General features: G+C 51.0%; 2 protein-coding genes across 4 annotated transcripts in view; one reads left to right on the top strand and one right to left on the bottom strand.

Moving 5' to 3' along the window:
* Positions 1-4,472: 4,472 nt before the first annotated feature.
* On the top strand, positions 4,473-56,000 carry ubqln4 (ubiquilin 4). Its single transcript, XM_060820541.1, has 11 exons — positions 4,473-4,635; positions 29,813-29,964; positions 38,609-38,772; positions 39,884-40,146; positions 41,165-41,323; positions 43,542-43,758; positions 46,180-46,319; positions 48,416-48,499; positions 50,008-50,123; positions 51,213-51,444; positions 55,360-56,000. The coding sequence occupies exons 1-11, from the start codon at positions 4,534-4,536 to the stop codon at positions 55,510-55,512; spliced, it is 1,782 nt and encodes a 593-aa protein (XP_060676524.1). The 5' UTR covers positions 4,473-4,533; the 3' UTR covers positions 55,513-56,000.
* Positions 56,001-64,072: 8,072 nt separating this feature from the next.
* Positions 64,073-65,023, bottom strand: part of LOC132805498 (phospholipase A and acyltransferase 3-like) — an 8,312-nt gene continuing 7,361 nt past the window's right edge. For all 3 annotated transcript variants that reach the window (XM_060820610.1, XM_060820607.1, XM_060820609.1), the window contains one exon: positions 64,073-64,343. Coding sequence is in view for 2 of the 3 variants with exons in the window: in XM_060820607.1 (XP_060676590.1) it covers positions 64,278-64,343 (66 nt within the window). In the remaining variant the exon portion in view is untranslated. The remainder of the gene's footprint in view (positions 64,344-65,023) is intronic.

Here is a 65,023-nt window from a genome sequence, read left to right as displayed (position 1 = left end):
CCCCCTCCCATTAGTGGGGCCAGCCTCCCCCCTCCCCCTCCCATTAGTGGGGCCAGCCTCCCCCCTCCCCCTCCCATTAGTGGGGTCCCCCCTCCCCCTCCCATTAGTGGGGTCCCCCCTCCCCCTCCCATTAGTGGGGTCCCCCTCCCCCTCCCATTAGTGGGGCCAGCCTCCCCCCTCCCCCTCCCATTAGTGGGGTCCCCCTCCCCCTCCCATTAGTGGGGCCAGCCTCCCCCCTCCCCCTCCCATTAGTGGGGTCCCCCTCCCCCTCCCATTAGTGGGGCCAGGGGCCCCCCTCCCCCTCCCATTAGTGGGGTCCCCCTCCCCCTCCCATTAGTGGGGCCAGGGGCCCCCCTCCCCCTCCCATTAGTGGGGCCAGCCTCCCCCCTCCCCCTCCCATTAGTGGGGCCAGCCTCCCCCCTCCCCCTCCCATTAGTGGGGCCAGCCTCCCCCCTCCCCCTCCCATTAGTGGGGCCAGCCCCCCCCTCCCCCTCCCATTAGTGGGGCCAGCCCCCCCCCCTCCCCCTCCCGTTAGTGGGGGCAGCCTCCCCCTCCCCCTCCCGTTAGTGGGGGCAGCCCCCCCCTCCCCTCCCCTCCCCCTCCCATTAGTGGGGCCAGCCCCCCCTCCCCCTCCCATTAGTGGGGTCCCCCTCCCCCTCCCATTAGTGGGGTCAGCCTCCCCCCTCCCATTAGTGGGGTCAGCCCCCCCTCCCCCTCCCATTAGTGGGGCCAGCCTCCCCCCTCCCCCTCCCGTTAGTGGGGGCAGCCCCCCCTCCCCTCCCCTCCCCCTCCCCCTCCCATTAGTGGGGCCAGCCCCCCCTCCCCCTCCCATTAGTGGGGTCAGCCTCCCCCCTCCCATTAGTGGGGTCAGCCCCCCCTCCCCCTCCCATTAGTGGGGCCAGCCTCCCCCCTCCCCCTCCCATTAGTGGGGCCAGCCTCCCCCCTCCCCCTCCCATTAGTGGGGTCCCCCTCCCCCTCCCATTAGTGGGGCCAGCCTCCCCCCTCCCCCTCCCATTAGTGGGGTCAGCCCCCCCTCCCCCTCCCATTAGTGGGGCCAGCCTCCCCCCCCCCCTCCCATTAGTGGGGCCAGCCTCCCCCCTCCCCCTCCCATTAGTGGGGTCCCCCCTCCCCCTCCCATTAGTGGGGTCCCCCCTCCCCCTCCCATTAGTGGGGTCCCCCCTCCCCCTCCCATTAGTGGGGTCCCCCTCCCCCTCCCATTAGTGGGGCCAGCCTCCCCCCTCCCCCTCCCATTAGTGGGGTCCCCCTCCCCCTCCCATTAGTGGGGCCAGCCTCCCCCCTCCCCCTCCCATTAGTGGGGTCCCCCTCCCCCTCCCATTAGTGGGGCCAGGGGCCCCCCTCCCCCTCCCATTAGTGGGGTCCCCCTCCCCCTCCCATTAGTGGGGCCAGGGGCCCCCCTCCCCCTCCCATTAGTGGGGCCAGCCTCCCCCCTCCCCCTCCCATTAGTGGGGCCAGCCTCCCCCCTCCCCCTCCCATTAGTGGGGCCAGCCTCCCCCCTCCCCCTCCCATTAGTGGGGCCAGCCTCCCCCCTCCCCCTCCCATTAGTGGGGCCAGCCCCCCCCCCCCCCCCCTCCCATTAGTGGGGCCAGCCCCCCCCTCCCCCTCCCATTAGTGGGGCCAGTCTGCCCCCCTCCCATTAGTGGGGCCAGTCTGCCCCCCTCCCATTAGTGGGGCCAGTCTGCCCCCCCCCTCCCATTAGTGGGGCCAGTCTGCCCCCCCCCTCCCATTAGTGGGGCCAGCCCCCCCCTCCCCCTCCCATTAGTGGGGCCAGCCCCCCCCTCCCCCTCCCATTAGTGGGGCCAGCCCCCCCCTCCCCCTCCCATTAGTGGGGCCAGCCCCCCCCCTCCCCCTCCCATTAGTGGGGCCAGCCCCCCCCCTCCCCCTCCCATTAGTGGGGCCAGCCCCCCCCCTCCCCCTCCCATTAGTGGGGCCAGCCCCCCCCCTCCCCCTCCCATTAGTGGGGCCAGCCCCCCCCCTCCCCCTCCCATTAGTGGGGCCAGCCCCCCCCCTCCCCCTCCCATTAGTGGGGCCAGCCCCCCCCCTCCCCCTCCCATTAGTGGGGCCAGCCCCCCCCCTCCCCCTCCCATTAGTGGGGCCAGCCCCCCCCCTCCCCCTCCCATTAGTGGGGCCAGCCCCCCCCTCCCCCTCCCATTAGTGGGGCCAGCCCCCCCCTCCCCCTCCCATTAGTGGGGCCAGTCTGCCCCCCTCCCATTAGTGGGGCCAGTCTGCCCCCCCCCTCCCATTAGTGGGGCCAGTCTGCCCCCCCCCTCCCATTAGTGGGGCCAGTCTGCCCCCCCCCTCCCATTAGTGGGGCCAGTCTGCCCCCCCCCTCCCATTAGTGGGGCCAGTCTGCCCCCCCCCTCCCATTAGTGGGGCCAGTCTGCCCCCCCCCTCCCATTAGTGGGGCCAGTCTGCCCCCCCCCTCCCATTAGTGGGGCCAGTCTCCCCTCCCCCTCCCATTAGTGGGGTCAGCCCCCCCCTCCCATTAGTGGGGCCAGTCTCCCCTCCCCCTCCCCCTCCCATTAGTGGGGCCAGTCTCCCCTCCCCCTCCCATTAGTGGGGTCAGCCCCCCCCTCCCATTAGTGGGGTCAGCCCCCCCCTCCCATTAGTGGGGTCAGTCTCCCCTCCCCCTCCCCCTCCCATTAGTGGGGCCAGCCCCCCCCCTCCCCCTCCCATTAGTGGGGCCAGCCCCCCCCTCCCCCTCCCATTAGTGGGGCCAGCCCCCCCCTCCCCCTCCCATTAGTGGGGCCAGTCTGCCCCCCTCCCATTAGTGGGGCCAGTCTGCCCCCCCCCTCCCATTAGTGGGGCCAGTCTGCCCCCCCCCTCCCATTAGTGGGGCCAGTCTGCCCCCCCCTCCCATTAGTGGGGCCAGTCTGCCCCCCCCCTCCCATTAGTGGGGCCAGTCTGCCCCCCCCCTCCCATTAGTGGGGCCAGTCTGCCCCCCCCCTCCCATTAGTGGGGCCAGTCTGCCCCCCCCCTCCCATTAGTGGGGCCAGTCTCCCCTCCCCCTCCCATTAGTGGGGTCAGCCCCCCCCTCCCATTAGTGGGGTCAGTCTCCCCTCCCCCTCCCCCTCCCATTAGTGGGGCCAGTCTCCCCTCCCCCTCCCATTAGTGGGGTCAGCCCCCCCCTCCCATTAGTGGGGTCAGCCCCCCCCTCCCATTAGTGGGGTCAGTCTCCCCTCCCCCTCCCCCTCCCATTAGTGGGGCCAGCCTCCCCTCCCCCTCCCATTAGTGGGGCCAGTCTGCCCCCCCCCTCCCATTAGTGGGGCCAGTCTGCCCCCCCCCTCCCATTAGTGGGGCCAGTCTGCCCCCCCCCTCCCATTAGTGGGGCCAGTCTGCCCCCCCCCTCCCATTAGTGGGGCCAGTCTGCCCCCCCCCTCCCATTAGTGGGGCCAGTCTGCCCCCCCCCTCCCATTAGTGGGGCCAGTCTGCCCCCCCCCTCCCATTAGTGGGGCCAGTCTCCCCTCCCCCTCCCATTAGTGGGGTCAGCCCCCCCCTCCCATTAGTGGGGTCAGTCTCCCCTCCCCCTCCCCCTCCCATTAGTGGGGCCAGTCTCCCCTCCCCCTCCCATTAGTGGGGTCAGCCCCCCCCTCCCATTAGTGGGGTCAGTCTCCCCTCCCCCTCCCCCTCCCATTAGTGGGGCCAGCCTCCCCTCCCCCTCCCATTAGTGGGGCCAGCCCTCCCCCTCCCATTAGTGGGGCCAGCCCCCCCTCAGTGTCACAGCTGCGGGGGGGCGGTGTGTATGTTATTGACGGTGAGGCGGGGGGGGGGGTCGCTGTGGGACCGGACTCACCGGGAGAGGCTCCGGGCGGGGCTGCGGGGGGGGGGGGGTCCGTTTCCTTTTCTTTCCAATAATCGCCGTCCCCTCTCGGAGCAGGAGCCTCCCCGCGCAGGCGCAGTGTGTTCCCGTCACGGCCGGACGCCGACACGGCGCAGCCGCAGTGTCTCCGCTTTGCCGCCGGCCGTCAGCGCAGGCGCATCATCGCTGACCGCGCGGGGGGGGGCGTGGGCGCTCGGCGACTGCGCAGTGGTCCTGCCGTTCACCGTCAGCGCAGGCGCAGAGCCTCCACTACGGCCGGCTACCGGCGCTCCAGCGCATGCGCAGACGCTCCCATTCACTGCCGGCTAACGGCGCACAGTCAGCCCTTCGCTGCCAGCGCTCGGCGGTTGTGAAGGAACGTCCCTCGACCCGGAACGTTAACTTCTCCTTTTCTCCACACGTACCGCCAGAGCCGCTGACTTTTCTCTCCTCCGCGGTCGGCGCAGGCGTATTTTCTCACCCCCGTCACCAGGGCATCCGGCGCAGGCGCGGTGTCTGCGCCTCGCGGCCCGCGCAGGCGCAAGGCCTTTCGCCTCTCCTTCGGGCCGCCCCCAAGGCGTCCCGCGCAGGCGCAGTGTCCGCCCTTCGCGGCCGGCTCCCGGCGCTCGGCGCAGGCGCAGCGTCTCCCTCCCCCCCCACCCCGCTGCTCCCCGGGGCGGGGGTGCGCGCGCAGTCGGTCAGGCGGGCGCGGAGCGATGGCGGCGGAAGGTTCTGGAAAGCGGCGGATCAAAGTGACGGTGAAAACCCCGAAAGACCGCGAGGAGTTCGCCGTGGAGGAGGAGGCGTCCGTCAGAGAGGTGAGGGCGGAGGGCGGGGGGTGTGAGGGAGGGGACTCGGCCGAGGGGGGGCCTGATATGGGGATGAGGGGGGGCAGTGAGGGTGAGGGTGGATGGGGCTGAGGGTGGGGGGTGGGGAGGAGTGAGGGGTTGAGGGACTCGGGGAGGGGGGTTGAGGGCTGGGGGAGGGGACTGAGGAATGAGGGGAGGAGGTTGAGGGTGGGGGGGTGAGGGGTTGAGGGTGGGGGGGTGAGGGGTTGAGGGTGGGGGGGTGAGGGGCTGAGGAGAGGTGGGTTGAGGGCTGGGGGAGGGGGATGAGGAATGAGGGGAGGAGGTTGAGTGGGAGGGGGTTGAGGAGTGAGGGAGGGGGAGGAGGTTGAGGGGGAGGGGGTTGAGGTGTGAGGGGAGTGGGGTGAGGGGAGGGTGCTGGGGGTAGGGGATTAAGGGCTGAGGGGACGGGGTGGGGGATGGGGTTGAAGGGTTAGGGGAGAGGAGTGAGGGACGTGGGGAGGGGGCTGAGGGGGGTGAGGGCTGAGGGGAGGGGGTTGAGGGCAGGGGGTGCTGGCTGGGGGAAAGGGGGCTGAGGGGAAAAGGGAGAGGGGTGAGGGGAGGAGGAGAGGGGGCAGGGGGCTGAGGGCAGGGGCTGCTGGCGGGGAGGAGGGTGAAGGCTGAGGGGAGAGGGGGGTGGGGGCTGAACGAAAGGGGGTTAGGACTGAGGGGAAGGGGTTGAGGGAAGGGGAACTGAGCGCTGAGGGGTGTGAGGGGGTTTGGGACGGAGGGGTGAGGCCTGAGGGAGGGGGGCTGAGGGGAATGGAAGGGGGATGGGGGGGGTCTGAGGGGATGGGGGTCTGTGGGCTGAGGGGAGGGGGAACTAAGGGCCGAGGGGGGTGGGGACTGAGGGGAGGGGGCTGTGGGAGGGGGGTGAGGGCAGGGGGTGAGGACTGAGGGGACTGGGGTGAGGGTTGAGGTGAAGGGGAGAGGGGAGGGGGAGCGGGGGCTGAGGGGAGGGGGGTGAGGGGAGGAGGGCTGAGGTTGGGGGCGTGAGGGCCGAAGGGAAGGACGGTGAGGGCTAAGGGGAGGGTAGTGAAAGCTGAGGGGAGCAGGGACTGAGACGAGGGGGGTGTGGGCTGAGGGGAGGGCTGGTGGGGGCTGAGTGGACGGGGTGAGGGATGGGGGGTGTTGAGGGCTGAGAGGATGGGGAGGGGGTGTGGGGACTGGGGGGGTTAGCACTGAGGGGAAGGGGTTGAGGGGAGGGGAACTGGGGGCTGAGAGGGGTGAGGGGAGGTGGGTGGGGGGGTTAGGGGGGTGGGGGTCTGAGGGGAGGGGGAGTGAGGGCTGAGGGGAGATGGGGTGGCGTCTGAGGGGAGGGGGAGTGAGGGCTGATGGGAGATGGGGTGGCGACTGAGGGGAGGGGGAGTGAGGGCTGAGGGGGTGGGAACTGAGGGAGGGGGACTAAGGGCCGAGGGGTGTGGAGACTGAGGGAAGTGGGGGGCTGAGGGCAGGGGGTGTGGGCTGGGGGGAGGAGGCTGGGGGATGAGGGGAGGGGAGGAGGTGGGGTGAAGGCTGAGGGAAGGGGTGGTGAAGGCAGGGGGTGGGGACTGAGGGGTGAGAGTGCTGTGGGGAGGGTGGGGTTGAGGGCTGACGGGGGGGACTGAAAGGAGGGGGCTGAGGGGAGGGGTGGGTGAGGGCTGAAGGGAGGGGGGTGAGAGCTGTGGGCAGGGGGGACTGAGATGAGGGGGGTGAGGGCGGGACGGGCGATGGGTGCTGAGTGGACGGGGTGAGGGCTGAGGAGGTGGTTGAGGGCTGAGGGGAGAGTGGGGTGGGGACTGGGGGGGTTAGGAATGAGGGGGAGGGGGTGAGGGCTGAGGGGAGGTGGGTGGGGACTGAGTGGGGGGGGTGAGGACTGATTGGGGGGGGGGGGGGAAGCGGTGGATTCTGAGGGTGGTGTGGTGTAGATATGAGATGGAGGGTCTCCGGGAGGACAAGGTGTTCACTATGAGGCAAAGGATGAGGGAAGGTCTCAAGGCGGACACAGGATTAGGGGTGAGGATGTTGAGGGAGCGAGCTGATGGAGGGGTCGACACGCCGTAAGAGGGTAATGGTTCAGGGTGTGAGGGAGGATGTACAGTGTTTACAGTCCTGCCTCTCTGGTGGGATTTTTAAAAATCAACCTGTTCAGGTATGTTATTACACACTAAACAAACAAAAATGCAAGAGCTTAGTATTCTGGAAATAAACAACAAAGTCAGACATTGCTGAGAGACCTGCTGAGTTTCTTTCCCAGCAACATGATGAAATTACACACCCGGAGCAGGTGGGACATGAACACAGGCTTCCTGGCCCAGAGATAGGGGCACCACCAGTGTGTAAGGTGCGATAATGTGTAATAGATAATGCAACCCATTATCTAGTCTGTGTGGAGTAGAATATTTGGGATATGTGCTCCATATCAAGGAATTTCGGTTCTCATGTACTGTATTGAATACAAGATATGTTGTGTGTTACTGGAATATTTGGGATGTGTTAGTATGGAGCTCCATATTGTCCATGACAGCATTTTCAGAGCAGAATAGCAGACTCTGAGGTCACAGTGGCTGTGAGGGAGCTCAAACTGAGTTTTAACCCTTGTGTTCCTATTGTAACGGGCCCTTACTGCCCCAGACCCCAACTCCCTCAGCTGTCATGAAAACAACAAATGCTGGAGATCACAGCAGGTCAGGCCCATGGAGGGAGAGCAGGCTAATGTTTCTGGTCCAGACTGAAGTGAAGTGCGGAGGGGGCAGCATTTATGCTCTTGTTGGGGGGGTGAAATGGTGGGAGTGGAGTATAGAGTACTGGTGGAGAAAAGACGTTGATACTTCAGATGAATCTGTCATTCAGGGTTCGCTGCAATTTAACAAACATTAAGGTTGACAAGTACTGTGAAAAAGATTCAGGTGCACTGATTTACATGGATATGTTACACAGTGAGAGCAACCTTATGGTTTGGTAGGATAATGGTAACTTTACCTTTTATATGGTATGTGGAGGATGCCTGGGATGTATAGTAGGTGATATAATATCTTGAATCTGGATTATGGTATGGGATATTTTGCTTGTGTATTATATGCAAAATTGAAATGGGCTGTGTCATGAATTTGTAAAGTATAGTTGGTCGGTATGTTGTTGGTGTGTTACATTTTGATATTGCAACTATCACACCTAGTTGTATACACTGAGTTTAATTACATTGGAACGATGTTGTGAAACTTGAAAGAGTTCACAGAAAAGCTTTACGAGGATGTTGCCAGAGTTAGAGGGTTTGAGCTACAGGGAGAGGCTGAATAAGCTGCGGACTAGTCACGTACATATTCCTATTCATATACCATCCAAACACCTTTTAAATGTTGTAATTGTATCAGTCTCCACCACTTCCTCTGGCACCTCATTCCATACAGCACCTTTGCATGAAAAAGTTGCCCCTTGGGTCACCTTTAAATCTTTTCTCCCCTCATGTACGTATACCCTCCAGTTCCCCAACCCAAGGAAAAGACCTTGTCTATTTACCCTTTATATGCCCCTGGTGATTTTATAAACCTCTATGCAGTCATCCCTCAGTCTCTGAAGCTCCAGGGAGAACAGGCCCAGCCGATTCAGCCTCACCTCCTCACTAATATATATATCAGCAATGTACCATGGCAGCCTCCTCATCTGACAGTTGGGCCTCTCCTTTGATGCTTTCTCTTTGTCTAGGAATCAGAGTAATGCGATTGAGCTCCTCTTTGGAGGAAGGTGAGTCATGTGCACCTTGTCAGTAGGTTAGAAGCTGTCCACCCTCACAAGGAAGTGCTGTCAGTCCTCATTCTCTGCATCTGGGCAGCCAGGTAGACTGAGCAGTTAACAGTCTCTTTCCTATCTTCAATGAATAATGGTACAGGTTCAATTAGCCGGATGTAGGTTTGCTCACTGAGCTGGAAGGTTCGTTTTCAGACATTTCATCACCCTCCTAGGTAACATCAGTGAGCCTCCAGACGAAGCACTGCTGGAATGCCCCGCTTTCTATTTGTGTTCAGGTTTCTTTGGGTTGGTGACATCATTTCCTGTTCGATATCTCAGGGGTTGGTATATGGCATCCGAGTCAATGTGTTTGTTGATAGAGTTCCGGTTGGAATGCCATGCTGCTAGGAATTCTCGCACGTGTCTCTGTTTGGCTTCTCCTGAGCTGGATGTGTTGTCCCAGTCGAAGTGGTGTCCTTCCTCATCTGTATATAAGGATACGAGTGAGACATGTCTTTTTGTGGCTAGCTGATGTTCATGTGTCCTGGTGGCTAGTTTTCTGCCTGTTTGCCCAATGTAGTGTTTGTTACAGTTCTTGCAAGGTATTTTGGAAATGACATTAGTTTTGCTCGTTGTCTGATTAGGGTCTTTCATGTTCATTAGCTGATGTTTTAGTGTATTGATGGGTATGAGGGATACCATGATGCTAAGAGGTCCGAGTAGTCTGGCAGTCATTTCCAAGATCTCTTTGATATAGGGTAGAGTGGCTCGGGTTTCTGGACATGTTTTGTCTGCTTGTTTTGGTTTGTTGTTGCGTGTTCATTAGGTACTTTTTTTTTAATACACTGTGTAGGAGTTCCTCTGTGTTGCAGTGTGTGGTGGCTTGTTGAAATAATGTTCTAATGTAACTTCGTTTGTAGGTATTGGGATGATTGCTTCTGTAGTTCAGTATTTGGTCCGTACGTGTTGTTTTCCTGTAGACACTGGTTTGAAGTTCCCCATTGGCTGTTTGCTCTATTGCAACATCTAGGAATGGCAGTTTGAGGTTTTTTGTGGTATTATTGATTGTCTTGAAGATTTCCTTTAATTTATTTTGTTTAGTGATGACAAAGGTGTCATCCATGTAGCGGGCCCAGAGTTTGATTAGATTAGAATACTTAGTGTGGAAACAGGCCCTTCGGCCCAACAAGTCCACACCGACCCGCCGAAGCGCAACCCACCCATACCCCTACACTTACCCCTTACCTAACACTACGGGCAATTTAGCATGGCCAATTCACCTGACCCACACATCTTTGGACTTTGGGAGGAAACCGGAGCACCCGGAGGAAACCCTCGCAGACACGGGGAGAATGTGCAAACTCCACACAGTCAGTCGCCTGAGTCGGGAATTGAACCCGGGTCTCTGGCGCTGTGAGGCAGCAGTGCTAACCACTGTGCCACCGTGCCGCCCAGCTAGTTTGGATTGGATAACTGGCAGAGCTGTTTGTTCGAATCACTAAGCAATCAAACATCATTTCGAAATGGTATCACTAACCCAAGGAAACCTAACCGCACTAATAGAAAATGGGCTATACAACCAGTGCTTCATCTGTAGATTGGTGATGATGTTACCTAATATGGTGACGAAACGTCTGCAAGCGAACCTTCCAGCTCAGTGAGCAAACGTACACCCAGAACCTACATCCAATCTTCTTTCTCACTTAGCTGCCTAGCTAGCTAGCTATCAACAACTCTAGCGGCACGATTTTAGTTGGACTTGTACATTTCAGTATCTTGGTGATCATGAACTATTCCTTAGGCTCCTTCCAATCCCAATGATATTGTCTTTCTTGCATGATTTGATGCCCCTGTCCCCATGAACTGGATGGCTTACTTGGCCATTTCAGAGGACAGTTAAGAAACAACCTCTTTGCCCTGGGTCTGGAGTCAACATCAGGCTCGGGTCAGATAAGGGCAGTAGATTTCCTTCCCATTAGTGCTGGGGTTTTAACCACAATGACGATGATCGTCATGGTAACCATCACTGAGACCAGTTTTCGTTTCCACTCATTAATTAAATTTTAATTTCACCAAGGGTTAAGGTCGGATCCTCACCCAGAGCGGTAACCTGGGTCCTTTGGATTACTAGTTCAATGACATTACCACTAGGACAGCATCTCCCTCGGATGTTCGTTACTTTCAGGCTGGAGCTGCCTCCATTGTTTTACTCATTACTGCCATTGGTGATCTCGTTTTGCACCCATTTCCTGGCTCAGAACTCACCAGTCGCCTGTTGTCCTTCCATACTTGTGGCTGGTCCATCGCTGTGACAGGTCATAGCAGGTCTCTATCTCTGTTCCATTGTTCAGTTCTTTCTTTCTGAGCTCCTTACACACTTGATGCAACTGCAGCACGCTAACCTCTGAACAACTAAAACTTAAGCACAGTGCAGTACAAACTTTCTGGAGGAACTTTTAACGCACATCTCGCAGGGCTGGTGGAGTCGTGTCAAAGCTGTCCCGAACAACAACCACATTTTGTTACGCAAATGCAGTACAATACAAGCTTTGGAAAAACCCTGAACACTCCTCGCCATGCTTGCGACGCGTGTCTAGGGAAACTCTCTGAACAAATGAAACAGTCCTTCCTTTATACAAAATCTTTACATCACGGTCAGTAATATCCACATGACAACCCCCAGCCACTCCGTCCCCCAAAGTCACACTACTCAAGACACAATGCAGTGACCACATCATCTCCAGATCAATGTAATGCAAATCCTCCCTTAATGGCCAGATCTGATGTGAATTGTATTTTTCTAACAACAGAGTAGTCAGAGTTCCAACTATAATGTTCTTATTGGTTTTTGAATAGGGCATGAAAGTGTAAATTGTAGGAGATGACAGTGTAAATTGCTCTGAATGGCAAGGAGATGGCCAGGAGAAAGTGGAGGACTGCAGATGCTGGAGATCAGAGTTGACAGTGTGGTGCTGGAAAAGCACAGCAAGCCAGCCAGCATTTGAGGAGCAGGAGAAACGATGTTTTGGCTATGCATGGAATTGGCCATGCAAATGGCTCTGAATAATAGGAGATGATGTAAATTTCTTACAATCTATCTGTAAGTCAGAGGCATGCCACCCTAGCCTCAGGACATCAATTTCCTGTATGTCAACAGAGCAAATTAATTTTTTTACTATCACACCAGGTCCCTACCTTTACTCCTACTTTGTCTACCATATTCTGGAAAATCTGTTGTCTTGGCAAGGCGGTATCCCAAGCTGCCCAGACATCTTGTGTGGGCAAAAGTACACCACCCTGGTCTCTCATCCCACTGGTGCTACTAATATGCAGAGTGAAGAAAAGCAACTACACGCTCCAACTGACGTTCTCTAGAACATTTCCCTCATGTCCTGAGGAGCTCAGGCCTGGGCAGTGTGTATTTTTTGAGTAGCCATTGTATAAATATCTGTCCAGGTTTTGGCTGTTAGGCGTGGAGCATTCTGATGAAATTGAGTGATCTGCAAACACACCGGTGCGTTTCCAGGGTGAGTGCTGCTGGGGTCAAACGAGCACCTCATTCACCACCTCCTGCATGACCTGCTTAAACCAACTCCCATTTTACTCCTTATAGGGTGCATTCCTTTGAATGATGGAATGGAAAACACACAACATCTCTCAAAGTTCCTACTGACAACCAGCCTCCATTGTTGGGGTTTCAGTCCGAACCCCTTCTGCACTTGTTAAGGGACACAAAAAGTGCTGCCCATTACTAAGGAGGATCTCTTCTACGGACTTAGTGGTGCACCTTTTGCTTTAAACTCGGCAAATGAGGTGATGGCTTTGTTCCAGGAATTTGCATATGTGCGATAAAAGATCCCATGACACGATTTTGAAGAGTCGTCCCTGGAGTCCTGAACAGTATTTACCTGTAATAGGGAGTGGAACTCCCTGCCTGCAACAGTAATAGACTCACCAACTTTAAGGGCGTTTAAATAGTCATTGGATGCACATATGGATGGTAATGGAGTAGTATAGGTTAGATGGGCTTCAGATTGGTTTTGCAGGTTGGTGCAACATCGAGGGCTGAAGGGCCTGTACTGCACTGTAATGTTTTATGTAAATCATTACAGCTTGCTGTGTACAAATCGAACACTGTTTCTACATTGCAACAGTGACCAGACATGCTTGCCTGGCTGTGAAGGGTTTTGGACTGTCCAATGGTCCAGAAACATTTTTAAAAATTTTTTTCTCTCCTGGTTTTTAAAAAATTATTTCCCCCACACTACCGCCTAACTGCGGTAGTGTTTATTATGATTATCCCCAGCAACCATGGTGTGTGTGTGCAGGTGTGAGACACAGTGAGAGACACAAGGTGTACAAATCTTTATTCAATTTCCACCACCAGGAAAACGGAAACGTGTTATTGAAACGCATGTCCGTCGTCTTATTGGGCTGTTTGTGTCACTAAGCCTCGATGACGGCCATCAGTCCAAGCTTGCTTCCAGTTATTCCCAAATACCTCGAGCAGTTGACACATTCCACGTAGACTCCAGTTGCCCAAGGCGGGACTGGAACCCTGGGTTGCTGGTGCTGAGAAAGTAGCGCTGATCACTGGCCCACCGTGTCACCCATTATATAAGGGAATCCGTCTCCTCCCAAACCCCTTCATTACATTCCAGGATGCGGCTCACTTTAGGATAACTCTTATTCTCTGGAAAGCAAGTGAACTTTCCTCATGAACCATTTGTTGTTCGTCAGTGCCCTATTTAGTCGATTTGTCTGCCTCTATTCATTACTGAGGTTGTGTGATAGGAAGTTACAAAGTAAAGAAAGAATTGCCTGTGAGATTATGCAGATTGAAGAGTTCCAGATTAGGATATGTCGGGCTGAGTTCAGTCACAGGTATAGTCTTAAATTTACTGGGAGTTTCGGACTGAAATACAACTAAACAGAAACAAGCTGCTGTTGTGAAACGTGGTACATAAGTCTTTGCTGTTTCTTCAGCTACAGAGTGGTTGCATTGTTGTAGATTTTCAATGGTGTCTGTTCAGTTTAGCAGACTTGTCTCTTTAACATGTGCACTAAGAGCAGCAAGGACTTGTTTCCTGTGCTGTGGACTCACTTCTACCCAAAGTCAAATGCTGCTGTGGGCTCATGTTGTGTTGCTTGACATTCTATGTAATTACAGTGTTGGTGCAGTTGAAGCTGTGCAATCCTGGATTGTGTCCCTCTAGACTTGGCTTGTGCCTAGAGAGTGTTTTGAATGAGGGAGCAGGAGATTGAGATTTTGACGTGTGGTGATGGTGGAAGCAGCCCTTGTGTGAATAACTTTGTGATGGCTCCTGTTTGGTGTCATCATTGTGATGGTTGACATAGCAGAAACAGAATGGGCGGGCACTGCTCTGACAATTTACCATGGGTAATGATGTTCCCTGCAATAAGAGAAAGTGAATGTTTATGGACAGTGTTTTTAGCAGGGGGGAGGGGGAGAAGGTGTGTCGGTGTTGTAACAAGATTTTATTAATTATTAGAAATTTAGAAAACAGGAGAGGAGTGGTCCGTTCGAGCCTGTTCTGCTATTCAGTAGGATCATGGCTGATCATCCCAACTCAGTGTCCTGTTCCCACTTTCTCACCCAAACCCCTTTAGCCCAAATAGCTGTGTCTTCCAAAACATTTAATGTTTTGGTCTCAGCTGCTTTCTGTGTCTTAGAAATCCACAGGTTCACCACTCTCTGGGTGAAGACAAGTCTCATCATATCAGTCCTAGCATGTATCCTTAAACTATGAGCCCCTAGTCTGGACTGTTTAAGCAGGGGCATCCTTCCAGTGTCTCCCCTGTGTCGTCCTGTTAAGAGTTTAAGGTTTCTAAGCACTGGTGAAGTTGCACCAGAAAGACCAGGATGAGCTTCTCCCAACAAAACAGTTTGATGTGCATTTTTGTCAGTGACGCAGTCAGTCAGATCCCTGCGCCACCTTGATATCCAGATTTTGTACAGGCCATAAATTGTGTGGAAGTTAAAATCCTGCATTAACTACGCCCTGAGGAACAGAAGAACCTTGGAATGGACAAGTATGAATCGTTTGAAGGTGGGAGGGCAAGGTTTCCAAAACACAGTCTGAAAAAAAAACACTTTGAGATCCTTGGCAGAGAGACAGTCCAAATGTGAGGAAGCTAGGCTGAATGTTTCTCAGGTTCGGCCCCAATGTGAGTATCATGTGCAGTTCTAGTGTCACACTTTAGGAAGGATGTTGAGCCTCAGAGGGGGGTCTGGAGGGACATTTCCCAGAACAAGACTATGGACGAGGGGTTTTAGTTCCTGTGGAGAGGCTGGGAGATGCTGGGATTGTTCATCTCAGAACAGAGAAGGTGAAGGGAAGGATTGCATCGAGCTGTTCGAAGTCGTGAGGGGAGTGTGCAGTTTCAATCAAGGGGACGCGGGCAAAACTGTTTCCTCTGTCAGGGTGGGTTGGTGACCAGAGGGGAACATGGATTGAAAAGATTGGCGGGGTACTGAGGAGAATTTTTTCGACATGGCGAGTCATTGTGATTCAGGGCATATTACCTGAAAGGGCAGTGAGGGCATGAACTCTTAAAAGATGGAGAGAAATTAGAGAAATACTGAAAGGGGAAAGATTTGTGGTGCTGTTTTTTTGGAGGGGGAAGAGTGGGGGGATGGTGGAAGGTGAGGTCAGTGGGATTTGGTTTTTTCCAGAATTTTGACAAGCTGTTATTTTTGTGTGGCTCATTGTGACAGTCCTAGTGATACATCCTTCAAATGAAATCTCTTGCCCAGGTGTGAGCTTTTCGAGAGCGTTGGAAGAAATGCAGTTGTCAAAGTACTAAGATCTTATTGTATGAATGAAGTGCTTTTTCAACACTCACCTCTACCCTGCTGTGCATTGTTCACTGTTGGTAAAATAGCAGATTGCGCTTGTTGGAAAGGCATCCACGGAGTAGCTTCAAGTAATGCCTAAGTCTAGAAGGATGCTGTTCAGCACCTGTGCATGTAAATCCACACCTCAATCCTCGTCCCAATCAGCCTGCCATTTCTGAGCACTCCCCACAACTCCCATTTCCTGTCTCCATCCTCTCCTTCCTGGAATTCTGCTTCAGGGTTTAATCTGCTCTTCCAAAGTGATTTCTTACATCTCTTCCTCACAAGAAATATGAACCCTTCCCTCCTATGATGCTGAGTTTTAAATTTATTGCCTCCAGTTACTAATTGTCCGCCCCCAATTTTAATTCGACACCCTTCGTAACTTTGCGCATTGATTCTTTGCATCTTTTGTTTTTAAGGAGAAAGTGAGGACTGCAGATGCTGGGGATCAGAGCTGAAAATGTGTTGCTGGAAAAGCGCAGCAGGTCAGACAGCATCCAAGGAGCAGGGGAATCGACGTTTCGGGCATGAGCCCTTCTTCAGGAATCCTGAAGAAGGGCTCATGCCCGAAACGTCGATTCTCCTGCTCCTTGGATGCTGCCTGACCTGCTGCGCTTTTCCAGCAACACATTTTCAGATCTTATATTTTTAGTCCAGTGAAAACTGCCTTGTACTGTATCTAGAAAACATCTCTTACTTTAGACTAGCTCTGACCACGGCCTTTGTGTTCTTCTGAAAGTCTGATGATAAGGGCTCCTGAGAGAGCTGTCACTCCAGTATGTGCTGGTGTTCATCATTGAATGTTTACATTACAGGTGGAGGGCCACGCAGCTCATCGGATCTGTACTGTCTTCCCGAATGAGCAGTGCACTGTTTGTGCTACTCACTCTAAACCCATGTCATCTTCGTTTTTTTGGGGTTGCATTCTTTCCCCCCTCAAAAGCTTTGATACAACCTGCCTCCTCCACACTCTCGGGCAGCACCTTTCAGAGAGTTCCGTCTTGTCTTGGTAGTTGTGCTGCTGGTTGAGACCGATGCTCAAGTTCCAGATCCGAAGTGTGACCACATCCCCAACATTCATCCCAGCCTGAGTAATGTACAGTGGTAGTTGTCAGTGGGCTTTGCTCTGTTTTGCCCTGTTAATGTTTTCTCCCTCAATCTGCTCATTTGCCCCCCTCGAGTGAAACCACGCCAGTAACAATGTGATGCTGATGTGTCCAGTGATCAGCCTGGCAGCGAACCTGAACTGTGTCAATTGCTGGGGCACCACTGAAAAGTCAGCTGAGGTTCACCTCGAAGTCAGAACGCTGTTAGATTAGGTCCCCAAGTCACCAGCTTGACAAAACTCCAGACTGGTGCTCTCAGCAGGACTGAGGGAGTGCTGCATGGTATTTGTTGAATCTTGCTGTGTGCAGGTTGGTTGTTATATGATGACTGCATGCATTTTGGCTGCAAACTGCTTTTGGGGAAGATGCTGTATCGCATGAATATATTTTGGGGCACAGGGGATGTATTAAAAACTGCAGTGCCAAAATGCACAATGCTGGAAATGCTCAGCATCAGTGGGAAGAGGAAGAGGGTCGATTCTGAACAAAGTGACATGGTCCTCACTTGTGCAGGGAAGCAGATATCACAATCTCAGTCTGACCCAAAATAATTCCGTCTCCACAAGCAGCACCAACAAAACTCTTCAAATGTAAATCTTAGACAGCCGATTAAATAGGAGGCAGTGGCATTATGATAGTGCCAATGGATTAGGATTCCAGAATCCAAGCTAGTGTTTTAGGCCCTGGGTTTGAATCTCCCCATGGCAGAATATGATCCTTTGAGCTCAATAAAAATGTAGAATCGAGCTAACGGAATGGTGGCACTGCCGATTATCATTGTAAAACCCAGCTGGTTCACATGCCTTTTCTGTCTGCCTTATCCGGTCTGATTTACACGTGACCCCAGACTCTGTGCTTGGTTCTTAACTGCCTTCTGGAAATGGCCCGAGTAAGCCATTCGGATCAAGGGGCAGCTACTATGGGCAGAAAATGCTGGCCCAGTTGTTGATGCCCATGTCCCATGAATGAACTTAAATGCGGGAGCTGCAACTTAGGCATTATGGTTTTCTTTTTACAGTTGTGGAATCTTTCAGACATCAAATGGTGACGGTGCAGAACCAGGACATTGCTCACTATCGATGTCTTCCTCCTTACGATAAGATGTGTTAGTTTCTAAAGTAGTTCTGTGGTGCATAGAATGTCATGTAGTGTCCAGTGAATGACTGATGCTCCTGCTCTGCACACTGAGCAGGAATGTGCTTTGCCTATCCCGGTACATTTGCATCAGGGGGAGATGATTAGCTGGGCATTGATCGGGTACTGTGATTGTGGTTTTGGTTAACCCACACACACCGGGCTGAAGGAATGTGTATTTTCAGGAGAATTAGGCTGCCCATGTGTGTTGGGCAGAATTGCATTGACATCCTGAAGCAAGGAACTGTGTAAGGTATGGGACCAGTAGCAGATCTATGGAGGCTGTTGAGCCCAGTGCACTGTGACTTGTTCACCCTGTATCCCCTCTGCACATGGATGTCTGAGTACCTGCTGCCAGCTCTTGGATGTGATATTTCAGCTGGTCATTCCTACAGTAGCGTCATGCAGGGATTCCTGTCCTGAGAGCTCTCCCTAGTCACGTGAGGGTTTTGTTTTCCATGCATTGTCAGACAGTTCCTCTGCTCCAGAACCCCCTTCCACCCTTCAGCACAGTCCCTTCTCTGCAAAGATCAGGGGTTGGTGCAAGTGACCGATCCCTTTCTTGATTGAGTTCATCTGTAAAATCTGGTTGCTTTGCTGGTTTGTCCCTGCAGTATTGTGCCGGCTCCTGCCACAGCAGCTCGCTGACCTTCCTGTCAGGTGGTGAAGTTCAGAATTGTCAATCAGCACCTCCAGAATGGGTTTACGTGCCTGTCTGAGTGAGACTTAGAAGGAGCATGGTGAAGTTGGATCTGTCTGCCCTGAAGTCCTCATCTACCCCATGTACACGCCCTGTTTGTTCCTCTCTGGGGCATTGACCAGTTTCAGTGTGTGGCTGGGTAGAGACTGAGAGTCAGAGAAGCAAGTGGCATTGCAGGGACCTGGACCACCAAGTGGGATGCCCTTTCTGCTGTCTGAACCACTTCATCACCCGTGGATCTTTGTGAACTGTCCCTTTCATTCCAGGCAAGCAGTGGTCTATCACATTGAGTACAGTGTGTGCAGCTCCAAACAGCAGCCCATGAGTGTAATAAACCTTGAGACCCTGAACCAGATGTTTTTTTTTAAAAAAAGCTAGACATTTTTACAGCTTACAAGTGTGAGCCAGGCTGGTCAGGGTGGGTGACAGAAAGCACTTCCTTACGCCAGTGGGAGTGGATATCTGGGACTCCCTCCTGTGACGAAGCTCAGAGGATGGGGATGTCAGTTGGAAATTTCAAACCTGCTAACACTAGACTTTTGTCGGTTCAGATGCTATACAAGTTTAGTGAATCAAGGCGAGCAGATGGGGTTAAAATACAGAATAGCTGTGATCTGGTTGAATGACAGAACAATCTCAAGGGGCTGAGTGGCCTCCTGGTCCTTTGATACTGTTTTCATCTCAGTTATATCCAACCAAGTGCCATCTGCTGCTGATTGAATCTAATTTTTAAAAAATACTGCCAACATTCTCTTGCAGACACGACTGAGGTGCTCCTCAGATCCTATTTTTGATTCAGTTGTCAAAATTCAAAATGCTGTTCCCTTTGTTTTAAAACAGAGAATTGATTATGCAGTGCAACGTTTATTTTAAAATAAAATGTGCTGAGTGTATGCACATTTACTCCTGTTCCCTCCTTCATGTGTCATTGTCTGAATTGGAACCATTCAAGCTCCAGGCAGTGAGTAACTAAGCTTGTTCAATATTGTGTAATGAACCAGAATTGGTCAGAGACCTCGAAGTGAAGGAGCCATTGGGAAGTAGTGACCATATTACAATAAGTTTCAACCTGCAATTTGAGAGGGAGAGGGTACGGTCGGAAGTGACAGTACTTCTGTTGAATAAAGGGAACTACGGAGCTATGAGGGAGGAGCTGGCCAAAGTTCAATGGGGCAATACCTTAGCAGGGATGACCATGGTGAAACAATGGCGGATATTTCTGTGTATAATGCAGAAGTTGCAGGGTCAGTTCACTCCTAAAAGGAAGAAAGATCCTAGGAGGAGGCATGGGTGGCCGTGGCTGACAAGGGAAGTTAAGAAACATATAAAGTTAAAAGAGAAAAAGTATAACATAGCAAAGATAAGTGGGAAAACAGAGGACTGGGAAGCTTTTAAAGAACAACAGCGGATTACTAAGAAGGAACTACGCAGAGGAAAAAGGAGGTACGAAGGTGAACTGGCCAACAATGTAAAGGAGGATAGTAAAAGCTTTTTCAAGTATGTGCAAGACAAAAAAATGGTTAGGACTAAAATTGGGCCTTTGAAGACAGAAACGGGAATATATTACGGGGAACAAAGAAATGGCAGAAGAATTAAATGGGTACTTCAGATCTGTGTTCACTGGGGAAGACACAGGCAATCTCCCTGAGGTAACAGTGGCTGAAGGACCTGAACTTAAGGGAATCTGTATTTGCCAGGATTTGGTGTTGAAGAGACTGTTAGGTCTAAAAGTTGATAAGTCCCCGGGACCTGATGGTCTACATTCCAGGGTACTGAAGGACGTGCTTCGGGAAATCGTGGATGCGTTGGTGATTATTTTCCAGAATTCGATAGATTCGGGATCGGTACCTGAGGATTGGAGAGTGGCTAATTTTATACCACATTTTAAGAAAGGTGCGAGAGAGAAAGCAGGAAATTATAGACCAGTTAGTCTGACCTCAGTGGTGGGAAAGATGCTGGAGTCTATTATAAAGGATGAGATTACGGCACATCTGGATAGTAGTAACAGGATAGGTCAGAGTCAGCATGGATTTATGAAGGGGAAATTGTGCTTGACTAATCTTCTGGAGTTTTTTGAGGATGTAACTCTGAAGATGGACGAGGGAGATCCAGTAGATGTAGTGTACCTGGACTTTCAGAAAGCTTTTGATAAAGTTCCACATAGGAGGTCAGTGAGCAAAATTAGGGCGCATGGTATTGGGGGCAAAGTACTAGATTGGATTGAAAATTGGTTGGCTGATAGGAAACAAAGGGTAGTGATAAACGGCTCCATTTCGGAATGGCAGGCAGTGACCAGTGGGGTACCGCAGGGATCCGTGCTGGGACCGCAGCTTTTTACAATATATGTTAATGATATAAAAGATGGTATCAGCAATAACATTAGCAAATTTGCTGATGATACAAAGCTGGGTGGCAGGGTGAAATGTGATGAGGATGTTAGGAGATTACAGGGTGACCTGGACAAGTTAGGTGAGTGGGTAGATGCATGGCAGATGCAGTTTAATGTGGATAAATGTATGGTTATCCACTTTGGCAATGGAATTAATTTAGGTAAAGGGGCAGTACAGAGAGATCTGGGTGTTCTTGTACACCAGTCAATGAAGGCAAGCATGCAGGTACAGCAGGTAGTGAAGAAGGCTAATAGCATGCTGGCCTTCATAACAAGAGGGATTGAGTATAGAAGCAAAGAGGTGCTTCTGCAGCTGTGCAGGGCCCTGGTGAGACCACACCTGGAGTACTGTGTGCAGTTATGGTCGCCAAATTTGAGGAAAGACATTCTGGCTATTGAGGGAGTGCAGCGTAGGTTCACGAGGTCAATTCCTGGAATGGAGGGATTACCTTACACTGAAAGATTGAAGCGACTGGGCTTGTATACCCTTGAGCTTAGAAGACTGAGAGGGGATGTGATTGAGACGTATAAGATTATGAAAGGATTGGACACTCTGGTAGCAGGAAACATGTTTCCGCTGATGGGTGAGTGCCGAACCAGAGGACACAGCTTAAAAATACATTTAGGACAGAGATGAGGAGAAACTTCTTCACCCAGAGAGTGGTGGCTGTGTGGAATGCTCTGTCCCAGAGGGCAGTGGAGGCCCAGTCTCTGGATTCATTTAAGTAAGAGTTGGATAGAGCTCTCAAAGATAGTGGAATCAAGGGTTATGGAGATAAGGCAGGAAGTGGTTACTGATTAGGAATGATCAGCCATGATCATATTGAATGGCGGTGCAGGCTCGAAGGGCTGAATGGCCTACTCCTGCACCTATTGTCTATTGATGTGAGCGCAGTGTATGACCGTGTGATGTTCACAGTGCACCTGGGACCAGGGAGGGATGTAGTTTCCAGTTTGAACCGTGGGGTTGGATGAAAGCATGATGTAACACAATACTGTTGTGATGACTGTCCCATTCTGGAGCCCTAGACCAGGAGCTAACATGTTAGTTTGAAGTGCCAACAGTTGGCCTAGCCATCCACACTTGAACAGTTGTTAATTTCTGCTGTATGACCCTCTCCCAACACCTGTACAGACATGCACACACATATATACTGGAACCAGCTCCATGCCAGTCACTTTGTTACCCACTCAGTCCCCATCATGCCCGTCCATTTCAATTGGCATAGAGCAGACTCGGGCTTTTTCTTTTCCTTCTGTGTTTTCATTATTAGATGCCTTTCTCCAGCTGTAGCACAGTACATTGCACTGCTGCCTCTCAGTCACTTGTGAGAGCAGGCCACTGCAATAGCCAGGGAGTTCGGCACCATCGGGGGGGGGTCAGTTTCCAAATTAAACGCAATCCCAAAGGTCCTGTCTAAACACTGAACTGGGGTTTGAAAGGTTACTTGACTTGAGAAAGGTTACCGTCACTGGGCTTGTACCCAAATTCTCTGGAGATCTGGGTACACACAACACCCCAGCAGCTGGTGGAATTTTACTGTGAGTGAAATCTAGAATTGTAAACCAGTCTCCGTGATGGTGACCGTGACAACCATCATTGATTATGGCTAAAATCCCCATTATGTTCCCTGTTGGGGGAGGGAAATTCTACTGTCCTTACCCAGACCAGCCCCATGTGTGACCCAAACCCATTCTGTAGCTGATTATATTCAAAGGTAAGTAAAAAAGAGTAGGTTATTCAGCCTATTGAGTCAGCTCTGCCATTGTTAGATCGTAAGAACGGACGATATAGGAACAGAATTCGATCACAGCTGATATGTTTCTCAACCCCACCAATGAAGAGCCGTACCCATCTCTATTTTAAATACATTCAATGACTTCGCCTCTACAGCCTCTATGGCAACAAGTTTCACAGCTTAACTCCCCACCCTCTGACTGACGAAATTCCTCATATCAATTTTAAAGGGTTGTCTCTTCACTCTGAGCTGTGCCCTCAGGTCCTAGTCATGTACTGGTGGAAACATCTCCACAGCTACTCTGTTCAGGCCTCGGAGTATTCTATACATTTCAGTGCGATCCCCTTCCTCATCCTTCTAAACTCCATTGGGTACAGATCCAGAGTAAAAAATGAGGTCTGCAGATGCTGGAGATCACAGCTGCAAATGTGTTGCTGGTCAAAGCACAGCAGGTTAGGCAGCATCTCAGGAATAGAGAATTTGACGTTTCGAGCATAAGCCCTTCATCAGGAATAAGAGAGAGAGCCAAGCAGGCTGAGATAAAAGGTAGGGAGGAGGGACTAGGGGGAGGGGTGATGGAGGTGGGATAGGTGGAAGGAGGTCAAGGTGAGGGTGATAGGCCGGAGTGGGGTGGGGGCGGAGAGGTCAGGAAGAGGATTGCAGGTTAGGAGGGCGGTGCTGAGTTGAGGGAACCGACTGAGACAAGGTGGGGGGAGGGGAAATGAGGAAGCTGGAGAAATCTGAGTTCATTCCTTGTGGTTGGAGGGTTCCCAGGCGGAAGATGAGGCGCTCCTCCTCCAGCCGTCGTGTAGTTGTGTTCTGCCGGTGGAGGAGTCCAAGGACCTGCATGTCCTCGGTGGAGTGGGAGGGGGAGTTAAAGTGTTGAGCCACGGGGTGATTGGGTTGGTTGGTTCGGGCGGCCCAGAGGTGTTCTCTGAAGCGTTCCGCAAGTAAGCGGCCTGTCTCCCCAATATAGAGGAGGCCACATCGGGTGCAGCGGATGCAATAGATGATGTGTGTGGAGGTACAGGTGAACTTGTGGCGGATATGGAAGGATCCCTTGGGGCCTTGGAGGGAAGTGAGTGTGGAGGTGTGGGCGCAAGTTTTACATTTCCTGCGGTTGCAGGGGAAGGTGGAGGTTGGGTTGGTGGGGGGTGTGGATCTGACAAGGGAGTCACGAAGGGAGTGGTCCTTGCGGAACGCTGATAGGGGAGGGGAGGGAAATATATCCTTGGTGGTGGGGTCCGTTTGGAGGTGGCGGAAATGGCGGCGGATAATACGTTGTATGCGCAGGTTGGTGGGGTGGTAGGTGAGAACCAGTGGGGTTGGAACCCTCAACAGCTTCTCATGTGACGAGCCGGGATCGTTCTTGTAACCATCCTCTGGGACCCCCTCCATTGCCAGCATAAACCTCCTGGATATGGGGCTCAAAAACAATATTCTAAATGCAGTCTGACCAAAGCCTGGTGCAATGTCAGCAGTCCACCTCTGCTTTTGTAATCTCGCTGTCTCGAAATAAAATGCTAACATTACGTTTGGCTTTATCCTAACTGCCAGCCAACCTGCATGCTAACCTGAAGAGAACCCTGAACCAGGACTCCCAAATCCCTTTCTCCATCAGATTTCTGAAGACTTTGCCCATTTGGAAAATAGTCCACACCTCTCCTGACCAAAATTTACAACCTCGCACTTTCCCACATTGTGTTCCATCTGCCACTTACTTGCCCATTCTCCTAGCCTGTCTGTTCAAGTCCTTCTGCGAACTCTTTTCTCTATCCATCTTTGTTCCCTATTGCTACTTCTGCAGTCTTGTTTTCCAATGTTCACACTTGCCTCTCTCTCACCTTTTTTATCTGTCTTAAAAACTCTTGCAATCTTCCTTTATATTACTAACTAGCTTACTGTCAAATTTCTTCATCTTCCCCGCTATTGCTTTTTTTTAAAGTTATCCTCAGCTGAATTTTAAAGGTTTCTCACTCATCTTCACCATGATATATGGTTGTTCATCACCCACACTGTCACTTGGCCACACATTCCCTGTTTCCCTTGATGTCATTGACTGTCTCCATCTAGAACCAGTGACTGGACGTCCACAGCACTCTAGGGTAGAAAATTCCACAGACTCGTCAACTTCTGTGAAGAAATCCCTCCATATCTCTCTCGAACGGCCTGTGCCTGGTTTTATTGTCAGCAGCTTGGGGAAACAGCCTATCGATATCCGCCCTTCATGCCGTGAAGAATTTTATGTTTCGATGAGGTCACCCATCATTCTTTGAAACTGAATTGTACAGCACAACTAAAAAGCCCTTCGGACCATAGAGTCCGTGCTATGAATCTGTGGAATTATTAAAAAGTCGTGTGGGGTGTGAGCATCAGTACTTGAGCCAGCATTTATTGCCTGTCCCTAGTTGCCCTTGAGAAGGTGGTGAGCTGCCTTTTTGGACCACCTGCTCTGGGTTGACCCGCAGTGCCCTTCAGGAGGGATTTCCAGGATTTTGACCCAGTGACGTATTTCCAAGTCAGGGTGGAGAGGGGAATGTGACTGTATCAGTTGCCCTAGTTGTCCCCAATGGAAGTGGTGGTGGGTTTGGAAGGTGCTGCCTGAATTTTGAATTTGAATTTCTGCAGACCCTGAATTCCTGCATGCAGGGCCTGTCTTCTCAGTCTCTTGTCATGAGGTGATCCCAAGTGTTAATCTGGTGAACCTCCATTGCACTCCCTCTGTGGCCAGTATATCCTATCTTAGATAGGAAGAGAAAACAGTACATGACACCCAGGTGAGGTCTCACCAGGGTGCTATACAAATGCAGGACGACAGCTTTATTTCTGTACTCCAATCCTCTAAAGGTCAGCGAACCTCATCCTCGCTTTGCCTCACCTACAGATTAGCCTTTAGTGTTTCACGGGACGGACTCTCAGATCTGTTCAGGCACCCACACATCCCAAACTCTCACCCTTAAAGAAATATTCTGCCTTTGTTTGTACCCATCACACGGGGCTACATTCCATTCCATCTGCTGTGTTGTAGCCCATTCACTTTGCCAGTTCAAGTCTCCTAGCAGCCTTCTAGCATCCTCCTCGCAGCATGCATTCCCACCCAGTCTAGTGTTGTCAATTCACTCTTAACTACCCTCTGAAATAGCGAAGGACCCTTTTAGTTCAAGGGAATTTAGAGAGGGACAGCTTAAAGAGAAAATAATTGTTCTGCTGCCAGGACATAGGGTTAGTTTCTGTCGAGCCCTGTCTGGTATTTATCCCCTAAAGCAGGTAATCAGATTGTTTGACAGGTGATTGGTTTAGGTTACTGAACATTCATCATGGCCACATTTATGCAGGTAAAGGTAGGAGTGGTCTTCTGGCTCGGGTATTGTTCCTCCTTCTGGAGTAGAAGGCCCAGTTCAAGTTCAGCCTCAGCATGTTCTGGCCATCGATGTGTCATGAATCATAGGACGTCGAAACAGGTCGATAAAATCAAAGGACAGTTACTGACCACAGGAATTGAATGGAGTAAAGGGACCAGTGCCTGTGATGTTTTCAACTCTGTTCTTATAACGGCTCTTGGGCTGTGGTGGTAGTGTCCCTGCCTCTGGGTCAGAAACTTTGGTTCCAGTCCCATCTGCCCTCCAAGGTGCGTCATAACGTGTTTGAACAGGTTAATTAAAATAAATACAAATCAAACCAGTAATCATTCAAAGTACAGTTATGGACCAACATTAAAACAAAGGAAAGTAGATAATGAGAAGATTTTTGCAATTATCAGGGTTTCAAATCAAAAATCACAGATCTCCTTGATTTACAGAATAAAACGGAAACCTTGCCGTGTGGCACAGCAAAATCCAGAGACCTAGCTCGTTAATTCTCAACTGTATTTACATTGTTATATGTTTTGTAACTGAGGGGTCTTGTCTGTATTGTCAACTATTACATTCTGGAATTTCTGGATGTAGGCTTGCTCACTGAGCTGGAAGGTTCATTTCCAGACGTTTCGTCGCCCGACTAGGTAACATCTTCAGTGGGCCTCAGTCAAAGCACTGCTGATAATTCCGGCTCTATTTTTATGCTAGGGTTTCTTTTGGTTGGAAGTGTCATATCCTGTGGTGATGTCATTTCCTGTGGGGATGTCACTTCCGGTTTTTCTAACGGGGTGGTAGGTAGTGTCTAACACGACAAACACATCGAGTTAGGCCCCACTTGCCACCCCCTGAGAAAAAGAACAGCAAGTGACATCACAGGAAATGACATCACCAACCAAAAGAAACCCAAACATATCAGGAATTATCAGCAGTGCTTTGGCTGAGGCCCACTGAAGATGTTATCTAGTAGGGAGGCAAAACATCTGGGAATGAACCGTCCAGCTCAGTGAGCAAACCTACATTCGGAGCCTCAACCTGAGCTTACAAATCTTCTCAAAACTCGCTAATTCTGGATCTTATGTGGGGCATGGAGTCTTTTCTCTTGAAGTTCACTGCAGGTTTCCTTTGTGTAGCCAGAGGTCGCATTGATGGGAGGTGTGACTCCTGGACTCGCCAGTGGAGTCCAGATGGAACCTTTTTCCCACCTCCAGGAAGGAACACACTGTCAGAGCAGTGCACGTTATCTAGCATCAGTTACATGCTGGTTTCTGAATGCTTTTGAGCATGTTCATGTGCGTTTGGTTGAGTCTGGCTTAATTACACTTCTTTGCTGAACTCTTTCCTGTTGTAACTTGGTATACAGTGAGCCCTGCTGACCATGTGATTGATGGAAGCTGAGCTGTGGGTTTTGTGCATAACTCGGTGCTGTTTTTGGGAGCTTGCTGTGCCAGCATTCAGAGGTTGAGGTGCTGCAAGGGCATTTTATAAAGCAAGCCTTTCTTGCTCCATTGGGTCACTGGTTTGGGGAGGGAGATTTTTGCTCACTTTTCAACTCTGGCTTCTGCAGGCCAGCTCCTCCACCCCAAGTTGACTGAGGCTGGAAATGCGATCAGGCCTTAGAGTGGAAACTTGCTGATTTTTTTTGTGGGAGATTTGCACACTTTTTTGTTTACAAAGAAATCTTTATTCCCTGTTTTCCTTTGGCATGATGTGATAAGTTCTGAAGCTTTTTGTAGTTTGTATTGAGGGTGGCTCAGTGGTTACCACTGTTGCCTCATAGCGCCAGGGACATGGGTTCAATTTCAGCCTGTGTGTGGAGTTTGCACATTCTCCCTCGTTTCTGTGTGGGTTTCCTCCCACAGGTTAGGGTGGATTGGCCATACTAAATTGTCCCGTAGTGCCCAGGAGTGTGCAGGTTAGGGTGGATTGGCCATAGTAAATTGTCCCGTAGTGCCCAGGAGTGTGCAGGTTAGGGTGGATTGGCCATAGTAAATTGTCCCGTAGTGCCCAGGAGTGTGCAAGTTAGGGTGGATTGGCCATGCTAAGTTGTCCTGTAGAGCCCAGGAGTGTGCAGGTTAACGTGGATTGGCCATAGTAAATTGTCCCGTAGTGTCCAGGGGCGTGCAGGCTAGGTTAATTAGCCATGGGAAATGCAGTGTTTACAGGGATTGGGCAGGGAGATAGGATGCTCTTCCAAGGTCGTCTTGGCCTGATGGGCGAACGGTCTGCTTCCTCACTGTAGGCATTCTGGGATTCTGTAGCAAAGATGAGGGGAGTGAAGCTGTGATGCCTAAATTTGCAAATGACACCAAGGTTAGGTTAGTAGGAAAGTACATTATGCCGAGGATGTAAACAGGTTGCAGGTAGTGGTGGGTTGAGTGAGTGAGCAATAATCTGACATTATACACCTGAGTATGGTGTGGGTATAGTTAAAGGTGTTTGGCAAGAAGAATTAAAAAGCAGAATTTGACTTAAATGGAGAACAACTGCAGAATTCCATGGTGTAGAGAAATCTCAGTACTTCGGAGTTAACACCGAGTTAGTGCTCAGCTTCAGCTGGTAACTGAGACTTGATGAGAGCCACAATCCTTTATCAGCATTTATTACACACACAAGTTAGGAGTCTTTGTTTTATTTATATAGAGCATTGCGAGGTCACGTCTCAAATCCATGTGGAGTTTTGGTCATCTCATTTAAAGAGGAATCTGTGTTCAAGGGGTTTAGGAAAATATTTTCTGGACTGATAGCTGGAGTGAACGGGTAGCATTCCAAGGCGAGATTGGGCGGGCTGTGGTTTAGAAGAGTGAATATGTAAGATCTTGAATGGTCTCGAGCAAAGTGGATCTGAAAGTGATGGCTCCTCCTGTGGAACTGGGGGGCACTGCTTCAGGGTTGCTCTTTTATGCCAGAGGTGAGTTTGTTTTTCCCTCTCAGGGCTGTGTGCCTTTGAATCTTTGCCATAGAAGGCCTTGGAGACAAGTGTCACTGAATATTTTTACGTTTGAGGTTGACAGATTCTTGTGAGGCAAGGGAATCAAAAAGAATGTGGAATTTGAAACAGGTCAGCCATAAAATGTAGGCTGCGCAGAAATATAACGACCTGGCTGTTTATGTGTATAGGTCATTAAAGGTGGTAGGAGAGGTGAGAGTGAATTTAAGAAAGACTGCAGTATCTAGGCTTTGTAAAGAAGGGGATAAGAGTACAGTAGCAGGAAAGTTATGCTGAACCTGTACAGGACGCTGCTTCGACCTCAGCTGGAGTACAGTGTAGAGATCTGGGTGAGTGCAGCAGGTGTTTACAAGAAATTTTTCATGGATAACAACCTTCAGTTATGAGAGAAGGTTGGGCAAGTTGAGACTCCTCTCTTTGAAGAAAAGAAGGTTGAAAGGAGATTTTGTTGAGAACTTTATTTCAAAACTTGAGAGGATCCAGATTGCACTTCCTGTTTGTAAAAGGATCAAGAACGAGAGGGTGCACATTTAGTGGTTTGTAAACAAGGTGCGTGTGATGTGAGAAAATATTTTTCACACTGCAAATGGTTTGAAGTTCTGTCTGTAAGTTGAGCTTTTCTCAGTGTCTAACTCTGTGCTGTTCCTGCCCTGGGAGTGTTTGATGCGGGGGGACACAGTCTGTAAGTTGAGCTTTTCTCAGTGTCTAACTCTGTGCTGTTCCTGCCCTGGGAGTGTTTGATGCGGGGGGACACAGTCTGTAAGTTGAGCTTTTCTCAGTATCTAACTCTGTGCTGTTCCTGCCCTGGGAGTGTTTGATGCGGGGGGACACAGTCTGTAAGTTGAGCTTTTCTCAGTATCTAACTCTGTGCTGTTCCTGCCCTGGGAGTGTTTGATGCGGGGGGACACAGTCTGTAAGTTGAGCTTTTCTCAGTATCTAACTCTGTGCTGTTCCTGCCCTGGGAGTGTTTGATGCGGGGGGACACAGTCTGTAAGTTGAAGAGGGCATTGAATGATTATTGAACTCGAACCAAGGTATGGGGTTATGGGAAACGATAACAGAAATGGCACCAAGACTGTAATGCTCTCTTGGCGAGCTGGTTCAGAATCCATGGGCCTTCTGAGCAGTAACTATTCTGAGATCTTATTGAATGGGCAGAATATTTGCATGCCATTTATGGTTTTTTTTTCCCCTCTTTTGTCCCATCAGTTTAAAAATGAAATCTCTAAACGATTCAAAGCTAAACAGGAACAGTTGGTTCTCATATTCGCAGGGAAGATTCTGAAGGATGGAGATACACTCAACCAGCATGGCATTAAAGACGGTCTCACTGTGCACCTCGTAATAAAGACAGCCCAGAGGTAAGGGCTTTTAAGATCTCCTGACTTCCCTTCCATTGAGATGACAAACTGAGTGCGTGCAAGTTCCCTCTGTTACTGAGTTGCCCCTCTGCCTTGACAAGGTGAAGTTGCGTCTATTGTAAAGGGAGCAGCGTGTGTTCAGTGACGGTTGTGAAATTTGCTGCATTGTGCCAACAAATCGCAAGCCCAGAAATGACCCTCTGATGGTTGACCCAGTAAAAAAAATCATCTTGAGATAGTGACACAGCATGTGGCGATGAGGAAGTTGCCTTGTCGAGGTATCCATCAACATGCTGATGGGGTATGGTTTGTGGGCGAGGGGCACCCAGTTATTCAGTTGGACTTCATTCCTTATAACTTGCCCTTCCTGACTTAGTGTGGACTCCCATGATGGGTGGAGTGAGCTTGCTCACAGCAAATTGTCCCTCTTCTGGTCATCTTGCTCTTGCGGTTTTAGGGCCCTGACCCCTTCACCTAGATCGCCCTGTCTGAGATTCAGCAAGTTGTTTGATCTTGGGAGTGTGGTCAGACTGACTTGAGATTCTTGGTGCACATAGGGTTAGATACAAGAAAAGCGCTCTCGACTTTTTTCAACTGAAAGTTAAAGAAATTAAAGCTGACTCAACACCATCCCCATCCAACACTCCCAGGATAGGGACAGCACAGGGCGGGTAGTTACCAAATAAAGCTCTCTCTACAGTGTCCCCCATCAAACACTGCCAGGGCCAGGACAGCGCAGAGTTAAATATTGAGAAAAGCTCCCTCTGTTCCCTCTATGGTAAAAGTAAAACTCCCTGTACTCTGTTCCCTGTCCTGGGATGGTGACAGCATAGTATTCAGTGCTGAGTAAATCTCTCTGCCTGTGGCAATATTGATTGTATTGCAGCTATTCCAGCTTTCCCAGTGGAGCAGTTTACAACTTCCAAGGATTTTTGATCCAGTGTGCGCTGAGTGATACTGAAGCCACCTTCGGGGTACCATGGACTGCTTGGTGTAGTTGGGCAGCTCACAGCCAACCTTTTCAAGAGGCTGTTGGGCAAGTGCTGCCTCTCACTTTAAAACAAAAATCTCGCATTTAAATCCAGACTTTTCCCAGACTGTATGCGTTTCCGTCTTTCTGAACGCAGGGATCATGACTCTTATCGTCCATTGAAATCTTCCCCTGCTGGGAGGTGAGAGTTTGAAATGGGGTTATAAGAACAGGAGTAGGCCATTCAGTGAGATCATGGCTAATCTGTCACCTAACTCCATCTGCCTGCCTTGGGCTCAAATGCCTTGGTACCCTTGCTGAATGAAAATTTCTCTATCTCTGGTTTAAATTTAACAGTTGAATTCACGTTGACTGCCATTTGAGGAAGACTGTTCTAGACCTCCTCTACTCTTTGCATGTCTAAAGTATTTTCAGATGTTTCTGCTGAATTGCCTGGCCCTAATTCTCAGTAATGCCCTTTGATTCAAGAATCTTCAACCACTGGGAGTCGTTCACGTTGATCCGCTCTTATCTTTCCCTGTTAATATCCTGGAGACCTTGAGTTAGATCACCCCTTAGCCTTCTACATTCCAGAGAATAAAGGCCTGATTTGTTTAATCTCCCCTCATAGCTTAACCCCTGAAGGCCAGGTATCATTTTTGCAAGCATGCATTGTACTCCCTGCAGGGTCAAACCATCCTCCCTAAGGTGTGCTGGCCAGATCTGCTCCGAGTACTTGAAATGGGGTCTAACTAGGATTTGTGCAACTGCAGCGTAATGTCTGTATCCCTCTGCTCCAGCCCTTTAGATATGCAGGCTAGCATTGCATTCACCACCTTGACTATTTTCTGCACCTGTTCATGGTGTTTTAAAGAGCTGTGGACCTGAATCCCCAGACCTTGTTGGACATACACTGTTTTTAACTTGTTATAATTAAAAAGTAATCCTGATCTCCCCGTTTTTGGGCTGAAAGAGATCATCTCTCACCTGCTTATGTTGTAATCCATCTGCCCCAGCTTTGTCCTTTCACCTAATCCGATCAACATCCTGTTGTAATTTTATTCTGTCGTCAGCCCTGTCTCCAATTCTGCCCAGTTTTGTGGTGAGTGAATATTGTGAATAATTGAGGTCCCAACACTGATTCCTGCATTCCTGATGAAGGGCTTATGCTCGAAACGTCGAATTCTCTATTCCTGAGATGCTGCCTAACCTGCTGTGCTTTGACCAGCAACACATTTGCAGCTGTGATCTCCAGCATCTGCAGACCTCATTTTTTACTCGAGGACACCACTAGTGTCATGTCCTGCCAATTGGAGTACTCAACCATTATTCCTCCTCTCTAACTCCTGCCACTCAACGGTTTGCTGTCCATGACACTAATTTGCCTTCAGTTCCATGTTAGCTTACAGTCTCTTCTGAGTGACCTTTGATAAAGTCTTCTAGGAATCAATATAAAACACCATCCGTCCACTTAATTTTATTCGTAGACCGACTTTTGTTACTTGTTCACAAAGAAAATTGACTTTTGTCAGGCGTGACCTACCCTTGGTGAATCCATGCTGATTCTCTTGGATTCGCTCAATTTTCTTAGGGTGATCAGTTGGCTTTATCCTTGATTTATAGACTCCAACCACCAATGTCAGGCTAACTGGTCTGTAAATCCCTGGTTTCCCTTCTGAGAGATCAGTGTGACATGAGCAAATTTCCAATCCTGATTTGGGGAAAGGTTATGGTTCGAACATCGGCAGTGTGCCCTCTTACTGCTGTTAACACCTGTGCATTGAAACTCTCAGCTCCTGAGGGTTTATCACTCTTCAGCCCATTAGTTTCCCCATTATTGATGACTGACTTATTTAGACCCTGTCCCTGATCCTCCTCCTAATTTCGTCTGGAGTTTTAGCAAACTGTCCTCATCTAGTGCTGTAAATTCTGAGACAAATTAACCGATCAGCATGTCTGTCATTCCCCCATGGTCATTGACAATATCCCCACTCTCGGCCTTCACTAGGCCAATAATGCTCTTAACCAGCTGCTTCCCTTTTATAATAACTATCAAATCTCCTCTTGTCCTTTATATCCCTTGCAAGTTTCCCTTCATCAGTCTTAGCCGCTTTAAGCTGCTTTCGGGCCCTTTGTACTTGTCCCATTCTGTGGGATCTCTCTCTGCCCTTTGATTTTGTTTTAAGCCCCTTTAGTTTTATGCTGTCCCTTCCCACGTCCAGTGACCCCGTCTGGTTTCTTTGTGAGAGCTGGAGCTTTTCCCCTTCTCGTGGGTACAAACTGATTTTGAACAGCATTAAATATTTCTGTGGGCACCCTTGACGATATTTTACCTGTTAGCAGAGCTTTCCGGTTTAGTGTGGACAGTCTCTGCCTCCATCCCATGAAAGTCTGAATTACTTAAATCCCAGATTCGAATATCTGATCTTTGCTTGGCTCTGGTATTATCCTTGCCTTTATGTGCTGTTGTACATTAAATCTTCTTTGAGAGCGTTCTCCTGCAAGCAAGGCATTCTTTCTTTTAGCATGTTTGTTTTTCCTTCTCATGTCTCCCTCTAGACTGTTGTTTTCCTGTTTTCCCTTAAAATAGTTCCCAGTACAGTTTCCAAATGCTGACAGCATTCATTCAGGCCCTATAAGTAAGGCAACGTGTAGCTCAAACCTCCCGACTCAAAATGCAACGACCCGTGGTAATGTTGGCTGCCCTTGTGCCTCTCCCATGCGCCACTCTTGATAGCGTGGCGGGTGTGTCCTGTCAGGGCTAGCACCTTGTGCTGGTGTACACTGCTATTGACTCAACCCTGGCTGTTCAATTGCTGCTGAGCCAGCGCAGTGTTTTTCCTGGCAGCCGCCGTGGCCGAGTGCTGTCACCCCAGCAACTGCAGCTCGTAGGCTCAAGCCGAGCTCAAGGGACATGAGCGCAGATTCGAGGCTGCCACTTGAGGCGTGTGGTGGCGTCTTTCTAACCGAGCCACGAAGCTTAGCCTGCTCTTGCAGCTGGGCGCACACGGTTCATGAGGCAGTACAGCTGCGTCTGGCACAACGTCCTCCAGCGTCTGTTATCCGCCTTCACTCAGATCCTAGGGGATTCGATGGAAAAGCAAAGCAGGTCAGGCAGCACCCGAGGAGCAGGAGAGTCGACGCTTAAGCCCCTCACCGAGGGATTCATTTGGGCAACTCTGGAACGTGCCCTCAGTCGCCTCGCCCCATGTTAAACTCAGACCGCAGTGTGTTCCTTCAGTGCTTTGATGGAGCTGGTGGTACTGAGGAGTATCAGCTCCTGGGAGGGGAGTAAGGCATTCAGCCCTGACCGTCTGCTCTACGTGTAATCGAAACTAGAGGGGGGATGGTGACCCAGTGCTATTAATCCAGAGAGTGAGGCAATGTTCTGGGGACCCAGGTTCCAATCATGCAATGGCAACTGGTGCAATTTGAAATCAATAAAAACAAATCTGGAATGGAGAGCCTGATGATGACCATTGTCGGAGAAACTGATCTGGTTCACTGAAGACCTTTCAGGAAGGACTCTTGACTGGTCTGGCCTGCAAGTGACACCAGACCCACAGACTCACCGGGCATTGAGGAGTGGGTGATAAATGCTGGCCTGCCCACACCATAAAGACACCAAGAGCCATTCAGCCCTTCGAGCCTGCTGTGCCAGGGCTGAACTGCTAGCTCAGTGGCATTTTCTTGTACCGTCCCTGTATCCCTTGACATCTTCAATATCCAGAAGCTCTGTCTTGAACAGGTGCGCTGAGTGAATTCTGGGGGACAGAACTCCAGCAAAGCTCCACCCTCCGAGTGAAGAGATTCCTGCTCATCTCAGTCAAACTCCAATCCTGAGAGTAGGAGCCATCTCTCCTGCATCCCCCTCACCTGCCTGCCCCTCTGGCCCCGAAGCATTCAGTATTCTGTCATGTTTGATACAGATGATACTGCGCCTGTCTCCTTTGCGATTCTCTCAGCGTTGATGTGGGAGAGACCAAGCCAAAAGAGGCTGCTGCCGCTTAGAGGACAGGCGGCAACTGTTTGTCTTTTCATGTCAACTCGGACGGAGTTGAGATCAGCTGCTCTATCTTGGTCTCTGAGGTGATTGTAAGTCTCTGGAGTTGTGGTGCACTACATCGCTACTTCTCTCACTGGTCCACCCCTCTACTTTCAATTATTGTCCTTGATCGTTTTACAATCCTCTAGCTCACCTTTCCCAATTCTTGCTGCAATTATAAAAGGCCTTGGTGAGACCACACTGGGAGCTTTTTTGTGGTCTCCTTATCTGCGGAGGTATGTTCTCGCTGTGGCGAGAGTGCAACAGAGGTTTCCCAGGCTGATTCCTGTGATGGTAGGACTGACAAATGAAGAGAGACTGGGTCAGTTAGGACCGTCTTCACTGGAGAATGCTGGGAGGCAGTGACCTCATCGAAAGCTATGAAATCCTAATAGGAAGAATGTTTGTGATGAGCACAGAGTCCAGAACCAGGGTCACGCTCCTAAGGATACAGGGTGGCGGCAGAGGACGGAGATGAGGAATGTCTTCACCCAGAGAGTGAGGAGCCTGGGGAATTCTCTGCCACAGAAAGTGGTTGAGGCCAAAGAATTGAATGTTTATAAGAAGGAGTTAGATACAGTTCTTGGGGGTAAAGGGGTCAAAGGGTGTGGGGCAGGAAAACAAGATAGGGGACAGAGTTGGATGGTCAGCCATTACTGTATTGATGGCAGAGTAATTTCAACCAGTTGAGGGTGAAATGTTTTCCGCCCATCCTATAGATAATGACCACATCACTAGGAAGCGTGTTCTTGATAAGATGAAGAAACAGTGGCATGACGATGGAGAATAGGGTGGGAGCGATGGCCTATCCCTGCTCGACCCCTGTTTTGACCTCAGGATTCTGTTGTATTCCCGTTGGTGAGTACAGTCACCAACATCTTATCGTGGAGGAGATGGTGGATGTAGATGAATCTCACTAGACAGCTGATGTTTGACTGGATCTTCCACAGCACTTTCCAACCAACGACTGAATCAGAAACCTTGGTCAGATCGCTGAAGGCCATGTCGAGTGTTTCTGACATTACTCCTCCTCCTCCTCCTCTCTCCCTCATGCTCTTTATTCAGCTTCCCCTTTCAGTGTATCTGTACGTGAGCACATTCCAAGTTACACCCCCCCCCCCCCCCCCCTTCTCCCGGGGGTTTATTCTGTTGCATTTATCGTGACTGTCCTTAACTGACAGCTCCCAAGTTCTGATCTAACAATGGAAGCGTTTTGTCTGCGTCCACCCTTCCAGTCAGTTCTGCTATAACGCACTTTTCTTCAACACACGTTCGCTTTAACGCAAGGGAAGGATTTAGACCGTCCTTTGTAGAAAGCGAACTTTGCTTACCTGGGTTGGCGGTAATGCGATTCCAGCCCCATCACTTTGAATAGTGCGCGGCCCATTGCGCGATTGGTCTTATAACACGAGAATGGAACTACCGCCAGAACTGACTGTACCTCAATCAGGTCTTTTCCTCACACTTCTCTTTTTGAGAGAAAAGAGTCTGTTCCACCACCTGAGAGTTCGAACCCTTTTGTTGAGGTGGTAGCCTGTGAATTTTGTATCCAGCTACTGCACTGCCCAGTGTGCTTTTGCTGATGTGGGAGCCCAGTTGATGATGTGGTGTGATTGAAGTGACACTGTTGTAACCAGTGATTTAACTACCTGAACGCTCCTGAATGCTTCAGCTAGCTACTGGATGTGTGTGTGTGTGTGTGCGCGCGCACGCAGGCTGTGAGTGGACTGAAATGGGTAGCGATGCCAGATTTCCATTGGCTGTAATGTTGAGATGCCAGCAACGATGCTTCCCGCTAAGGTGGTCTCTTCTGCCACGAGCTGGAAGGGCCTTTACATTTGCCCGAGTATATTGGACCAGGGGCAAGATTTGGTGTGGATCACTTCCTGGTGCCCCTTGGGCAGCAGAAGAAGTTTGCAATTCTCTATAATGCTCAGAAATCAGCCTGCAACCATCAACTCCCGTTCCCAATCTTTCTTAAATCGCTCGATTTGCGTGGGGGGTACGTTGCTGGGTTCAGGGATGCATGGCACATCCTGTTTCTGCTCAGTCTCATAGCAATTCATAAAGTCGCCCAAAATGCCTTGGTCACAAGATAGGTCAGGCATGAAACGGGAATGTTGGTTAGTGCTTGACGAAGCCTCTCCTCAGTGGTGAGGCCGATACAGCTTACTGAGAAAGTTTAGAAGGAGCTTTACTCTGTATGTGTCACTCTACTGTACCTGTCCTGGGAGTGTTTGACGGGGGACAGTGTGAAGGGAGCTTTCACCAGTATCTAAACCCATGCTGTTCTTATCCTGGGAGTGTTTGAGCGATATTGTTGTGGGAGCTTTACTTTGAGTTTGACCCTGTCCTGGGAGTGTTTGACAGGGACAGCATAGAGGAAGCTTTACTCTGTTTTTGTCCCTGTGCTCTCTCTGCCTTGTGTCACAAAGCTGATCCCTTTTCTTGCTCGTGCTCACTTGCGAGCTCTCTCTCTCGCTGCCCTTCTAACATCAACCCATAAGCATTTGTCCCTTTTTTTTAACTGGTCTTTAAGGGGATTTGCTTTTTAGAACTGTTGTGTACATTTGGGACGGCATAATTAAGTCTAGTTTGGATAGTTCTGCAGAGGTTCTTTATTCTGTTCTTCGTGTTTCGTAATGTAAACTGGTAAATAAATTTCTGTCAGTTTTAAAATCTAGTAATCAACCGAGCCACCTCACTCTGGGTAATTTTCACTGTACACTTACCAAAGCGAATTGCAAAGTTATGGTCTGTGTTGCCTGCTCAAGAATGTTTTGAGTGGTCTGGCCTAGTCTATAACACTTGGGATGGATTGATTAGCATTCAGCGAGCTTTCCTTTAGTTTAGAAAAGTCGAAGCTTTACTCTGTATCTAACCCCTTGCCATCCCTATCCTGTGAGTGTTTGGGCGCAGTGTCGAGGGAGCTTTACTCTGTATGTAACCCTGTGCTGTCCCTATCCTGCGAGTGTTTGATCAGGGGAATGGTGTCGAGGCAGCTTGACTCTGTATCTAACCCCTTGCCATCCCTGTCCTGGAAGTGTTTGGGCGCAGTGTCGAGGGAGCTTTACTCTGTATGTAACCCTGTGCTGTCCCTATCCTGCGAGTGTTTGATCAGGGGAATGGTGTCGAGGCAGCTTGACTCTGTATCTAACCCCTTGCCATCCCTGTCCTGGAAGTGTTTGGGCGCAGTGTCGAGGGAGCTTTACTCTGTATGTAACCCTGTGCTGTCCCTATCCTGCGAGTGTTTGATCAGGGGAATGGTGTCGAGGCAGCTTTACTCTGTATCTAACCCCTTGCTGTCCCTGTCCTGGAAGTGTTTGATTTTCTTTTTGGGTTGGGGGTGACCGTGTGGAGGGAGTTTAACTCTGTATCTAACCCCATGCTGTCGCTGTCCCTGTCCTGAGAGCATTTGATGGAAGTCTTAGCAGGTAAAGTTTGAGTGAGCTTCCTTCCTGACTATCCTCATTTTACCTTGTTTGTCCTGCTCTGTGCACTGTGCTGTCTGAGTGGAGTGAGGGTGAGTTGATACACGTCACCCTCCTGAACCTTGTTCGCTACGGGTGACGGGGAGGATCTGTTCTCCGGTCCGTCGTGACGCCGTGGTTTTCACTTTGCCTTGCCAGGCTTCAGGACTCCAGCACGCAACCCTCGACATCAGCCAGTGTCCCCAGCACTGAGGAGACGACCACAAGACCAGAACCCTCCACCGGCATTGTCACCAGCACGAGCAGTGTGCCAAGCACCGTGACCCCAACAGGAACGTCTACCTCCTCCCCGTCTGTATTATGTAAGGTTTGCATCTCTTCACAGCTCTGCTGGTTTGATAACAGGAAGGATGGTGACAGAGGGAAGTGGCTGGGATTGAAGGGTTTGAGTTATAAGTAGACGCTGGGGCTTTTTTCACTGGCGTGCAGGAGGCTGAGGGGTGATGGATAAAACCATGAGGGGCATGGATAAGGGGAATGGTGAGTGTGTTTTCCCTCAGGTGGGGGATCTCAAGGCTGGGGGACATAGTTTCTCCTCTCACCTTCAAAATGTTTTTAAAAACGTGAGGGTACTGAGTGGTTCAGGTGTGGAAGTGGTGGCTGCAGTTACAATGTTTAAAATACATTTGGATAAGTCAATGAATTAGAAATGTTTGGAGGGATATGGCCCAAGCGCAAGCAGATGGGACAAGTTGAGTATAGGATGGGGGTCAGCACGGACTGGTTTGGCTGAAGGGCCTGTTTCGGTGCTGCATGACTAAGACTCCTAAGGGTGGGTACTGGGTGAGAGATATATAAATGTGATAAAGCTGAGAGAGATTTAGTGCCAATTTTGGCAGGAGTGGTCAGGTCCCACGATGAGGAAAAGGCGCAAGCAGGCGAGTCTCCCTTCTGCTGACTGTTAATCCCAGATTTCTCCTGGACTGTGCCCACATGGAGGGGCTCACTGGGGCAGAATTGGACATGCTGATGAACATGGGATTTGCTCCCCAGGAAGTGGGGGAGGTAATGTGGGAGTGGTCAGGATGAAGATCAGCGATACATTCAGGGGCAGGGTTGGATAAACAGCTGCAAATGTGTTGCTGGTCAAAGCACAGCAGGTTAGGCAGCATCTCAGGAATAGAGAATTCGACGTTTCGAGCATAAGCCCTTGGGCTTATGCTCGAAACGTCGAATTCTCTATTCCTGAGATGCTGCCTAACCTGCTGTGCTTTGACCAGCAACATATTTGCAGCTGTGATCTCCAGCATCTGCAGACCTCATTTTTTACTCGAGGGTTGGATAAACACACAAGGTGAGAAAGCTAAAGGGGTAGAGGAGATGTGGGACGGGCGGTGTGGGGGGAGGCCGGTCTGGAGCAGCAACGATGGAATGGCATGTCCCCTGCACACAGTTTTGTTCTGGTTTTTGCAGCTGGTTTCGGTGGTATTCCAGGACTCGGGAGCCTGGGTATGGGCTCGGCGAACTTCATGGAGCTGCAGCAACAGATGCAGCGGCAGCTGATGTCGAACCCGGACATGCTGGCGCAGATCATGGAGAACCCTTTTGTACAGAACATGATGTCGAACCCGGACCTGATGAGGCAGATGATCATGGCCAATCCACAGATGCAGCAGCTGATGGAGAGGAACCCCGAGATCAGCCACATGTTGAACAATCCCGAGCTCATGAGACAGGTGAAGAACGCGTCGGTCCCCTTGGCGAAGCAATGAGGGTGGGGTCTGAGCCACCACCCTCACGTTGGGGAAACGGGCGAGTGTGGATCTGTGCAGCCATGGTCTCGGAGGGGAACCTCCCTCGGGTCACGAACCTTGCTGCCTGTCCCTCCACTCCTGCACTCGTCCCTGTGTCGCCCTCTATGTCCCCGCCAGCCCCTGTGCCTCTTCCTGCCTCCTAGACCAGGTCCCATTCTGTGTCCTCCCTCCCTGTCCGTCGTCCCTACACACTGTGGGGAAGGTGAGAAGCGTTCTGCACAGCCCCCTTCAGGCTCCCATGGTCTCACTGCCATGTGTGTGCAGTACAATTAAAAAGCTGGCTACTTGCACAGTTCTGTGCAGATCTGCAAGCCAGCGACAGCAAACGATAGGTGTTTTGCTGAAATGATATTGGCTGTGATTGAGCGGGCTGCAGGCGATCACTTGGTCAAAGCTTTGCAGTTCTGCTTAGTTCTGATCCACTCCCTGTCAGACCATGATATTAAAAAAGACTTGGCTGGTACGAACATGGGCGGGCGTGTGGGGTGAGGCAGCTCACTTACGGGATCAGGAGCGTGCTGAGAGAGTCAGGAACATCCACTGGCATCGACACAGGGCTGCACCGTCTTCCCCCACTACAACACTCAACTGCTGGGTCATCCAATTCCGAGCCGACATGAGGGAAAGGGGAGGCCAGCTGCTCTTCCTCATCCACGGTCCTTTGTGCCAAACTGTGGGTCAGTGAAATGAAGACTTGGGTTTTTTTTTTGGTCTTTTGGTTAGTCCACGTTTGTTGGCAGCCTCCCATGACTGAGGCCGGCTGATTGTTTGGGGTGAGAGGATGGCGGCTGCTGGGAGACCGACCTCCAGCCGCCTCGACGTCGCATCAGAGCGTTCTTTCCAATGCTCGAAGGCTCTGTATTAAGCTGGTGCAGCTCTCGCCAGGTGTCTTTCTAACTGATTTCCCCCCCCCCCCCGCCAACCCCCACCCACCCCACAGACGATGGAACTGGCCCGCAACCCAGCCATGATGCAGGAGATGATGAGGAATCAGGACCGGGCGCTCAGCAACCTCGAGAGCATCCCCGGTGGCTACAACGCCCTGCGACGCATGTACACTGACATTCAGGAGCCCATGTTCAGCGCAGCCAGAGAACAGGTAGCTACACGTGGCCAGAGATCTGCGCAATGCTGCAGGCAGGGGTTGGGGCTCTTTGTAACATTCGCAGGTACACGACTGGCGGGGACGGGTCTGTCCCTGTATAACACTGGGGTACAGTACTGGTGGGGACGGGTCTGTCCCTGTATAACACTGGGGTACAGTACTGGTGGGGATGGATCTGTCCCTGTATAACACTGGGGTACAGTACTGGTGGGGGCGGGTCTGTCCCTGTATAACACTGGGGTACAGTACTGGTGGGGATGGATCTGTCCCTGTATAACACTGGGGTACAGTACTGGTGGGGACGGGTCTGTCCCTGTATAACACTGGGGTACAGTACTGGTGGGGGCGGGTCTGTCCCTGTATAACACTGGGGTACAGTACTGGTGGGGATGGATCTGTCCCTGTATAACACTGGGGTACAGTACTGGTGGGGGCGGGTCTGTCCCTGTATAACACTGGGGTACAGTACTGGTGGGGACGGGTCCCTGTATAACCCTGGGGTACAGTACTGGTGGGGACGGGTCCCTGTATAACCCTGGGGTACAGTACTGGTGGGGACGGGTCTGTCCCTGTATAACACTGGGGTACAGTACTGGTGGGGACGGGTCTGTCCCTGTATAACACTGGGGTACAGTACTGGTGGGGACGGGTCTGTCCCTGTATAACACTGGGGTACAGTACTGGTGGGGAGGGGTCTGTCCCTGTATAACACTGGGGGACAGTACTGGTGGGGACGGGTCTGTCCCTGTATAACACTGGGGGACAGTATTGGTGGGGACGGGTCTGTCCCTGTATAACGCTGGGGTACAGTACTGGTGGGGACGGGTCTGTCCCTGTATAACACTGGGGTACAGTACTGGTGGGGACGGGTCTGTCACTGTATAACACTGGGGGACTGTACTGGTGGGGACGGGTCTGTCACTGTATAACACTGGGGGACTGTACTGGTGGGGACGGGTCTGTTCCTGTATAACACTGGGGTACAGTACTGGTGGGGACGGGTCTGTCCCTGTATAACACTGGGGTACAGTACTGGTCGGGATGGGTCTGTCCCTGTATAACACTGGGGTACAGTACTGGTGGGGACGGGTCTGTCCCTGTATAACACTGGGGTACAGTACTGGTGGGGACAAGTCTCTCGCTGTATAACACTGGGGTACTGTACTGGTGGGGACAAGTCTCTCGCTGTATAACACTGGGGTACAGTACTGGTGGGGAGAGGTCTGTCCCTGTATAACACTGGGGGACAGTACTGGTGTGGAGGGGTCTGTCCCTGTATAACACTGGGGGACAGTATTGGTGGGGACGGGTCTGTCCCTGTATAACGCTGGGGTACAGTACTGGTGGGGAAGGGTCTGTCCCTGTATAACACTGGGGTGCAGTACCGGTGGGGACGGGTCTGTCCCTGTATAACACTGGGGGACAGTACTGGTGGGGAAGGGTCTGTCCCTGTATAACACTGGGGGACAGTATTGCTGGGGACGGGTCTGTCACTGTATAACACTGGGGGACTGTACTGGTGGGGGCGGGTCTGTCCCTGTATAACACTGGGGTACAGTACTGGTGGGGACGGGTCCCTGTATAACACTGGGGGACAGTACTGGTGGGGACGGGTCTGTCCCTGTATAACAATGGGGGACAGTACTGGTGGGGACGGGTCTGTCCCTGTATAACACTGGGGTACAGTACTGGTGGGGACGGGTCTGTCCCTGTATAACACTGGGGTACAGTACTGGTGGGGGCGGGTCTGTCCCTGTATAACACTGGGGTACAGTACTGGTGGGGACGGGTCTGTCCCTGTATAACACTGGGGTACAGTACTGGTGGGGACGGGTCTGTCCCTGTATAACACTGGGGTACAGTACGGGTGGGTACAGGTCTGTCCCTGTATAACACTGGGGTACAGTACTGGTGGGGAAGGGTCTGTCCCTGTATAACACTGGGGTACAGTACTGGTGGGGACGGGTCTGTCACCGATACCGTGGTATGTAGATACTGTGTTGTGCTTAATTATGATCAGTTTCAAGATGTTGATGTGTTTTTAAACCCTCTTGAGCTTTTTGCCCTTTCCCGTTCCCTTTGGAATCACTGCGCTGCTTTCACTGAACGGGTTGTACGGATGTTATTTGTGTTCCTTGACCTAATTGATGTCGGATCCCAACTCACGATACAATGTCCTCTCTTCATGTTTTTGTATTTTGCCTTTCTCCAGTTTGGCGGTAACCCGTTCACAGCGTTGGGTGGAGGTTCCGACAGCAATGCCCAGCCGTCCCGGACAGAGAACAGAGAACCTTTACCGAATCCCTGGGTCCCAACCTCACCGGCCTCCCCAGCTACCGGCTCAGGTAGTGAGGGAGGGAACAGCACAAACCAGACGCCGCAGCCTGTATCGAATCCCTTCGGTATCAACGCTGGAACCCTAGGAAATGGTACGTAACCTAAAGATGGCCTCTGCCTTGAGCTCCCTGTGAAACCGTGAAGGGGATTCAATAAATGCTGTATTCCTCATCTTAATTCAGGCACTTTCTATTCACCCCACTCTGACCCATCAAATAATAATCCCAGGGTCAGGACAGCAAGGGGTTAGATACAGAATAAAACTTCCTGTATGCTGTGTCCATCTCTCACTCCCAGGGCAGGGATAGCACGGGGTTAGACACAGAATAAAACTTCCTGCATGCTGTGTCCATCTCTCACTCCCAGGGCAGGGATAGCACGGGGTTAGATACAGAATAAAACTTCCTGTATGCTGTGTCCATCTCTCACTCCCAGGGCAGGGATAGTATTTGGTTAGATACAGAATAAAACTTCCTGCATGCTGTGTCCATCTCTCACTCCCAGGGCAGGGATAGCACGGGGTTAGACACAGAATAAAACTTCCTGTATGCTGTGTCCATCTCTCACTCCCAGGGCAGGGATAGCACGGGGTTAGATACAGAATAAAACTTCCTGCATGCTGTGTCCATCTCTCACTCCCAGGGCAGGGATAGCACGGGGTTAGACACAGAGTAAAACTTCCTGTATGCTGTGTCCATCTCTCACTCCCAGGGCAGGGATAGCACGGGGTTAGACACAGAGTAAAACTTCCTGTATGCTGTGTCCATCTCTCACTTCCAGGGCAGGGATAGCACGGGGTTAGATACAGAATAAAACTTCCTGCATGCTGTGTCCATCTCTCACTCCCAGGGCAGGGATAGCACGGGGTTAGATACAGAATAAAACTTCCTGCATGCTGTCCCCAGCTCTCCCTCCCAGGGGTGAGATACAGAGTAAAGCTGCCTCTACGCTGTCCCCATCAGACTCTCCCAAGGCAGGGGCAGCACGGGGTTAGATACAGGGTAAAGCTTCCTCACCCACACCCAGTCACTTACTCCTGGGACAGGGACAGCATGGCATCATAAAGCTCAACTCTGTTCCTGTTAAACAGTTTGAGGAAAGGTCAAGTGCAGAGGAACTAAAGCTCCCTCTATATTGTTGACAGTGTTTAATCCTTACCCTGCACAGTGGCTCATCCCTGCAGGTTTTTCCTTGTGATTTATTTTCCTCACATTGCAGAAAATCACCTGCCCTCCTGGTCTCTCTCTCTCTCTCTGTGTCACTGCAAACTTCCCTGCAGAAGTTGTTCACTTTCTGGTGCTGGCTGGCGCAGTGCCTCAGCTGGCCTCCAGAGGGTGTGCAAGTACAGCGTGAGGTCTCCCAGTGTGATGGGAGAGGCTTTGCAAACACGCGTGTGAGGAATAGCCACTGCCTGTTATGGCACAGTCCAGGCCCTTCAGGGTGGGGAGCCAGGGCAGACAGTGGTCCTCCCCTGAGCCACCACTCCCACGCCCCATTTCCAAGGGGTGGGTGTTGGATGAGAGCCGCTGGGTGAGCAGAAGGGAGCTTGTGAAGAGAGTATTTCCCAATGAGCTACTGGGCAGCACGTGCTGTGTCCATAAAGGCAGACAGCTTGTGGAGGACCCCAGGCCTACACTGCTCCAGTCTGGTTCTGGCTCCCATTATTGTGGGGTGGGCAGCAGAGGTGGGGCTATCTTACCTGGGGTCCTTTCGGCGTCTGAGGGCTTGTCAGCTCAGACAAGCTGCTGTCTCTCGCGGGTTAATTATTCACAGATCCCTGAAGTCAGCCGGGCCATGTGAATAAAATAATGAAGGCACTTGGGAGACCATTTCATCAGTCACAGCATTGAGTATATGAGCAAGGAGGTAATGTCCAAGTTGTACAGAGCATTGGTCAGGCTGCAGTTGGAGTGCTGTCTGCAGTTCTGCCAACCTCCAGGAGCGATGTGATAGCACTGATAGGGGGGTACAGAGGTGGTTCACCAGGATGCTGCCTGGGATGGAGAAACTGAGCTATAAGGAAAGACTGGGATTGTATTGTTCAGAGCAGAGCAGGCTAAGGTGGGGGACATGATTGTGGGGTATTATAATTGAGGGGTATGGACAGGGTGAAGAGAGAACGGCTGTTCCCCTTGGTTGAGGGGTCAACCGTGATAGGCTAGTTTTAGGATAGCGGGCAGCACATTCAGAAGGGGGTGGTTTGGCAAAATACTTTTTCACTCAGTGGTGGTGGGAATCTGGAATGCACTGCCTGGGGAGGGGGGTGGCGGTGAGGTTGGGGGGTGTGCTCTCCCATTTAAGACAGGACTGAGGAGAATTCTTTTGTCTGATGGTTGAGCGTCACTGCGATTGGGAGGAGGGGCGTGGTTTGCCTCCCCTATTGTGGGAGGTGGCCGCTTCTAGCAATCTTTTTGGGGTTTTGGCGGCGCAGTTTGACCAGAAGTGGCCGTCGGCACTCTTGAGCGCCCTGCCTTGTCTCTCGTTCATTTTTCTGTCTGTTCATCCCAACCCAGGAATGTTCAACAGCCCGGGGATGCAGAGCCTAATGCAGCAGATCTCGGAGAACCCCCAGCTAATACAGAACATGCTGTCAGCACCATACATGAGGAGCATGATGCAGTCGCTTTCGCAGAACCCTGACCTCGCCTCACAGGTAGTGGGTCACTCAGCCAATGACCAGGCTGGAGCCTGTTCCCTAATACGCTACCACCATCGGGCAAACCTTCAGGGGCTGGGGGCGGGGGGTGTGTGCGGGATCTGAGAGAATGACATGCGCCTGAAGGTCATGGCAGAGCCCTCAGCTGGGGCTGACCCTTCCAGAGCAGTGCAGACGAGTCATCCGGCTCAGGAGGAGGCCATTCGGCCTGTCCTCTCCATCCCAGCTCTTTTTAAGAGAGAGAGAGAGACACCCAGTTAGTCCCACAGTCCAACCCTCCCCATGAAACACAGCCCTGAGCGGCTCCCTCTGGGCTTCCTGCTCCTCGGGTTTTCCCAGTAGACAAGGTGCTGGGAACGTGAACTGGTCTCCCTGTTTGGATGCCCCCTGAAATGTGTACTTCAGAGGGGACTGTTCGCCCCCTCGAGCCTGCTCTACCGTTCAGTGTGATCATCCAACTCAGCGTCCGCCCCTTTCCATGCCCCCCGCCCCCCCCCCCCCCCCATATACCCAACATCTGCCGGAATCTGTCTGGACACGGCGTGCTAACCTGGCACCAGCTGGTGGGGACCCCCAGAGAGCGCGCTCGACGTGGGCGTCCACCCATTTGCCATCAGGGACCTGGACCCGTGGCTGTTGCCCGTGACCGCAGATTGCGGTGGTTGACAGACTCCCAGCCCAACTGTATATTTTGTGGCGCTGTGGAACGTGTTTATGTGGGTTGTGGGCGTAACCCTCCATGGTTATGTTCATGCCTGGGGGTCCTGAGAGAAGGAGCCTTGTCCATCAATGCCTTTAGAGGGAGGTGGGCACCACAGGCAATACAGAGCTTTATTCCTCCTTCCAACTCCCTTTTCATTTGGTCCCTTCCTGCTCTCCTTCGATACTCGCTTCCGATGGTCTGCATCGTCTAGGGGGGCTTTGCCTGTAAGTACTCAGTTGGGTGTGCTGTTGTTTTTTACTGGTGGTGATTGCTAGTTTAAAAAGGAGAACGCATACTCGAGAAGTCTGATCGATCTCCATCATGAATACACTGAGCCACCTACAGCCCTTTGCTCTGGAGAGCTCCGAAGCTTCACCGAGCTCGATTTCTCCTCCTCCTACACAGCCGCCCCCTTATTCTAGACTGTCCTCCACGCTGGAGCAGGTGGGGCAAGGGGTGAACACCCTCCCTGCAGCTTCCCTGTAAGCAGCATAGTCCGGTCTAGCACTGTGTGTCAAACGTCATGCAGAAGGCTGCCTTCACCCTGTTAAGGGGACAGCGTCCGTGCGTTTTCCAGTCACTTCCTCTTCGTCCTTTGGGCAGGTCCCAGGAGGCGGTGGCGTCTGCTGACCTCGGCTACACGCTGTAGGTTTTATGCCCGCGACGTCGACTCTCCTGCTCCTCGGATGCTCCCTGTCCGTCTGTGCTTTTCCAGCACCACACTCTTTGGCTGCACGTTGTGTGGGTCATCCTGAGCAGACAGCTACCCCCTCCATGCTTTCCCTTTCTGTGTAACCGCATTGTGATGCCTCCCCTCGCCTGGAACTTACTGCCAATTGGTGACTGTGCAGAGGGGCTGTTGGCTGCAAGCTTTATTTGTGCTTGTCGATGTCCTTAGTGTCACTTCCTCACGTTACATCGCCCATGGTCAGGAAGGGCTGCACTGTTGTCCTGATGGGAAAGTACAACATTACCGGATGCCAGGATGGGCAGGAACAGCACTGCAGGGTGCCTGCTCAGTCCCTCACTGCGACTCTGCACCCTTTCACTGTGAGGGCTATTCCGTGTCAATCCCAGGACCACACAACACAATGTCTGTGGTGCTGCCTCGCTCCAGAGGGGGTCTGCAAACCCCCTGGGACGAGTGATTTTCTTTTTTCCCTCTTCCCAAGCTGAGAGAGACCATTCGGCCCTAAATTTATTCAGGCAAACTGTTTCTTTTGCTCATGCGCTTGTGGGTTCGTGGGGTCTCTGTGTCAGTGCGCGTGGCTTGTGTAACGTGTCTTCTCTAATGATTCCCCCCCTCTCCCTCCCCATCCTTCCTGTGTGCGTATGAATGGCTGCTGTAACTATCTTCCCTAACGATTTTCCCCCTCGTTCCTTCCTGTAGATCTTGATGAATAACCCCTTGTTTGCTGGCAACACACAGCTGCAGGATCAGCTTCGCCTCCAGATGCCTGTCTTCTTGCAGCAGGTAAAGCTCATGTCCAGCCGTCTGGCTCAGCACTTAGAGCAGAGAGGGCCTTCTGCCGCAGGGCCCTGCGGGGGAGACAGACACTGCATAAAACCAGCATAGTCAGGAAGCCCGTCCCTAAAGCGCCAAGCTTGGGGAAAGGCTGGATAATGTCGAAGGAGCTTCACTCTGTATCTACCCCTGTGCTGTCTCTGTCCTGGGTGTGTTTGATTGGGGGGGTGGGTGGTTGGGGCAGTATAGAGGAAGCTTTACTCTCTATCTAACCCCGTGCTGACCTGGGAGTGTTTGATGGGGGCGGCATTGTAGAGGAAGCTTTACTCTGTATCTAATCCCATGCTGTCCCTGTTGTGGGAGTGTTTGATTGGGGGGTGGTGAGGGTGACAGTGTAGAGGAAGCTTTACTCTGTAACACGTGCTGTCCCTGCCCTGGGTGTGTTTGAGGGGGGGGTGGGGGGTGAGTGGGCAGTGTAGAGGAAGCTTTACTCTGCATCTAACCCCATGCTGTCCCTGTCGTGGGAGACTTTGATGAGTGGACAGTGTTGAGGAAGCTTTACTCTGTATCTAACCGTGTGCTGTCCCTGCGCTGAGAGTGTTTGATGGGACAGTTAGAGCACATTTAACTTTGATTGAGAGGAGTAGAGAAAGCTTTACTCTGTATCTCGCCCCACGCTGTCCCTGTCCTTGAGTTTTTGATAGGGGGGGCCAGTCTAGAGAGGATTCTGTATCTATCTCTGTGCTGTTCCTGTTCAAGATGAGGCTGATGGAGGAGATGGTGCTGTAATTATTGGCAAGTCAACTCCTGCCTCAGTATTTACTGGTGTCTCTCAGCAGCGCTGTAATCGGAATACCCCTGGCCTGGCAATCCACAAGCTGCTAAGCTAATCCTCTGAGGGGGGGGCACTGGTTCGACACCCACCCTGACTTGGAAATCCATCGCCATTCCTTCATTGTCAAAATCCTGGAATTCCTGCCCTGAGGACCTTGTGGGTCACCCCAGAGCAGGTGGACTGCAGTGGTTCAAGATGGAAGCTCACCCCTACCTTCTCAAGGGGCATTTGGGGGACAAGCAATGAATGATTAGCTCAGCCAGTGACGCCTGTGCCCATAAAATGGACAGAATCAAAAAAACAAAGCCTGCAGAGGATAGATGGGGTTGAACATTGAGAGGTGTGGATGGAGGAGTTGGGAGAATGATTTGTGTGAGATCTCTTCCCACTGGCACCTGGGTTGGTAACTCAGAGGGTGGGGGAGAATTGGAGCAGGGTGAGATGCCTGGATGTTTTTCGTCGAGGCAGTGAGTTGTGGTGATCTGGAACCCGCTGCCTGAAAGGGAGCAGATTCAGGAGCAACTTCCAAACGGACAGCTGGAGTCGGAGGGATAGGTGCAGGATTTGGGAAAGGAGTGGGAGGGACGAGGGCTCATCGGGGCGCGTGCTTTCAGAGTCCAGCTGCGCTGGGGCAGAGTGACCTGGCTCGTGTCTCTAAAGCGGCTTGCTCTCTCTCTCCCAGATGCAGAACCCTGACGTGCTGTCGGTAATGGCCAACCCCCGCGCCATGCAGGCCTTGCTGCAGATCCAGCAGGGGCTGCAGACGCTGCAGAACGAAGCACCGGGACTCCTGCCAGGGTAAGGGCACCCTCACACTCCCGAATCGGGCCCCAGCTACCTGCTCTCCGTGTCCCACCCTCCGGAGGTAACTCCAGGCTTCCCTACCCCACACTGTTCCCAGCTGAAGGGGAAACCATTGCACCTTTCTCCCTCCCTCCCCCTCACCTGCCCCCCCACCCCCGGTCTCGGCTTCTCTGGAGAGCAGCAGACCCTTCCCCTGCACGTTTAAATTGGCTCTGACTCTTCTGAGGGCACTGTGGGACTCCGGTGTGTGGCTGAGGAGAGAGTGGGCTGCTCTGGGGAGGGGAGGAAGTGACCCACGGACCCCCCCCATGGCCTGTGTTAACCGTGATTGCAGTGAGTGGCACTGCTTGACGAGCTGTTTGGGAGGGGGTTGCCATTGACCAGGCACCGTTAACACACACTGGCTAGCAAGAGCAGGTCAGAGGCTGGGAGCCCTGCAGTGAGTAACCCACCACCCATCCCATCGTCAAGGTGGCCCACGCCTGGATGGGGGCAGCTCGAACAACACTCAAAAGATGGACGCCATCCAGGACAAAACCCGTTCGATTGGCACCACACCCACAAAGATGCGGAAGAAATCAGAGGCGATAAAGTGTGGCGCTGGAAAAAGCGCAGCAGGTCAGGCAGCATCTGAGGAGCAAGAGTGTGCGTCGACATTTCGCGCCCAACCCTTCACCAGGGTGCCCCGAAACGTTGACACACACTTGCTGCTCAGGTGCTGCCTGACCTGCGCTTTTCCAGCGCCACACTCCACCACCACATCCGCGCACACCCCCTCCCTCCGCTACCGATGCTCCGTTTTCTCAAGGTACACTCACCAAGTCTCCTTCCAAACCTCCGTCCCCAGGAAGGACCAGGGCAGCAGATACATGGGTACACCGAGACCCCCCCCCCCCCCCCCCACCACCACGCACAATCCCAACTCGGCTGTTCCTTCAGGGTCAGAATCCTGGAACACATCCTGCGGTGGTTCAAGCCGACGGCTTCCCACTTTCTCAAGGGGGGGTTGCAGTTGAGCACAAAGGGAATAAACGCTGTGGGTGGGTCACTGAAGAGCGTGATGATCTGCTTCTTCCCGCGCAGGTTCAGTCCTGTCGCCTCGGCTTCCGTGGGTGGCCTCGGGGGTCACGGCAGCGGCTCGACGCCCGCCACCACGACGACGGCGGCGGCAGCAGCGCCCACCACGCAGAGCAGCGGGGGCATCGGCGCCAGTCCGGAGAGTCCGGCCTCCGTGGGGCCCGGGGCTGGGGCCAGCAACCCCCAGCAGCAGCTGATGCAGCAGATGTTACAGATGTTGGCGGGGGCTAACTCTCAAGTAAGGAGCGCTCCCCGTAACCTAACGCGGCGACAGTGTTCAGCGGTTGATTGTCAGGGCCACACCCCGGACCCTTCAAGGCAGGGGGCTCAAATCAAAGTGTCCCTCTAGATGTGCGTTTACGTAGCATTCCATGGCTTTGCAATGCCCCACAGAGCTTGGCGTAGAATAATTGGAGGGTGATGGCAGGCAGAATATGCACAATACAGCAAGTCACGCTGCATACTGCAAGAGCCAACGATGTGCTTGTAAAGCAATGTTAGTTGAGGGATAGGCACCTTTCTGGTGCTTTGGAGCTGACCCGCTCTGACAGTGGATCTTGCATATGGTGTGGTGGCGCAGTCAGCACCGCTGCCTCACAGCGCCAGGGACCCTCGGGCGTCTGTCTGCCGTGCACTTTGCACATTCTCTGCCCGTGTTTCCTCCAGGTGGCTACAGCTTCCTCCCACAGACCAAAGATGTGCAGGTTAGGGAGGATTGGCCATGCTAAATTGTCCCATAGAGCCCAGGGATGTGCAGGTTAGGGTGGATTGGCCATGGTAAATTGCCCCATAGTGCCCAGGGATGTGCAGGTTAGGGAGGATTGGCCATGCTAAATTGTCCCGTAGTGCCCAGGGATGTGCAGGTTAGGGTGGATTGGCCATGCTAAATTGTCCCGTAGTGCCCAGGGATGTGCAGGTTAGGGTGGATTGGCCATGCTAAATTGCCCCATAGTGCCCAGGGATGTGCAGGTTAGGGAGGATTGGCCATGCTAAATTGTCCCGTAGTGCCCAGGGATGTGCAGGTTAGGGTGGATTGGCCATGCTAAATTGTCCCATAGTGCCCAGGGATGTGCAGGTTAGGGTGGATTGGCCATGCAAAATTGTCCCATGGTGCCCAGGTTAGGGTGGATTGGCCATGCTAAATTGTCCCATAGTGCCCAGGGATGTGCAGGTTAGGGTGGATTGGCCATGCTAAATTGTCCCGTAGTGCCCAGGGATGTGCAGGTTAGGGTGGATTGGCCATGCTAAATTGTCCCGTAGTGCCCAGGGATGTGCAGGTTAGGGAGGATTGGCCATGCTAAATTGTCCCATAGTGCCCAGGGATGTGCAGGTTAGGGTGGATTGGCCATGCTAAATTGTCCCATAGTGCCCAGGGGTGTGCAGGTTAGGGTGGATTGGCCATGCAAAATTGTCCCATGGTGCCCAGGTTAGGGTGCATTGGCCATGCTAAATTGTCCCATAGTGCCCAGGGATGTGCAAGTTTGGGGTGGGGGTGAGGTTGGTTCTGGGTGAGATACTGTTTGGAGGTTTGGTGTGGACTCAATGGGCTGAATGGCCCGCTTCCACACACTCAGGATTCTGTGATACCCTCCTGAGCCGGGTTGGCCCCAGTTTAACCGTTCAGGGTGACTGTCTCAGGGTAGCTCCTGACTCCCTCTGGGAGACTCTGACACCCATTTTGATCTGACATGACCAGCATTATCTGGACCCAGTCTGTCCCACTGCTGCTGCACCTTTACGTCACCTGGGAATTTTTGAGTGGGGCTTGAACCCCCACTCACAAGTGATGTGAGTGAGTGGATTATAGGATCATGGGGCTACAGTTGACACGGTTTATAGAGGGCTTGAAGTACACAGAAGGTGACGGAATATCAAAAGGTGATGCAGGGGTTTCTTACTGTCGTGTCTTATTAGAGTCGTATGCTTAAAATGAATCCCAATTATTCCTTGTGTTGTCATAAAGTTAACAATTTTGTAAAAACACAGCACATTCCCTAATTTGCTGTCTCATGGGCAATGACTGACAGAAAGCATGGACTAAATTCCTGTATTTTTTAATTACTATTCTATAAGTTATTACAAATACTTTAGCTACAAGTAAACAATTACAATTTGTTGTCATGAAACTGTGGTTAAAGCTCAATCCCATAAACTCCCCTACACACGTGCAAGCATTGGTGTGACAGGTGGGGGGTATTTCTGGGAAGGAAGTTGGATGTTCCCTGTCCGTAATGTTTGCTGAGATGCTCTTTTTGGCTTGTCAGGACTGGTAGGAGGCGCAGAACAACTGATTCGCAACCTACACAGTCTCTGACTTACTGGTTAGAGTTTTTAAAAAAAAACTCTCACCACAACAGGTTTTTGTCCAACAGGTTTATTTGTAAGTACAAGCTTTGGAGTGTTGCTGCTTTGTCAGGTTGTCAACTGGCTACCTGGCGAAGGAACAGCGCTCCAAAAGCTTGTACTTCCAAATAAACCTGTTGGACTATAACCCGGTGGTTGTGATTTTTAACCTTGTCCACCCCGGTCCAACACCGGAACCTCCCCATTATTGGCGAAAAACAAAACTCTACAGCAACTGAGGGGGGGAAAATAAGCCGGCTTTCTTGAGGTAATTTTTTACTGAAGAGACACAAGATCTGAAATTCTCTGACCCTATCGTTCACTCCCTCCTCAATCTATTCAGACCTGAGAGCCAATCTCATTGCTGTTAGCAGGCAGAAGTTCTTTCTCTGCTCCACAGACCAATCAGCTATCTGTGGCCAGCCGAATCTCCCTGCCCACGCAGCAGACTCCTCTATAACCTTGCTCCCACTGTTTGAACAAGCAGCATCACTTACAGTGAGTGTTGGCAGCTTCTAAAAAGTGTAGCCATCCCTTCCACAATCCTGGCTTTTAAAAAAGAAAGATGAGTTATCCTATTTCAGTCCATGATCCCAAACCCTGAAAAATTAAAGACTGTATCGTCTTTACATGATTGTGTTAAAGCAAGCACCTCCGCCACCGTTGCATAGTCATTAGAATCGGAATTTGTGGTGCTCCTGATGGCCACCATTTGTCCCGTGTAATCAGTGGTGAGCGTCTAACACGTGACGCAGTGGTAACGTCACTGGGACCAGCTACCCCAGAACCACTGGCTCATCTTCGGGAATCCCACTCCGGCAGATGGTGAAATTCCCATTTGATTTAAAAATCATGAGGGAGAAAAGCTCACGAATGGCAGCCCCGTAACGGCCGTCAGTTGTTGTACTAACCCATCTAATTCACCGATGTCCTACAGGAGGTGAAATCTGCTGGTCTGGCCTGGTCAGGCTGGCGTGACTGCGACCCAAATAGAACGAGGATTTATTGCCCATTTCCCCCAAGGGCAGTTAGGAGTCAACCCTGATCTGGAGCCACCTGTAGGCCCGGCCACAGAAGGATGGTGGCATTAGTGAGCCAAGGCGGGTCTTTCCTGACAATCGACAGTGCAGCTCAGTGGTTAGCACCGCTGCCTCACATCGCCAGGGACCCGGCTTCAGTTCCAATCTCGGGGTCACCGTCTGTGTGCAGTTTGTACGTTCTCCCCGTGTCTGCATGAGTTTCCTCTGGTTTCCTCCCACAATCTAAAAGTGTGCCGGTGAGGTGAACGACCATGTTAAATTACCTACAGCGTTCAGGGATGTGTAGGGATAGGTCAGGGGTAAATGTAGCGTAATACGATAGGGTTATGGGTGGGTAACTCTTCGGAGGGTCAGTGCGGACTTGTTGGGAAGGTCCTGCTTCCACACCAAAGGGATTCTATATTTTCAAATAAAAATTGGATTCATGGTCATTGTTGGTCTGTCATTTCCAGATTTGCACCATCTGCCACCCAGGTCCCCAGAACGTGACCTGGCTCTCTGAATGAACAGTTCAGCAATAATACCATTCGGCAGTCACCTCCCCTCAGAGGCAGCTGATTCTATGCTGCTCTCTGGTGAACGATGTGGCGAATAAATGCAGCCAGCAACGCCCTCATCCCGTGAATGAATTGTTTTTTAAAAAAAAACACCCCTGGCTTATGTCTGGGATCCTCAAGCTGTCGCTCCTCGTGTGCACCAAGCTGCTGAACCTTGCAGTCGAAGCAAGGCCCTCACTGATGTGTCCCTTCTCTCCTCCTTCCCCCTTGCAGGTACAAAATCCTGAAGTGCGGTTTCAGCAGCAGCTGGAGCAGCTCAGCGCGATGGGTTTCATTAACCGAGAGGCTAATCTTCAGGCGCTTATAGCCACCGGAGGTGACATAAACGCTGCTATCGAGAGACTCCTGGGCTCACAACCGTCTTAAGCACGGGAGGAAGAGCCCCCCCCCTCCCTCCTCTCCCACCCCCCCCCCTCCCCTCACCCCCACTGCCTCTGGTGTTCCCACCATCCTTATTTTATTCTACAGCGGGAGAACAGGCTCCGCAGGAGGATAGTAAGCTGACATTTTCGGTCAGTGCTACAAAACACACACAGGAAACGACAAAAAAAAAACGAAGAGCCCGTTCGAAACTCATCTCCACCCTTTTACAGTACATATCATCCAGTGCTTTAATTGAAAACAACACTGTTTGTCCTGTTGACTTGTAAAAAGAAATTAGAAGAGAGACACACACACACACACACAGACACACACTGACACACTGTACAGCATTTGTTGGCCTCGTTTTCCCCACCCTGCCTGTCTCCCACTTTGCTTCTGTGTTCTGTATTTGCTATCAGAGCCTGGATCCAGTGGTTTAAAACAAAAAAAATCAAAATGTGAACATAGCATAAAAAAAATTGCTAACGGCTTGAGTCACTCTCCTCATTTTAAAGTCTTTACTTCTCTCTCTTTAACCCCCCCCCCCCCCCCCCCCTCGCACCTGAAAGGCAGGGCAGACCCCCTCCCCCCATCACATTCTGTGTTCTCCTGACCAAGGCGATCAAAGCCCTGGGGTTTCCGCACTCTTGAGTTCGGTGGGTGGGATCACTCTGTGCTTGTTTTTGATCGGCGTGGATTTTCTGCACCTCGAAGGGTTGGGCAGGGCACTTAATGCTTCCAGTTTGTCAAGAAAGGCTCTCTAGTTAGTAATTAGGTCATTTCACGTTTTGTTGTGTGTTGATCAGAGAGTGTGACTTGCACCATGGACGCTCCAACTTCTATACCCTGCCTTTTTTGTCTTGATCCTCTTAATCAAAACCTTTAATTTTGTTCTTGATATTTCCAATGTGCATTTTTCCCCCTTCCCCCTCTGTAGCTTGACAGTTCTCCCTTTTAGGGTGGGGGAGGTGGTTTCCTGACTTTTATTCCCACCCCCAATTTCATTTGTCGAAGCACATTTTGTAAAAGATTCACTTGGCTGGCCAACATTGATAGCCTCTGCCTATTTGCCTATACGAAGGTGGGGGTGAGCTGCTGCCTTGAATCACTGCAGTCCATTTGCTGTGGGTCGATCCACAGTTGCCGGTCGGGAGGGAATTCCAGGAGTTTGACACAACGACGGTGATGGAATGCCGGTATATTTCCAAGTCAGGGTGGTGAGTGACTTGGAGGGGAACTTGCTGCTGGCCTTCTCCTCCTTGCTGGAAGTGATCCTGGGTTTGGAAGGTGCTGTCTAAGGATCTGTGGTGAATTTCTGCAGTACATCTTGTAGGTAGTGTGTACTGCTGCGACTCAGCACCAGTGGTGGATGAATGTTTGTAGATGTGCCAGTCAAGCTCCGACTTCCTCACATCATCAAAGTCTGCACTTTCCTTCCCCTCCCATGTTATGGATTTTTTTCCCTCCTCCGTATATTCCCCCCCCCCCCCCCCCCCCCAAACTAAAGGAAATAGTTTCTTCCAGTCAACCTATCAAAGCCATTAATCATCTTAGGAGATGCCTTGATTAGATCATGATTTGGAGATGCCGGTGTTGGACTGGGGTGTATAAAGTTCAGAATCCCACAACACCAGGTTATAGACCAACAGGTTTATTTGGAAGCACTAGCTTTCGGAGCGCTAGTCCTCCATCAGGTGGTTGCTGAGTGTACGATCATAAGACACAGAATTTACAGCAAAAGGTTTATAGCCCTGTAAGAATCCATGTAAGCTTCTGTAAATCCCTATTTTAGATTAGAATCAGTCTCACCAATGTGGCACGGGCAGCTCACACCTTCGGTGCATTATCTGGGCCAACGTGACATCAGTCATTAAGGTGCACTTGAGAATGTAACCTTTAACAAAGGTTTGTGATTTACATATGTTAGAACTGAAACCAACATGGTCATTCTAAAAGATGAGAGACTTGAACAATCCGGGTCTTTTTCAGTAGATAACTTCAGTTACATCACACTGTAAATTCTGTGTCTTACAATCTTATTCTCCACAACCACCTGATGAAGGAGCAGCGTTCTGAAAGCTAGTGCTTCCAAATAAATCTGGGGTTGTGCGATTTTTGACTTTGATTAGATCACCCCAAGGGAGTGGAAATTGTTTATATAAATACAGTCGAATAGTCAATTTTCGGGAGCGGTAACCATAGTTGAACATACAGTAAGGGTTGTTAAAGGTAATGTGGTTTCAGTACATTTAGATTTTCTAAAGTCCTTACCTAAAAAACCACGTAGAAGATGTATTGTGTGATTATTAACTTTGTACACCCCAGTACAACACCGGCATCTCCAAATCATTATCTAATCAAGGCATCTCCTAGGATGATTAATGTGTTTCCCTTCAGCGTGTGGGGTAAATGGGTAGGGAACTGACTCTTCTTTTCCATTCGTTCATGGGGTGAGGGCATCACTTGCCAACCCTGCTTTTATTTGCTCATCCCCGAATGCCCAGAGAGCAGATGAGAGTCAACCACATTGGTGCGGGTCTGGAGTCACATCAAGGCCAGACCAGGTCAGGATAACCGCATCCTTCCTTAGTGAACCAGATAGGTTTTTCCCGACAATTGACAATGGAATCGCAGTTATCATTAGACTCTTATTTCCAAATTTTTCCTGAGTTCAAATTACACCATCTGCCATGGTGGGGATTCGAACCTGGCTCCCCAGAACACTGCCTGAGTCTTCGGCTTAACAGCCGAGCGATAATACCACTAGGCCTTTGCCCCCTCGAAGTGAAGTATAGAGACTGGGGTAAAAATGATCACCTGGGCAACCCACCCATTGGGGATAGAGCTCCACAAGGATCATTGTTCACCGTTAACACAATTCCACAACATTGACTATAAATGTAAAATAAAGACTTGACCTGGGACTGGATACAGGGCAGGGATCAAAATGAGTTTGTTTTCCAGAAACTCCTTTTCAGGTATTGAGATCTGGTTTTCAGGGATGTTTTGGGGTGTTCATTTTCAATTTCGTGTTTTAAAAAAAAACTTTCCTCTGTGTTGGGTGTGTTTTCCCCTCTGTCTGTGTTTTGGATCGATGCTGAGCAGAGAGACTCTACAGCATTATAGCTGTAGCCTCCCAAACCCTGGTGCTGCAGGTCTCCAGCTTTGCTTCAGAGTCGGGGGTCAAAGGTTCGCTGCTTGCGCACGCGAGGACAGAATCACAAGGATCCCAAGTATTTCAGAGGGGACCCCAATTTACGCTGCATCAGAAGTGGCTGCTGATGGATTGGGAAGTGGGCTCTTGGGTGGGGGCATTGCCATGGGGACAGAAAATTGGCAGCTGACCGTTATCTGGTGCACGCTCCATGGTAGTGCCGTCACCAATCAGAACCCACTTGCCGACCAACCCTTTCCTCGTGCGGTGTAAATGTGAGGTTTGGTTTTCTTGCCATTCTGTCCTGACCAGAGTCCAAGTGGATAAACTATTACATAGCTCAGCCAGTCTTAACCAGAACTGAGCCAATCAAAACAATATGCTCAGCGTGTGTCGGTGCTCGGTTAAGAATTTACTGTGCACATTTTGGTTTTTGACAGTGCCTGGCTTGTGCAGTTGTGATCCTGACAAAGGCAGATTGAGAGTGAGCAAACAGCGGTGAAAGTGAAACAAAAGTTTCGTTAGAACCGAAAGCAATAGCTGCTCAAAACTCTTGTAAGGTTTCCCTTTGCTTACTTTTGAGTTTGTGCAGGTCTGTGCCTCTGTAGACAAATGGCCGACCTGACCGGAGTATTGAACCTGCCCTTGCAGCTGGTACGTATATAAAATTAGAGTGAATAGTCCGAAGCCTTTTCTCTAGGGTAGGGGAGTCCAAAACTCGAGGGTGTCGGTTTAAAGGTGACACAGGAGAGATTTTAAAAGGGACCGAAGAGGCAACTTTTTCCACATATGGAATGAGCTGTCTGAGGAAGTGGTGAAGATTAAAAAAAAACACTGCAGATGCTGGAATCCAAGGTAGACAAGCAGCAGGCTGGAAGAACATATCAGGCCAAGAGGTGGAGAAATCAACATTTAAGGTGTAACCCTTGACATGGTGAGGGCTGGTGTAATTATAACATTTAAAAGGCATCTGGATGGGTATATGAATAGCATGGGCCAAGTGCTGACAAATGGGATCACATTAGTCTAAGGTATCTGGTCAGCATGGGCGAGTTGGATTGAAGGGTCTGTTTCCGTGCTGTACATCTCTGACTATATCACTTTCTCTTGTATTGTGTAATAACGGGAGGCACACCTGTGTGCTTTTGTACCTCATACTTCAGTGAAGGGAGATGTGCATTATCGCAACCCCCAAAGGAAGGCTGTCTGCACCCGTGGGGAGTGCGATGAAATCTGTGTCCATTGCCGCAATCCAAATCCTGCGTTATGATTCACCTCAAAATTCCCAACTGCTTGACGCAATAGAACGGAAATCAGACTGGCCAAAGCAGTCCTAGGTAAGTTGGCGTCATCATCTGCGCCCAGTCGCAGGTTATTAAAACATGACCCCACCCAAGGTGATAGCTCCACTCTCTTCGTCTTGTCCTCTGAAGTTCTGCCAATCACAGGTTTTGCCTCCAGAGTTGGAGCAGCAGTGGTAGGGAGCATGTTGGAGGAGCTGTGGCATCCCTCCTGTGGTGGGGGAGAGGGGTGGACACGGATTGGGACATTGGACAAACCCTTCCTGTCTGATTTTGCCTGTACTGTGCATTCCTGTTTCCCCACAACCATCCCAAGTATTCATCATCAGTGCTTTCAACTCTGACGAGAGGGAAGGGCTAATGAATTTGAAGGAATAGGTTCAAATAACATTGATGTGAGTGGGAATTACTGCTCTTTGATAGGAGACGCCATGCTTTGAGTCTGTAACGGGTAAGAGAGGACTAGAACATACGCACAGGTCAGTAAAAGCAAATAAGGTAGGGCATGGTTAATAAGACCAGGAGGGGTAAAAGCAAAGTCAAGACACTAGGGATCTATTCTAGAGGGTTAGAATTGAAAAGCAAAACTCCATACAACTGAGACGCATCTTTTGAGTATACTTGTATCATGCACTGCTGTGGTCTCCAATTTCTTCGAGGTTAGAGAGGCAAAGGTGTAATAACGACTGAGAGTGAGGACTAGAGATCAGAGTCAAGATCAGAGTGGTGCTGGAAAAGCACAGCCGGTCAGGCAGCATCCGAGGAGCAGGACCATCAACGTTTCAGGCAAAAGCCTTTCATCAGCAATGAGGCATAATAAAGATTGATGAGGTTATAATTATCGAGGGTGGTAGAAGAAGTTGGGTTTGTTTTGGTGTGATATTTAGAAGGTTGTTGAGGATTTATTGGTGAAACCTGTTTGAGGCCGTTAAAGTCCTTGAGGGTTTTTGATGGGGCCAGACTGATGTGTGTCAACAAATCTGAGGGCGCAACTGGATATTGAGAAACCTCTTCATCTTGAGAGAGCAAGGGATATGGAGCTCACCTGCACAGGGAGCAGTTGAGACGAATAGCTTATAACGAGGAGTAGGCCATTCGGCCCCTCAGGCTGACTCTGCTGATCGAAAAGCATGGATCTGGTCTGAATGAGAGTTGGATTTCACTTTCTCAGCTCCCTCTCCACCCACCCAAATTTGTGTAGTTCACCACTTGTCAATCGAAATGCTGAGCTTGCAAAAGTCACTTAAGCCCGAGCATCTGCATTTTAGCCGGAAGCTGGATGGGCGAGGGGAAAGGAAGAGAATGTGGGGCAAATATGGGCCAAATGGCCTGTTTGCTGTTTTGTAACAATAAGAAGAATGTGATTAAATTGGAGAGGATTCAGACAAGGATGTTGCCAGGAATGGGAAGTTTAAGCTATAAATGTAGGAGTGGAGGAGGTTAAGGATCAGCATCTTAAAACCACAAAGGTCGTGGATAGCAAAGGGGTTTTTTTTATTCCCCCAGGGTGGGGAAGTTCAAAACCAGGGGGCATATTTTTAAGGGGAGAGAAGAAAGTTTTTTTTTACTCAGTATGATGGTGGAATGAGCTGCTGGAGAATGCAGCTACATTTAAATGTTAAAAGATATTTGGGTAAGTACATAAGTAGGAAAGGTTTGATGGGATATGGGTCAAATGCAGGCAAGTAGGGGACTGGTTTACTTTGGGTGGACTAGTTGGACCAAAGGGTGTGTTTCCATGCTCCTTGGCTCTATAATGTCATTCCTGTTTTGGTGATATGTAGTTTGTACTTAAAAGCAGCATTCTGTGAAAATGGTGATGTTTCATTTTAAAGAGAGTGTGTTTGTGGGTTTACTGCATTTGATTTTCCCAAAGAAAGGGATGGAGCTAATTGCGAGCGTTCCACCAGGTCTCCCAGACATTTCAGGAGTCACAACAGAGCATTTCAAAAGGCTCTTTGTCTTGCACTTATCAGGACAATTTGCAAGACTAATGGAAAGGAAAAGCCACAGTTATAACTGTGAGATGAGTGTGTTGAGGATTGCATTGGAGGATTCATCAGTTCCTGCTTCACTTCAACAGAGTAATTTGCAGGTGTCATATGATGGGTCGGACATTGACCAATCAGAACCAACAGGCCTGGTTTAGAACTTAAAACGTGGCAGTTAACTGTTAGTCATCAGCTAACTGGTGCGTTTACCAGGAATGGCGCAGGAGTTGGTGAGGACGATGGAGATAGGGAGCAATGTAGGGGCTGGAGGAGGTGGCAGGGATAGGGAGGGGATGTGGGGCGAGACGAGGTAACATTTGTGGGGTGTAGGGGTCAGAGGAGGTGACAGATGGGGGAGTGGGGGGGCTGGAGGAGGTGACAGGGAGTGGGAATGAGGGCTGGAGGAAGTGATGGGGATAGGGAGGGGGGTGTGGGGGCTGGAGAAGGTGACAGGGGAGTGTGGGGGCTGGAGGGGGTGATGGGGATAGGGAGGGGAGTGTGGGGGGGGTGACGGGGATAGGGAGGGGAGTGGTGGGGGGTGACGGGGATAGGGAGGGGAGTGTGGGGGGTGACGGGGAGTGTGGGGGAGGTGACGGGGATAGGGAGGGGAGTGTGGGGGCTGGCGAAGGTGACAGAGATATGGAGGGGGGTGTGGGGGATGGAGGAAGTGATGGGGATAGGGAGGGGGTGTAGGAGGCTGGAGGATGTGACAATAATTTCCTAAGGAACAGCTTTGGGTAACTTGGTTCTTTTCACGTTCCTGGAAGAGATGAGGTGCTGTCCCTTTTAAATTGGTTTAATCACTTGTCCAGTTTCCATTGTGTAACTTCCATCCTGCAAGGGAGGAAGCAGGCAGTGAGGCATTTTGAAGCCAGATGTGAGTGCCATTTGGTGTGAAGTGGTTTTCCTCTGTCTCAGAACAGAATAGTCATTGCCAGAGGCCAGTCCAGGGATGGTGGGTGCAAGATTAGACACTGTTCTCTTCGCTATTGAGACCTCTGTTCAACAAGATACGAGCTGCCTCTTAACTGGACTCATTGTTCTCCGATCATTTGTGCTATTAGAAACTGCATTTGGATGGTACAGAGGGAGCTTTACTCTGTTTGATGGGGAGCAGTGTCAAGGGAGATTCAACTTCAATTTAAAAGAGCTTTACTCGATATCTAACCCTGTGCTGTACCTGTACTGTGTGTGTTTGATGGAGGGACATATAAGGGGAGCTTTACTCTATATCTAACGCAGTGTTGTTCTTGTCCTGGGATGGGGAACAGTGCAGAGGAAGCTTTACTCTATCTAACTCCGTGCTGTCCCTGTCCTGGGATGGAGGGACACTGTAGAGGGAGCTTTACTCTGTATCTAACCCAGTCCTGTGCTGTCCCTGTCCCTGGGATGGGGGTGAACAGTGCAAAGGGAGCTTTACTCTGTATCTAACCCTGTGCTGCCCGTCCCTGGGATGGGGGGGGGGGGGGCACAGTGTAGAGGGAGCTTTACTCTGTATCTGTCCCTGGGATGGGGGGGGAGAGTGTAGAGGGAGCTTTACTCTGTATCTGTCCCTGGGATGGGGGGGGACAGTGTAGAGGGAGCTTTACTCTGTATCTAACCCTGTGCTGTCCCTGTCCATGGGTTGGGGCGGACAGTGTACAGGGAGCTTTACTCTGTATCTAACCCCGTGCTGTCCCTGTCCCTGGGATGGGGGATACAGTGTAGAGGGAGCTTTACTCTGTATCTAACCCCGTGCTGTCCCTGTCCCTGGGATGGGGGATACAGTGTAGAGGGAGCTTTACTCTGTATCTAACCCCATGCTGTCCCTGTCCCTGGGATGGGGGATACAGTGTAGAGGGAGCTTTACTCTGTATCTAACCCCATGCTGTCCCTGTCCCTGGGATGGGGGATACAGTGTAGAGGGAGCTTTACTCTGTATCTAACCCCTTGCTGTCTCCCTCCCTGGGATGGAGGGACAGTGTAGAGGGAGCTTTACTCTGTATCTGACCCCGTGCTGTCCCTGTCCTGACAATTTCATGTGACTCCCATTCCCCCAGGGCCCGCTGTAGAGCCCACTCTGGCTCATTGGTGTCTGTAGCAGTAAGCAAGTGTTTGCAACAGATTGGCAAGGCATGTTTTTGTTCAGTTTGGGGTTGGTTTATTGCGGTTTGAAAGGCCACAGAAGCCCAGATGTGAGCAAAGCAAGTGTTACAGAGGAGTTTATTGCAGTGCACTGCCTAATGCATTATTGGGGTCTGGGAAAACCCCTTTCCTTTGCAGTTCTTTGAAAAGTTGTGGAGCAGAATTGGCTGGGTGTGAGAATTTCGTCCCTCGAGTCTTTCAGGCAAAGGGGTTTTCGCTGGCATGGTCAAGGATTGTTTTCGCTGAATGTTTAAAGCTTTCCACCTTTTTAAAAACAAAGAGAATAGAAAGTAATTTTTTTCTGTCTAGAATTAGAATCCCTACGGAGTGGAAACAGACCATTTGGCCCAACAAGTCTACACTAACCCTTTGAAGAGTAACCCTACTACTCTGCATTTTACCCCTGAGTAATCCACCCTAACCTGCACATCCCTGGGCACTATGGGACAATTTAGCATGGCCAATCCACCCTAACCTGCACATCCCTGGGCACTACGGGACAATTTAGCAAGGTCAATCCACCCTAACCTGCACATCCCTGGGCACTATGGGTAATTTAGCGCGGCCAGTCCACCCTAACCTGCACATCCCTGGGCACTATGGAACAATTTAGTATGGCCAATCCACCCTAACCTGCACATCCCTGGGCACTATGGAACAATTTAGCATGGCCAATCCTCCCTAACCTGCACATCCCTGGGCACTATGGGTAATTTAGCACGGCCAATCCACCCTAACCTGCACATTCCTGGGCACTATGGGACAATTTAGCATAGCCAATCCACCCTAACCTGCACATCCCTGGGCACTACAGGACAATTTAGCATGGCCAATCCACTCTAACCTGCACATCCCTGGGCACTAAGGGTAATTTAGCGCGGCCCATCTACCTTAACCTGCACATCCTTGGATCATGGGAGGAAACCAGAGCAAACCGACGTAGA

This window comes from Hemiscyllium ocellatum, chromosome 50, assembly GCF_020745735.1.
Source record: "Hemiscyllium ocellatum isolate sHemOce1 chromosome 50, sHemOce1.pat.X.cur, whole genome shotgun sequence".
Lineage (NCBI taxonomy): Eukaryota > Metazoa > Chordata > Chondrichthyes > Orectolobiformes > Hemiscylliidae > Hemiscyllium > Hemiscyllium ocellatum.
This window is presented reverse-complemented; position numbering and strand designations above follow the sequence as displayed.

Excerpts from the sequence above, each read along its gene's own strand:
- ubqln4 (XM_060820541.1), top strand. The coding sequence starts at position 4,534 with ATGGCGGCGGAAGGTTCTGGAAAGCGGCGGATCAAAGTGACGGTGAAA. Across the intron at positions 41,324-43,541 it reads TCAGCGCAGCCAGAGAACAG|TTTGGCGGTAACCCGTTCAC; the intron begins GTAGCTACACGT and ends GCCTTTCTCCAG. Across the intron at positions 51,445-55,359 it reads TGGCGGGGGCTAACTCTCAA|GTACAAAATCCTGAAGTGCG; the intron begins GTAAGGAGCGCT and ends TCCCCCTTGCAG.